A 72089-nucleotide genomic window follows, 5' to 3' on the forward strand; every position below is an offset into this window, starting at 1 on the left:
TTCTTTAAATGAGGAAAAAGAATACCCTTGGAAGGGAAGGGAGAGGCAAAGATTAAAACAGAGACTGAAGGAACACCCATTCAGAGCCTGCCCCACATGTGGCCCATACATATACAGCCACCCAATTAGACAAGATGGATCAAGCAAAGAAGTGCAGACCGACAGGAGCCGGATGTAGATCTCTCCTGAGAAACACAGCCAGAATACAGCAAATACAGAGGCGAATGCCAGCAGCAAACCACTGAACTGAGAATAGGTCCCCTATTGAAGGAATCAGAGAAAGAACTGGAAGAGCTTGAAGGGGCTCGAGACCCCAAAAGTACAACAATGCCAAGCAATCAGAGCTTCCAGGGACTAAGCCACTACCTAAAGACTATACATGGACTGACCCTGGACTCTGACCCCATAGGTAGCAATGAATATCCTAGTAAGAGCACCAGTGGAAGGGGAAGCCCTGGGTCCTGCTAAGACTGAACCCCCAGTGAACTAGTCTATGGGGGGAGGGTGGCAATGGGCAGAGGGTTGGGAGGGGAACACCCATAAGGGAGGGGAGGGGGGAGGGGGATGTTTGCCCGGAAACCGGGAAAAGGAATATCACTCGAAATGTATATAAGAAATACTCAAGTTAATAAAAAAAAAAAGAAAAAAATAATCTTCAACCAGGTAAGCTTTCTCCAATTCCCAGACTTACAAGTTTGATCAGTCTTGGGGAAGCTATAAGTATGGAGGATATAGTTCAACATAGTAAAGGCAAGGTACAAGAAGCCCACCAAAAGCATCGTGCTAAAGAGAGAAAAATTCAAAGCAGTTCTACTACAAGCAGGAAGAAGCCAAGTATATACACTGGTTTCATACCTATATATTACAGTATTTGTAATTTTAGCTAGAACAATATGACAACTGAAGAAGATCCAGGAATACAAAAGAAAAATGAAGAAATCAAATTGGTCTCATTTGCAGATGTAATGATACCATTTTAAAAACTCTAAAAATGTGTCAGTCTCTTAAGACTGAAAAATATGGTCATAAAAGTAGAATATCATACGAACACACATAATTCCTGAGCCTTCATTTATGCCAATCCAAACCATACTGTGAGAAAATATGGGTAAAATTCCCCTCATAATAATCTGAAAATATAAAATAAAATATTGTGGATAAAAATATTTAAAATGCAAAGACCACTATGAATTAGCTAGAAGTGATCCTGAATAGAGACAATTGTTCTCTGAAAGATTAAGTTTCTTAAAGCTGAAAATACATTCATAAAATAGTAGAATTCAAAGTGAACACAAGAAACACGTTATCTTTCCTGTTTTCCAATTTCAAACCATAGGAGGGAAATCAAGGAAATATTCCACCTGAAACACTCTTAAAGTATATAACAAAATACCGTAGATTAGCATAGTTATAAAGCATAATATTAGTTAGAAGACATATGAAGTAACCATGATCCATCCAGAATATATATAAGAACGTTCCAGCTGATGTTCTGAAGAACCTTAAAGACTTGAATAAATCAAATCTTTTATAGTTTTGAGGATAAGTAGATAATATAATAATGTCAAGTTTTGATTAATTAAAAAGTTAATGCAATAAATATTGATTAGAAAATTTTACTACAATAAATCACCCACTTTTACGAAACTCAAGAATTTGACTATAATTATTCTACTATGGGACAGGGGAAAACTTTAAAATACAAAGTGCTAACATGTCTAGGGGGATAAATTTAAAGAGAAACAAAGAGGGAGGAAAAATATCATGAGATTAAAAAAAGTAAGAGTTACATACATATGATGTTGTTGGCAGAGTAAAAATTTCAAAAGATTGGAGCATCCAGGATTTATTTATTGTTTTAAAAGTGAGGTTACATACCAGCAGGAGGATGGACTATCGGATCAGATCTCAAGAAAATGCCAAATGTTCTAGTTAGTAACTACTATGTTTTAGTAAATATAAAATGCCAATGTGGGAAATTGAAAGTTTTATTCACAGCACAAGTTCCAGTTCATAATCAATGGAATCCAAGAAAAGAACACAAGGCAGCAGCATGAAATGAAAGAGGAACTCTGCTTATTAATCTGCTCAGCTACCTTTTCTCTATAACCTCCTCAGCTTACTAGTGCTGGTACCATCCACAGTGGGCAAAGTCCCCATACATAAACTAGCCATCAAGAAAATGCAATACACTGATGCGTACAAGCCATTCTGATGGAGTCAGTTGCTCAATAATGCATTGTTTAGACAGCCACAATAAGCAATCACAGTAAGCCATAAAAAGAAAATAGAAAACTTAGTCAATGCAAGGTAAGAGTACCCCTTCATGAATGGAATTTGAGGTAAAAAGTGAAGTTCTATGTGTTGAAGAAATTAGAAGGAATTATGCCAGAAATCACACATTATTTAAAATAAAAGTGACAACAAGACAAAGCTACAAATAAAATATTGTTAGGTTTGAGATTTTGAAACCTCTTCTGGAGATTGAAAGGTATCCTCAGGAAATGGATTTTGGCTGGCAGCACCATTGAACATCCACCAAAGAACAACCATCCTTCTGGTGGAGGATTTTCCATCAGAAGCCTTAGCTTTACCACAGAGGCTAGGTACAAAATACAAATCATAGTCAGTCAACTGATTGCCATATCTTGTGCTCCAAAGAAAAAGAACAGTAAATTTATTCATGATTTGGTGATGACTCTAACTCATTTCAGAGTCATAGATATTGTCAGCATATAGAAAACCATAAGACCCATTGTCAAACAGCAGTATTTTCCGCATTGCCCACAGGCACCATAGTGATACCAGTGGTGAGCTCTACAGTATTATTTGTTTCTGTTTCCTGTTTTTGCAGCTTATAAACCTTGTTCCTTGGACCCAAAGAGAAGTTTCAAATAAAATAATGAAAAATTTTTGCATTGAAAGCTATTGGTGGCTTGTAGTGTAGTTAAAAATGAGGACCTCAAACAATCTTCACTCGGTCCTCTTCTTTTAGGATTGGGGTTGATTCGGTTTTGCTTTTGCTTTTTGTTTCATTTTGTTTGTTTTTTTTTGTTTTATTATGTTTTCTTTTTCTTTTTGTTATTTGTACATACAGAGATCAAGAATTGGTCAGAAGAATTTCAAGTTCAAATTCAGATGGCTGGGAAGAGCCCAGTCTTTCTAACAGGTCCACATTGTTTGCTGTACTAGGGAATTTCTCTTGCCTTTAATGTTGCCCATTTCCACTTTTTGGATCCTTTTATCCTGGCATAATTAATACTATAAATATATTATAATTATTTGAATTTCAACTCTGAAATTCTAATTGCTCTATCTCCCTCCCAAAACCAGAGATATGGATTGAGTCTTGTTTGGTCACGTTTTGATTCTTCGATCGGGAATCTTCCTGCAAACACTGAAGGTCCTGTAACGAAATTGATTCTGTATAGTTCAATAAAGATGTTCTTGGCCAACCAGTTGTGTGAATATCTAGTATTCCTGCAAACAGGCTAGTAGACACAGGGGTGGAGAAAGGATTTAAGGGTGGAGTAATAGCTACCAGTCATGTGAGATCTAGTATGGAGTGGCCATTGGTGTAGCAGGCAGGATGTTAGAAACACAGTAAGATGATGGCATATTGGGGTGCTGAGCTATGACCAATGAAACTGAGCAATTGAGCTAGGGCTCATTTAGAGGTGTTGAGGAGGGAGTAAAAAGGACAGCTTGCTATTTGTTAGAGGCTTAAAAAAAACTTGACAATAGAGCTAAAGCACATCAAAAGTTCCTCAGCGTATGTGGCTTTCAAGTGCATTCTAAGGGAACCTGATCAGCTCTGGTAGCTTGGTCTTCCTGGAGCTTACACTGAGGCAATAGAAAAAACCTTACGCAGAGTCTTATGAGAGCAATCCATGACCACAATGAGCGTGTCCAAATTGACCTTGACCATGAGAGTTAGAGCTGACCCCCATGTATCTTTTGATTATAACCATTTCTTCTATGTGAACTTTTAGTGTTCTATTTGCTCAAAACTATTAGTGAAGAGGGTAAAATGATTCTAAAGGCTATTCTTGTTTGTCAACTATTCATCTGAGATTATTTAATCCCCAATGATAGAGGGAATATGTGAAGAATTTCTTAATAATATAAGGTCAATGTCAAATGTGCTTCTTATATGGATCTTTGGAGTAGGATGTTGCATCTTTACCCTAGAATTTTATCAAGATCTATTCTTTATATTTATTTTTTCAGGCATCTGCAGATACATCCCTTTGAAAAATGAATCCTTCTCACTAGAGACCATAGAGGGAACCTGCATTTCAATGATAATTAAATGGCACTTCAAGACATCAAATCAAAATACCAAAGTGAGAATGGAATAAATTTATTAGGACATTGTTTTGCGAACAACTTCTTTCACAAACAGCCTTGGAAGGAGAGTTCTGAAATTTTGCATTTTATATTTGACTTTGCTCGTACTCTGACACAATCAACTCAGAACTGTTTTGGACTTTATGGACAATTAAACACGACGAACAGAGCTGAATGCATCATATGCTCTACCGTCTGTGTTAATATGGCTACAGTGAAGAACAACCATGCTAAAGCTATTCATCTCTTTTTCAAACAACATCCTCATACAAGTGTGGACTTCTGTGGGTTGTTGGATGAATAGGTTAAAACACTGGCTGAGAGTTGCCAAGGCAGACGTGGGATGGTACATACTTGGGGCATGAAAGGCCTGTGTGTAGATCATAAACAACTTCATAATATTCATTGCTTTAATAATTTCTAGGAAGTGGACTTCTGTAAAATGACTTCAGAAGACCAGCATGGTAGGCAAACAGTAACTGATTCCCTGGAGATTTAAATGATCTGGATTGTGAAACATGGACTTAGAGGTAGAGACATGTCAGCACATGAAGACTGGAAAATCAAACCTCTGTTGTCTCTTAAGTTTCCCTACCCCATGGTTTGAGGCAAACAGCAACAGATTTTTTTGCACTGAGGAATAGAATAAAAGCCAATTTGTTTTAAATCCCAATCCTAAGAAAATACTGAAATCATCTGTGATGCACTTCAACTCTCAGCATGGTTTCAGCATGGTTGAATGTCTGCTGTCAGCATGGGCTTTTACAGCCATCCCTTTTATAACTGCAGAGCTCCAAACTGCTTCAGCAACATCATTATATCCTCTTTCTGTTGCAGGGAGATTAGATCACTGTGACTACCTATGCAGTCTTTCTCTACCTTTAAAGATCCAATGAACTATTCTCACTCCAGTGACCTGTTGTAAGTAATCTTGAATCGCATTGTTGTTGTTAGTAGATCTAATCTCTTTGAATCCCAGAAGACCATGTGTCCAAAAAAGTTGATTGAGAAAGTCTTGGGTGTTTCTGTAGTAGGGGCAGGTGTGATTGATGAACAGGACTGCCTTCCCAGACTAGATCTTGCAGTTCACATACACCTGAGCCATTCTGACAGCGTGCAGCTTCCCAGAAATGAATGTTCAGTTGAAGATACTGGTCTGTTTGAGAATGGCAATCCCAGTCTATTCTTAAATATGCCTTTTATTTGAATCCCCATAGAAAACATGGAAGAAAGAAGCTTTTACTTTTTCATGTTTGCACTCACAATGCTAACAAACCCTCACATACATTAGAACCTGCATAGTGAAAATTTATCCATATACTTATGACCAGATGAGACACCAAGCCTTTTGGACTAATAAACTAATGGATTCTAGGAGTTTACAAATAGTCAGCCATTGTTAAATTATGTGGTCCATAGTCTGTGATCATTTAAACCAATCAGATTCCTCTGTACAGAGAGATTCATCCTTTACTATCTGTTTGGGAACACCAACTACTACACCAGGTATCTAGAGAAGACCTTTTATGGCAGTTTGTCTCTAGTAAGAGTTTCAGCTCAGTTACAAATTTCCAATGGACACATTCCTGTAGTCTGATTTTCAAAGGATGCTTTGATACAGCCCTTCTTATTTTCTATAGTTCTTGGCAACAGAATTAAAATATCAATTGTAATCTATCAATGAAATGTACCCTAATTTATTTGCATTAGTGCATCAGAGAGAAGGATTATAGGATGAACAAGAATAGAAAACAAGATGTCGTTCCTTCTGAGGACCAAGACCAGGAAATCTGAATTACATAGAAATCTGAGACAAGTTGTCTGAATTTTGTTCTTTCCTTCAATCATGGATCTCCTAGTGAAGGAGCTCAGGTCTCAAGAGTTGGCAAAAAATAACTTTATTGCTGAGCCAGGTCAACTGCTGAATACCTCTTTCATGGACCTGAAGTAACTCTGTATACATCTTGCTATAATGTGTATATATCTATGTATCATTCATAGAATGGACACTTTACTGTTTGTTTGCAAGCAACAGTTTGTCCCTGAAGAGACACTAATTTCTTCTTTAGCACATTATTTCACAGGCTGAAGTTTATTCTGGTAGTTGCTTTACAATAATCATTCTCTGATCTGGAAGAGACCCTTTTTAATGTTATGAGTTCTGTTAGAACCATATCAACTATCATTTTCCATTCCCAGTTTAGTACTGAATCATTCTAAACTAAAGGTCTGTGGTCTCTGATAAAGGCAGCATCTCCCCAGACTAGTCTGAATATTGCTCTTGGCACTGCATTTATGATACATCAATGTGATTTCCTTACTATTTTCATCCCCAGGAGAGTTTTTCAATTCTTCATTTCATCTGATGGGTCTAATCTACATCGTCACCCAGGATGATATTTGAGAGTTTTGCTAAAAAAAATTTAAAAATGAAAGAAATAAAAGAAAGGAAAACTGCAAGATATCTCACCAATTGACTCAGAAAACTTAAGTGTTAGTCAGTGGAAATACTAGTGGAAAGATTGAGATGATGAAGTCTCAACTAGAAGGACTTCTCTCTCCCAGATATTAGTGTAAGAAACAAACTGCACTATTGGTATCCAAAGCATGGAGGAGTTTGCTCTGAGCAGAGGACACAATACTTTTCTCTCCCTTATTATTTTGGACCTTTTTTATATTTTACGAAAAGAAATAATGCCATGAGCTCTCAGGAAATCATCTGTGACCATCCAAACACTTGGCTTTTGGAGTAAAGAAATGAATGATATAAAATCTCTGACTTCCAGCAGCCATAAGAACTGCGAACTCCAGATGTTTCGGAGAGGCTCACAGCTCTTGATTCCCATATGTGTAAGGCTCAGATCCAATCTATCTCTTCAGTGATCCTACTCAACACCTACCAAGGATTCACTGAGATTTCCCAAGGACCACATATTTATTCCTTTTTTTTTACACCAAGTCAGAAGACCAGCTTCCTTCTCCCCATCACTGATCTCTTCATCCTCTTTCTTCTCACTCCCCAATGGCTCGTTATTCTGATTACAGGCCAGTTAGTAAACTCTAGAGGTCCTGAAGGAATATTTGAAAGGGAGTTGCAGTCACAACAACACTTGTGACATCACAGAAAAAGCCTACCTGCTAAATAGCTTCCTTACATGAAACAGATACAAGGGTGCCCTTTCCTGGTATGTCACTTGTGACACAATGGAAACCTTTACGAACTCCATCTCTCTAAATCTACAAACTTATCTTTGTTTCATTAGTGGTTACATGCTCTAAATGGTGAAATTTGGTCAGGGACCTGGCATGGGTAGAAAAGATTTAGGAACATGGAGTGTAGGAGATTCTACTAGATAATATTTTATTCCTAGGTACATTACTGTGAAATACAGTTCAAATTCTAGGGTTTCTCTGTATCAAAAAGGCCAGTATTTTCCCTACAGACCTTTAGTTTTAATGAATATTGTATTTCACTTCTTACTGTATATTCCTTGATAGGTGATTTTATAAATGTTCCTGAATGTGTACTCAAACATTCTAATTTCCAACTCATTTTTTTGCAATGATTTCTCAACAAAGGCGCACAGCAATAGACTGAGTATAACAGTGTAAATATGGTGTAGCGACATCAAACGATAAACTCCAAAATTATATTTTATCCAAAATGTCCACATATCAGTTAAAAAAGGACCATATGGAGCATAGAATTTTCTTTTCTAGTCACTTTTGATATCATCTGCAAAAATATCTACATTCTAGTGTCTCAGGCCCAGATTTAATTGTTTAGGATGTTTTACCATGTTTCATTCTTAAGGCCAAGCAGAAGGTAGAGGAGGATGATCACAAAGAAGAATGGCTTCTGGACCAGTGAAACCTCAACTTCAATAGGTTCATAAGAACAGGAGAGAGTCTACTTGGCAATGCCATTTGTGGATTCTACCTTCTTGACCTATTTGCGCAGAATCCATGTTAAAATTCCACCTAACTTCATAATTGTAGGAGTCACCAAAAGTATATACATATATATATATATATATATATATATATATATATATATATATATATATATATATATATATATATATATATCAGCCACCAAATTAAATAAGATTGATGAAGCTAAGAAGTGCATTGTACCAGGACCTGGATGTAGATATTTCCTGAGAGATATAGCTAGAGCATGTCAATTACAGAAGTGAATGCTAGTGGCAAACCAGTGAACTGAAAACTGACCTCTTATTGGTATATTTTGAGAAAGGATTACAAGAGTTGAAGGTGCTTTCAACACCATAACAACAACGGTACCACTGAACCAGAACTTCCTGGTACTAGACCATTATTCAAAGACTTTACATGGACAGACCAATTTCTCTAAATGGATATGTGGCAGATGATGATCTTAATGGACACCAATGGAAGGAGAAGCCCTTGATCCAACCCAGGATTGTCTTCTAGTTCAAGGGATTGTCAAGGGGCAGAAAGTGTCATTAAAGAAGGGATAGTGAATAGGTAGGGATTTTATAAGAAGGAAAATTAGAAAGAAAATAATATTTTACAGGTAAATAGAGAAACATCTAGTTTAAAAAAAGCAATTAAATTTGCTAAAAAATAAATAAACTCAAGATATAAAAGATAAGAAAACAGTCATCTAATCAAACCCATTGACTCGAAAATCTAAAGTGGTATTCAGAGTAATACTAGTGGAAAGACAGAGATGATGAAGTCTCAACTAGAAGCACATCTCTCTCCCAAATATCAGAGTCAGATAAAAACTGCACTATAGGAATCCAAAGCATGGAGGAGTTTACTCTGAGCTAGGCACACAATACTTGTCTTTCCCTTCTTCCTTAGGACGTCTTTCTTTTGGACAAAAAAAAAAAAATAAAGGCCATGAGGTCACAGCAAATCAACTGTACTGTTCCCAAAACTTGGCTTTTGGAATAAAGAAATTAATGATATAAACACTCTGACTTCTAGGAACCATAAGAACTTGGAAGTACAGATGCTTCTGAGGAGCTCTCAGCTCCTGATTCCCATATGGTGAAGGCTCAGATCAAGGCTATCTCTTTAGTTACTCCAGTCAACACATATGAAGTATGCACTTAGCATTCCTAAGGACGACGTATTTTTCTCTTATTTTAATACCACGGCAGAAGGCCAGGTTCCTTCTCCCCATCATAGTTGGGCACTATGGGAGTAGAAGCCCTTTGTCCTCCCTAGCTTTGTCTCCAAGTTCAAGGGAATGTCAATTGGCAGAAAAGGGGGTTTGAAAAGAAGGAAAGGGAACAGATATGGATCTTAAGGGCAGGAATCTGGGAAAGGAAATAATATTTTAAATTTAAATATAGAAACAACCCATTAAATAAATAATAAAATTTGCTAAAGAGTAAATATAATGAAAGATATGAAAGAAAACTGAAAATTAATCACATATATTGACTCAGAAATCCAAAGTGGTATTCAGAGTAAAACTAGTGGAAAGACTGACATGATGAAGTCTCAAACAGAAGCACTTCTATCTTCCAGATATCAGTGTCAGACACAAACGGCAGCATAGGTATCCAAAGCATGGTGGAGTTTACTCTGAGAAGAGGACACAATACTTGTCAATCCTATCTTCCTTAGGACACTTTCTTTTTGACAAAAAGAATAAAGACTATGAGATCTCAGGAAAACAACTGTGCCCTTCCTAACATTTGACTTTTGAAATAAAGAAATAAATGATATAAATTCTCTGACTTCCAAGAACTATAATAACAGGGAAGTCCAGATGTTTTGGGGAGGCTCCTAGCTTCTGTTACCCTTAATTGAAGGCTCAGATCAAGGCTGTCTCTTCAGCCATCCCATTCAATCTGTACCAATGACTCACTGAGCTTTCCCAAGGACCATGTATTTCTTCCTTTTTTTATATAAAGAAAGAAGGCCAGCATCCTTCTCCCCATCTCTGATCTATTCATCCTCTTTGCTTTCACTCCCAAATGGCTGTTTACTCTGAATTAGAATTCAATTAGTAAACACTAGAGGTACTGAAGTGATATCTGATAGGGAGTTTCAGTCACAACAATACTTGTGACATCACAGAAGCTAGGGCTTCCCAGGTTACAAGAGATGCTTCAGGGAGGGCCTAAAGATTATGTCATTGAGAAGTGCTATGGTTTACCTGCTAAACAGCTTTCCTAACATAGACCAGATTCGAGGGTGCCCATTCCATGTATGTCTCCTGTGACACAGTGGAAACCTTTACATACTCCATCTCTCTTAAGCTAGAGATTTCTCTTTGATTTTTTTAAGCAGTTACATGCTTGGGATGGAGAAAGTTAATAAGGGCCTTGGCATGGGTAGAAAAGTTTTAGGAACATCTAGTGTAGGAGGTTCTTCTAGATAATATTTTTATTCCCAGGTTCATTCCAGTGACATAGAGTTCCATTTTCTTGGTTATCTATGTATCACAATGGCCAGTATTTTCCCTACAGTCCTGTAATTAAATGAATATTGTATTTTACTTTCTTATTGTACTTTCATTGACAGGGCATTTCATAAATATTCCTGAAAGTGTACTCAAATATATTGATTTTCAATTCCATTTTCTACAATGATTTTGGCAACAAATTGTGCCTAGCTATAGACTGAGCATAACGGTGTAAATACTGTGTACACACTTCAAATGATAAACTCCTAAATGCTTATTTCATCTAAAAATTACCAGACATCAGCAATACAAAGGGCAACATGGACTATAGAATTTGGTTCTCTAGTCCCATTTGATATTAATTCTGTACTACCTATCTTCTTGTTTTCCCATGGCCAGACTTGAGGGTTTTGGATGTTTTAATATTATTCTTTCTTAAGTAAAAACCTTAGATACTGGAGGATAGGCAGGGAGAAGAATGGCATTATTACCAGTCAAACCTCAAATTCAATATGTTCATAATACAGGATGGAGTCTATTTGACATTGTCATTTCTGAATTCTACATTCTTTACCTAGTTGGGAAGATTTTATGTTAACATTCCACCTAACCACCTAGTTGTAGGAGCCACCAAAAGTATTATATATATATATATATATATATATATATATATATATATATATATATATATATACATCTGCCACCAAAACGATATAAAATTGATGAAGCTAAGAAGTGCATACATTATGCCAGGAACAGATATAGACCTTTCCTGAGAGACACAGCTATAGTATGTGAAATACAGAGTTAAACGATAACGGCAAATTCTGTACTGAAAATGGACTTCTTGTTGGTAAATGTTGAGAAAGAATTACAAGATATGAATGGGGCTCTAATCCCCATAAGAACAATGACAATGAACGAAACCTTTCTGGTACTAAATCAACATTCAAGACTGCACATTACAGAACAATGGCTCCAATTCCATATGTAGCAGAAGATGGTCTTGGTGAGCAACAATGGAAGAAGAGTCCCTTGGTCCACCCTAGGTTTGATTCCCAGATCAACGGAATGTCAAGAGGCAGTAAGGGGGTTATAGAAAAAGGGGAAATGGACAGGTCAGGGCTCTTTTGGAGAGGAAACTGGGAAAGGAAATTATATTTGTAAAGAAAATATAGAAGTATCCAATTAAAAAAGCAATAAATTGCTTAAAAAATGATATAAGTAAAAGAAAAGAAAATTGTCAAGGAATCATACATATCGACCCAGAAATTTAAAGGGTACCTGTCAGTGAATTGTAATCAGAGTAATACTAGTGGAAAGACTGAGATGATGGTGTCTCAGCTAGATGCATATCTCTGTCCCAGATATCAGTGTCAGAAACAAAGTGCACTATAGGAATCCAAAGCAAGGAGGAATTTACACTGAGGAGAGGATACAATACTTGTCATCACTCCTTCTTTAGGAACTTTTTCTCATGGAAAAAAAATAATGAAAGTCATCAGCTCTCAGAAAAACAACTGAACCCTTCCGAACCCCTGCCTTTTGGAATAAAGAAATTAATAATAAAAAATCTCTGATTTCCAGGAACCATAACCAGCAAGGAAATGCAGATGCTACTGAGAGGCTTTCACCTCCTGAATCCCATATGTGGAAGGTTCAGATCAAGGCGATGTGTTTAGTGTACCCTCACAACCCCTACACAGCACCCAGAGCTTTCCCATGTACCATGTATTTCTTCGTTTTTTAAACTAAAACATTAGGCCAACTTCCTTCCCCCCATCTCTGATATCTACATCCTATTTGTTCTCCCTCCTAAGTAGCTGTTTAAACTAAAATAAAGGCCAATTAAAAAACCTTAGAGGTACTAAAGGAATGTCTGAGAGGCAGCTGCAGTCACAACATTACTTTTGATATAACAGAAGAAGCTAGGGCTCTCTAGATTGCAAGAGATTTTTTAGAGACGGCCTAATGACGTTATCCCTGAGAATTGCCATGGCCTACCTGCTAAAAATCTTTCTTTATATTGACCAGATTCTGGGGTGCCCTTTCCAGGAGTGTCTCCTTTGACACAGTGGAAACATTTATGCAGAATATCTCTCTAATGCTAGAGAGTTCCCTTTGCTTTATGAGTGGTTACCTGCTCTGAATGGACAAAGTTATTCAGGGTCTTGGCATGTGTAGAAAATACCTAGTAACATGGGATGTAGGAGAGCCTTCTGGATAATTTTATTACCAGGTCCATTCCTGTGACAAACAGTTCAATTTCCTAAGTTCTATCTGTTTCCCAAAGGACATTGTTTCCCTACAGATATTAAAATGAGTGGATTATGTATTTCATTTTCTAATTGTTAATTCCTTGATAGGGGACTTTATAGGTATTCCTGAATGTGTACTCAATAATTCTGTTTTCCAAATCTAGTTTTTTGCAATGATTTTCGCAACAAAGCTGGCCAAGCTAAAGAGTGAATTTAATAGTGTAAATATTGTGTACCTACTTCAAATGATAAACGCCCAAATTTTTATTTAATGCAGAAATTACCTGACATCAGTAAATCAAAGGACAGCATGGACTATAGAAAGCAGTTCTGTAGTCACATTAGATATCATTTCTTTAATATCTACCTTCCTGTGTTCCAAGGGTGAGACTTCAGGCTTTTGGATGTTTTACAATGATACTTTCTTCAAGCCAAACAATAGATACAGGATGATGGGAAGGGAGAAGAATGGCTTGAGTTCCATTAAAACCTCAACTTCAATAGGCTCAAAAGAACAGGAGGTAATATATTTGGTATTGTCATTTGTGGATACTCCATTCTTCACCTAGGAGCGCAGAATCCATATTAAAATTTCACATAATTTCATAGATGTAGAAGCCACCAAATATATATATATATATATATATATATATATATATATATGTAGAGAGACAGAGACAGAGACAGAGACAAGGATGGATAGATAACTAGATAGATAACTAGATAGATAGATAGATAGATAGATAGATCAGCCACCAAAATTAGATATGATTAAGATTAATGAAGCTAAGAAGTACATGCTTCCAGGGACAGGTTATATATATTTCCTGAGAGACACAGCTAGAGCATGTTATTTACACAAGTGAATGCCAGTGGCAAACCAGAGAATTGTAAATGGACCTCTTCTTGGTAAATTTTGAGAAAGGATTACTAGAGCTGAAGATGCTCTACACCATCAGTAGAACAATGACAATGAACAAGAACATTCTGGTACTATACAGATATTCAAAGACTGTACATGGGCAAACCTATGGGTCCAAATGCATATGTAGCAGAGGATTGCATTGTTGGACACCAAAGGAAGGAGAGGCCCTTGGTTCTCCCTAGGTTTGACTCCCAGTTCAAGGAAATGTCGAGGGGCAGTAAGAGGGGTTTAAATGTAAAGGAAGGGAAACGTTCAGGTCTCTTATGGAGAGGATACTGGGAAAGGAAAAAAAACATTTAAAATGTAGATATAGAAATATCCAAAAAATATTAAAATTAACTTAAAAATTAAAAAAAAATCAAAGAAATATAAGTAAATAAAACTGCAAGGTAATCAGACATATTGATTCAGAAATCTAGAGGGACACTGTCAGGGAATGGTAGTCAGCATAACACTAGTGGAAAGAATGAGGTGATGAAGTTTCAAATAGAAGCGTTTCTCTCTCCCAAATATCAGTGTCAGACAGAAACTGTACTATATGAATCCAAAGCTGGAGGAGATTACTCTGAGCTGAGCATACAATACTTGTCTTTCCCTTCCTCCATAGGTCTTTTTCCTTTTGGGGGAAAAAATAAAAGCCATGAGCTCTCAGAAAAAAAAAACACTATACCTGTCCCAACACCTGACTTTTGGAATAATAAAATTAATGATAAAAAATCTCTGATTCCCAGGAACCATAACAAGCAAGGAAAACCAGATGCTACTGAGAGGTTCGCAATTCCTGAATCCCATATATGGAAGGCTCAGATCAAGGCTATGTGTTCAGTGAACCCTCACAACCCCTACACAGCACTCACTGTGCTTTCCCATGTACCACATATTTCATTTTTTTAAACTAAACAGAAGGCCAACATTCTTCTACTCATTTCTGTTATGTACATACTCTTTGTTCTCCCTCCCAAATGACTGTTTGTACTGAAATAAAGGCCATTTAGTATTCCCAAGATGTACTGCAGGAATATCTGTGATGCAGTTCCTTGTGACATCACAAAAGCTAGTGCTCTCCAGGGTACAAGAAATTTTTCAGGGAGGGCCAAATGATGATGTCACTGAGAACTGCCATAGCCTACCTGCTTTCCTTATATTGACCAGATTCAAGGGTGCCTTTTCCAGGAGAGTCTCCTGTGACACAGTGGTAACCTTTATGTACTATATCTCTCTACAGCTGGAAACTTCTCTTTTTTTCATCAGTGGTTACAGGCTCTTAACGGACCAAGTCAGTTAGGGGCTTGTATTGGGTAGAAAAGATCTAGGAACATGGGTTGTAGGAGATTCTTCTGGATAATAACTCTATTACCGGGTCCATTCCTGTTACAAACAGTTCAATTTTCTAGATTTTCCCTCTTTCTCAAAGGCCATTTTTTTTCTCTACAGGCATTTAACTGAGTGAATTTTGTATTTCATTTTCTAATTGTTCATTCCTTGATAGGGGACTTTATAGATATTCCTGTATGTGTACTCAAACATTCTGTTTACCAATTCTAGATCTTTGCAATGATTTTGGCAACAAAGGTGGCCAAGCTATAAAGTGAATTTGCAAGTGTAAATATTGTGTATCTACTTAAAATGATAAGCTATCAAATTTTTATTTTATGCATATACATAGCTGCCTGAGTAAATAAAAGGAGAGCAGGGACAATCGAAAATGTTTCTGTAGTCCCATTAGATATCATTTCTGTAATATGTACCTTCCTGTGTTCCAAAGGGTGATATTTCAGCATTTTGGATGTTTTAAAATGATTCTTTCTTCTGGCCAAAGATAAGATAAAGGAGGATTGACAGGGAGGGAAGAACTTGAGGTCCAGTGAAACCTCAACTTTAATAGGCTCATAAAAACAGGAGCGATTCTATTTGTCATTGGCATTTGTGGATTCTACATTCTTGACGTAGCTGCTCAGAATCCATGTTAAAATTCCACCTAATCTCATAGCTCTAGGAACCACCAAAAGTATATATATGTATATACATACACATATACATATATATACATATATATACACATATACATATATATAATATATATATACACATATACATATATATAATATATATATATACACATATACATATACATATACATATACATATACATATATATATATATATATATATATATATATATATATATATATATATAATCAGCCACCAAAACTAGATAAGATTGATGAACCTAAGAAGCACATTCTGTCAGGAACCAGATATAGATCTTCCCTAAGGGACACACCTAGAGCATGTCAAATACAGAAGTGAATGTGCTGTTGCAAAAATATAAAAATAAAAAAGTAGTCTTTTACCCCGCTAACACTGTCACCATAGTTTCCCAAGCCTCTGCTAGATATCTTGGTTGAATACAGCCCTACTCCTCATCTGCCCAGTGTCTCTTACTGCCACACACATTCTTACTCAAATCCTCACATAAAAGAACACACAACAAAATAATCTTTGACCCAATTGATAAGATATAATAGCCCACTTAAGCATACCAAGCCTGGTACCATCCATACCTTTGGAACATTAATAACAACAAGTAAATAAACAGAGCAGAATCTTAACTTCACCTGCTATGGCTTCTCACCTCTCCTCTTCCTGTCTCTCCTTTTTCCTCTAGTCTCTTCTACTTCCTTCAAACTTCTTTCCTGCCCATTCTTCCTTCCTCCAATGATAGGCCTCCTTCTTTCCTGGACCCGCCCCTCACCTGTACTTCACAAATTTAATGGGAAAGTGGTTTTGGAGAATTCACCTGAGTTCTGAATACAGGACAAGGCAGCTGTCCTTAGAGCAGTGGATTAGCATTAAAATACAGATAACTTCAGTGTAAACAATGTTTCCCCCTTTTTGTCCAGTTAAACAGACTTTTAATTTACATATCAATTGAGTAAGATTATTACCATTCAACAATTTTAAAGCATTTGATATACACAACACCCAGTCTGTCACTATATCAGTTAGAAATAACATTTAGTTCTTCATTTCAGCTTCAGAAAGGCTTAAAATCTATATTATGTCTTGGCTAGATTGTATACTATCTGATAACTATCCGAAAAATATGTATATCCAGAGTTATACGGCCTGATAAGCAACGAGACTATAATCAGTCTCCAACCGTGCCAGAAATCTGAGAAAGACCAATATCTATACACATAGGAAGCCTAAGACCACTTCTAGTACTGAGAGGTTGTAGAGACACATTTCCACTAGCACAGTCCACTGTTAGCAACATGTGAGTGGGATACTTTCTACACTTTTCAGTGTTTCTTCCTAAATATTGACCTTAAAATGCATTTAGCATAATAAATATTGAGGAGGATGGAGGGAGGGAGGAAACTGAAAGGGAGGGGAGGTAGGGAAGGGAGTGGGCTTTGTAGGAATTAGTTATAGGGAAAGCAGGGAAAAGAGAATGGAAATCACAAGTTTGCGGTGCACATCTCAAGGAAGATCCAGAGAACTGGGAAAGGCGAGTCCCCAGGATGTCTATTGGGGTGACTGTAGCAGTGAGGGTACAGATCCTTAATTTGCCAATTCTGTAGCCAGGAATGACCCACAGTGATGTGACAAGGAAAAAAACCCACCCATTAAACCTTCAATCCAAAGTTAACACAGCCTACAAGATCTTCAGAGACAAAGATAGAAACAGTAGACATGGAAGGAATGTCCAACCAATGGTTATTACAGATTGAGACCTACCGCATGAGCAATCACCTATCTCTGATACATTAAAGATACTCTATCATGCTTGCACACAGATTCCTAGTATAACTTTCCTCTCTGTGACTCCACCCTATACCTGAGAGAAACAAGTGTAAAGATTCACCACCAAACATTAGCTGGAGCTTGGGGAGTCTTTAAAAAAACAGGTGAAGAATCAAGGCCCAGATAATATGAGGGACTTCACAGAAAGACCAATAGAATCAACTCATGGGTACTCTTGGGGTTTTTCAAAGACTGAACCACCAACCAGAGAGTGAATATGGACTGAGCCTGAGCCACCAGGACATAGGTAGGAAATGTATAGCTTTGTCTTTTTATGGGTTCCCCTGACAATGGGTGTTGGCGTACCTTGAAGATGGAGCACCGATCTTGGGATGTAAAATGAGTAAATAAATGAATGAATTTTAAAGAAACAGATGTCCCATCTACATACAACATGTTTTGGGGAAACCCAATTCTAGTTGTTCGGTACCCACATGAAGACAAAGCCTGTGGACTGCCTATATCCTTAGAGGCCATAATCCTTTTCATTCTGTTCTTCCATCTGTGTCCCCAAGCACCACCCCTGGTATGGCTAATGGATGTCTGCTTCTGTCTGAGTCAGCAGCTTAGTGGAGTCTCTCAGAGGGAAGCCATGTTAGACTCCTTTCTCCAAGCATAACAGAGTGTCAGTAGTAGTGTCAGGGATTGGTGCTCATCCCTGGGATGGGTCTCGATCTGCACTAACCATTGGTTGAAATTTCCTCACTCTCTGTTCTATGCACGGCGCCTTCATTTCTTGTGGTCAGAATAAATTTTGGGTCAAAAGTAGGTGTCTTTATCACTCCATTTGGGTTGCTCTCTGGCTACCGGAGATTGCTTCTTCAGGTCCATATCACTGAGGCTGTGAGTCTCAACTAAGGAAACACCCATTGATTCATGGGCATCTTTTACCCCAGCTCTCTGCCTCTTTCTGGATATGACCTCTACCTCCTCAACCCATTTATCTAGGCTGCTGTGTCTGTCCTCACTAGCAGATGGTGTGATCACAGAGACTAGATATGCAAGGTGAGGAGATACCCGAGGGTTCCCCTCCTGCTCAGAGGAGAAAAGGCTGGGGGAAGGATTGTGAGAGGGGTGAACTGGAGGGGGCAGTGTGCAGCATGTAAAGTGAATAAATAAACAAATAACTATGAAAATAACTAAGTCTACTTGAAGGTAAGAAGCAGGTGTGTGTGTGTGTGTAAGTAAGTAAGTAAGTAAACTTGAATGTAAGAGCAGTGTGTGTGTGTGTGTGTGAGTGTGTGTGTGTGTGGCTGTGTATGTATTTGTGTGTGTATATATATATATATATATATATATATATATATATATATATATATATATATATATGAAGTTAAGACCAGGTGGGTGTATGTTTAATATTAAATTATCACATTTGAGAAAACAGTAGTCTATGCAGAAGAAAGGACAATTTAGTCACTATATTTACAAAAAATGGTGTTTGCTGCAGATGAATGAATGATTCGGTGATTAATAGCATTATCTGTTCTTCCAGAGAACCTGTTGACAGCTCACAAGTGGCTGTAATTTCAGCATCACGGAACCTCACACCTTCTTCAACCTCCTGGACAGTAGGCATGCATGTGTTGCACATGTGAACAAGCATATGTACAACAAAAAGTATAAAAACAGAAGAGCAGTTCCTGGTTGACATAATTTGATTTTCGTGAATATTCATAGTAATGATCACAGTCAAATAAACACTTTATTGTTCTATAGTGCAATCAAAACCACTAAAAGTTAATGATCACATGAGTCACTTAAAATCTATTTATTAAAAAATTGCAATAAAAATTTGCAGAAATGAAATTAAAATTTTATTACTATATGAATTAAAAAACATTAATATTCTCATATAGAGCTGAAAATAATACTTTACACATATTTCTTTGGCTTGTATAAATATTGCAGTTTGTGGTTAATTTGCTGCTGGTTTTTGAAGGAGTTCTTTTCCAGGTATTAGCCCATAAACTCTATAACCTCATGAAGAATACACTACAGGAATGTAGGCTCTATTGTGTTGAATCCAGGAAGGTTGCTATATGTATTCCTTCTTCTCTGGTCAATTTTCTCTACGTACATTACAAGGATATTTTTGTTCATGGGTTCTTCCACTTTTGTCAAGCTGATAGCTGATAACTGATAACTGGAGAATATTTAATTTTGGAAGATCATTTTTGAAGATATTTCCTAATGTCTGCACTATCAATGATATAGATTTTCAAATGTGTGGCCAAAGGAACAGCTATCAAGGGACTAAACATGACTTTTAACTACTGTTGCTTTGTCTTTTTGAAAGAAGTAATCAGAAAGGGATGCTGTTTGTTTTAAGGGACTCTGGGGGGAAAACAGGAAGGAGGACAGCATTTGAGACATAAATAAATTAATAAAATAAATAAATACAAAAAATAAAAAAGAATTCAAACTATACAGGAAAAACAGATTTAATTGCTAGGAAACAGTATGGTTTTATATCGTGTCCTAATTCCTGAATTTTATATACTTTAAGCAATCTAATGACTAATTCTCAAAAATCAGAAAATTGAAAAAAAAATGTTACAAGTAACACAGTAGGTTTACCAAATCATATCAACAATGTTTCTAGAACTGTACACTTTCTATGCCCATATCCAATCCAGAAATCCAGTTAACATTTACTTATTACATATCTTAAGTCATTCAGTTTTGTGATAATTCATTACTATTTTTATCTTCTGTGACCACACCTTTGAAGATAACTACTTACCTTGCAAGAATGTCTCTGAATTTGGATTTGCCCAGTGGTTTTCCTCTTTTAGGTTGAGATTATATGTACTTGACACAGATACCACAAAGTGTTTCTTGCTTCGCTTATCGCAGGTAAGCATTAGGAGGATATCTGTCATCTTAACAAGAACCAAATATGGAGCAATGAAATTATTTTAAATTATTTTCCTTTCATATTTAAAATATTTTAATGTATTTTCTTTTGTATTTCTTTTAAAGTAATAGAAGTTATGGGAGAATCACTTAAAGCCTATGGAAAGACTGTGTGTCTCTTCAAAACTTTAGGATTGGTTTTCAGCATCTCTGTCATTTTTTCACCAACATTTTGACCTGAATGATCCTTACTCCATGTAAGAAAACTCAGAACAATGAGTCTGAAGAGAATATAATTACTGTCTTTCTGTATGGGTGACTCATGCCTAAAACAATACTGTAGTTTTGGTGTCATGGTAATTTGTCAATGTCTTCAATATTTTCAGCACTCTTAAATGGAATTTTATTTTTGTTTCATTATACTCATAAAGACTCAAGATTCTAATTGTATATTATTTTATTTTGCTGTTGAATAGCAACCTGAATCTAATTATATAACTCTAGCTGACTTTTATTTTTATATTCGGTCACTTGTAAACTCACTTCAGTTCCTGTATGTGAATGCATATTTGTGTGTGTGTGGGTGTGTGTGTGTTTGTGCATGTGTGTATGTGTGTGTGTGTGCGTGTGTGTGTGTGTGTCTGTGTGTGTGTGTGTGTACGTGTGTGTGTGTTTATATGAAACTATGATACTGATGTTGAGAATCACCTGGCTGAAATTCTTTTCCACAGCCCTTTTAGAAATCAAAAAGTGGAGGAAAGACTACTCCTGTTCCAAAATAATAGACACTGGGTGACCAGAACTGAAGTATGGACTGATCAAATGGTACACAAAGCAGAGGTTAACAATTCACTCTCCTGAGAACTAATTAGCAGTTCCATCCAATGCAAAGAATTTACATGTACTGAAGAATATGGAATTGTATCATAACGAGCTGAGATCATGTACAAACAATTTCTGAAAGATTTCCAAATAGCTAAGAATGGATACAGAGAATTTTCAAGACCCAGAGACATTAACATGTGGTTTAAACTCTGTCCAGAGGAAACCACTTAAGTACTGGATTAATCTACTAAAGTAATTTAGTAGCAAGCATACTTTACAATTGTTTGCAATTAAGCATGGTGGTGAATAAAGAGAACACTTTAAAGAAAGGTATGTTTCTTAAAGTTTGTTTCAAGACAGCAAGAAAACACACAGTTATTATTATTTTTCTTTCTTTCACAGACTTTGCACCTTTTTGAAAGATCACTTTGGGATCCTTAATTATCTATTTATTATCAGAACTTTCTTCAGACCCAGAGTTCTTTTCAGTCCTGTCTTGACTTCTTCATACTTTAAGCAAAGATGATGGGTTCAGCATGGATATCACTGTGGTATGGAAGATGACCAATAATTTTTCAACTCCTTGTGTGTGGTTAGATTTGGATCTCAAGTAGTTTTTTCCCAACCCTACAAGGCAACCTATTCCCCGTGAAACACTTGCCATGTGGGAACATACCTCACTACTCATTTGGGCTGCAGAATGAAGCAGGGCCATACAGTGGACAAAGGCCATGGCTGGCAATAGGCAGCACTGAATTATACAAAAAGTGTGAAGAAAAACGTCTGTGTGGCACATCCCTCCTGAGAGATTCCTCAGATCTCACTTTCAAGTCTCTCCATATATTGTGTATGACAGAACTAGTGTAACCAAATTTCAGGATACGTAAGTTCATCAGAAAAATGTACATGGGGGTGTGTAGAGATGGACTGGTGCAGATAACAAAGGCCATGAGAGCAGGATGAGGATGAACAGGAGGAAGCATTCTCCAGGTACCTCAAACTTCTTGGCGATTGAAAAGCATTTGACAAACAAGCCCTTTTCCTGCCAAAAAGAGCAATTGACACAATTAACACTCATCTTCTGGAAGACAGAGCAGTAAGCCACTAAAAGGATTCTTGCAGATAAGAGATATTGATTTTTTAATACTTTTAGACACTCAGTTACATCAGAGTCAAAGTCTTTCTCTGTAGTCGCAAAAATCAAAGCTTAGGAGTGATTTATTCTCACAGATTTTCATATCTAATACTTTCTCTCTTAACACAAGCGGATTTTCCAAAGTGTGTTAAGCATTGAGTCAAGTGTCCAAATATTTACAAAGCTGGTGCAAACTTGTAGTCTTTGCACTAATGCAGTTCAGGCAGAAATTTTACCAGGGGTGAGTCAGTTTCACATGCTGTATAAGCAATCATTGAAATTAAGGAAAAGAAAACCTTGACTGTATCTCAACTTTTTACCCATTCTAATCAGTAACTAGTTATAAATGTTAAGCAGAAAAACAGATCAACCTACTTATTTCTATGCTTTCGTATTGCCACAGGTATAGTCTCTCCAAAAACCCTGTGTGTGTGTTGGGCCCCGATTATTCTCTGATTGCTATTATGAATATTCAAACCCACACAATAAAGGTATAAATTCCTCAAGACCCATTATTTTTGAAGATAATGCAAAATCAAATAGTCATTTGATAAATAAATTACTGGTTTTAATACATAGAATTAAAGGCAAGGCACATATCGATGTCTATACAGTAAGGAGGTCATCAGAGAAGCTTTTAAAGATGTGTAAAATGAGACATGGAAGTGAAGAATGATCAACCAAACAACACCATACCCCTTCATGCCACAACCTTCAATATGACAGCTGGTATTTGTAACTTAATAATTAACGTCTCTTTATAGAACATGTTTTCTTAGCAAGAGTATCACTGCATAGGCGTTAAATTTCTATTTTCTTAATATTGTTCGTGATATTCTATCAACCAGACTTTTGATTTAAATAAAGAAAAAAAGAATAAAAGATGTATTGTCTTGATATGTAGTTCGGGCTAACCTGAAATTCCTAACTTCTCTGTCTCAGTCTCTTGAATGTGAGTATTCTAAGAACAGGATATGGTGCCTGACTTGATAGAAATTCCTTCCTATTCTTTCATCTCAACATCATAGAATTCCAACAAACTACCTGTATTTCTGTACACATAGTATTTATACAGTTAATCTTTGCTCATTTTTGCATTTGGCACCTGTGGTGTGATTGCTTGGTTACTTTCATGGAAAATTGTTCAGTTCCAGCAGAGCCTAGTCTGTTTTCAAATATCTACCTTTTCTTCTCTCTCCAGTTATACTCTGTTTTTCACAATACCACTGCTAAAGTAGCTGTTAGTACTGTAGTGGTGACTACTTTTCATCTTGTTCACATTGTTGCCTTATATGGAGACTGAGTATGGACTGCAAAGTTCTTATCATTATGTTTACCATCCTTACCAATATCTGAGCTCTCATGTAATGAGGAACTCCAGTGCTAAGCGTACTTTGGTTCCTTAGGGATTCTGCCTGTCCCTTCCCATTATATCTTCTGAAGTTCAGTCTCATGTCCCACAAATATTGGAATGTGGCAAACTCATTTTTCTCACACTCTGATAACTTTTCCTTTCAAATGAGATGTCCTTTCCTGTTTTGTGGAGTGTATATGTCTTTGCTGAAGTTTGGGTTTTCTTGACAAAAAATAGACCACTTTTTCCTGACAAGTGTAGAGTAGGAGATATCACCAGCCTCTTGGCTCTCTCTCTATTCACTTGATATAATAAAATATCAGAGATATGTGAGTAGATCAGCACATGGTTAATCCACAAATCAAATGTGATCTTCAGTATTTCCAAATTTTAAATAAATAAACATGTTATCTATGTTTATAAATACCATATAAGACACACACACACACACACACACGCACTCATACACACACTCACACACACTTGTATGCCTATATATTCATGGAGAGACAGAGACACAGAGAAACACACTAGAAAAAAGCACGTAGAGGTTGTACATAAATTAAACTGTTAAAATAAGCAACAATGAAGGATAACAGTATTTGTTTACATCCTGCTTCACCATTTGATCACTTATAAACACGGCTAAGAAAAAAAGCATTCCCCATGAGTTTGCTTCTGTATGAATAAGTTAATTTCCCAAATCACTAAAGTTGATCAGGTGTGGAATGCTTGTCAGCTACATGAGTCCTGAGCTTGTGTGCATGTCTAGCCACAAACATTTTAGATTTGCATTTGGGTACACTCTATTTTGGGGAATTTCTCACCACAATACATAATTTTCGTTTCTGTTCAATAATTGATCACTATATTAATTTTCTATTTGGGTTAATGAAAAAACACAGCTCTCCAAAACAACAAAAACAACAACAAAAAAAAAAGAAAAACAATACACGATTTTCTTGTGGGGGCAGGGGACATAGTCAGGTATAATACTTTATTAGATCTATTAGATTAGATCTGACCCATTCATATAAAAGTTATAAAAATCTAAGTGTAGAGAACATAGGGTAGACTTAAAGCTCTGAGAATTATGAAGCGAGAGTGCTGTTGAACATACTTGACCATTCAGTGGACTCTCTTCTTGTAGAAAAAAAAATGCTGGAATGCATAGGATTCTATTGTTAGGCATTTCACACTTATTTTGATGTAGTATAAATATTTGTCCATATTAAAATAAAAGAAACAAAAAACAAAAACAAAAACAAATAAACAACCTTCCCACAGCCAACACAGAGAATGACTATATTTTAATTTGAAATATTTTTACAGCAACTTACTTTTCATTAGTAATTTCTGTATTTGTATAGTTAGCTCTCTAGTTAGAGAGTGAGGCCTTTCTTCTCCCAGGTAAATTTCCAGAATATTAACTCAAGAACTAGAATGTTGTATTTACATTTGGATTTGTGCAGTAAAAATGACTCACGAGAAATCCTGAGGTTTCATAAAAGAAAACTTACTAAAGCTAAAAGCACACATTGCACCTGACATGATAATAGTAGGATATTTCAACACCCCATCCTCATCACTGGAGAGATCTTGGAAACAGAAATTAAACAGAGATGTAGAGAACATAATAGAAGTTATGAACCAAATGGATTTAACAGATATTTATAGAACATTCCATCCTAAAATATAAGGATATACATTCTTCTCATAACGTCAGGGAACCTTCTTCAAAATTGACCACACAATCGGTCCCTTAGCAGACCTTAACTGATACAGGAAGATAGAAATAATCCCATGCATTCTATAAGATCACCACACACTAAGACTTGTCTTCAACAATAACAATAATGTCAGAATGCTCACGTATACATGGAAGTTGAAAAATGCTTTACTCCATGACAAATTGGTCAAGGAAGAGATAAGGATAGAAATTAAAGACTTCTTAGAACTTAATGAAAATGAAGACACAACATTCCCAAACATACGTGACACAATGAAAGCAGAACTAAAAATAAAAACTTATAGATCTGAGTTCTTGCGAAAAGAAACAGGAGAGAGCATATATCAGGAGCTTGATAGCACATGTAAAAGCTCTAGAACAAAAAGAACTAAGTAAACCCAAGGGGGGTAGAAAGCAGGAAATAAAACTCAGAGCTGAAATCAATGAAGCAGAAATGAAAAGCACCATACAAAGAATCAACAAAACCAGGAGCTGTTTCTTTGACAAAAACAATAAGATAGATAAACCCTTAGCCAAACCAACCAGAGGTAAAAGAGACTGTATCGAAATTCACAAAATCAGAAAAGAAAAGGGAGACGTAACAAGGGAATCTGAAGAAAGTAAAAAAAAAAAAATCATCAGATTCTACTATAAAAGCCTATATTCAACAAAACTACAAAATCTGGAGGAAATGGATAATTTCGTAGACAGATACCAGGTAGCAAAGTTAAAACAGGAACAAATAAACTATCTAAAGAACCCCATAACTCCTAAAGAAATAGAAGCATATATTGAAAATCTCCCAACCAAACAGAGCCCAAGTAGAGATGGTTCAGTGCAGAATTTTATCAGACCTTCTTAGAAGACCTCATACAAATATTATCCAAACACTTCCACAAAATTGAAACAGACAGAGAACTACCACATTCCTTACATGAATCCACAATTACTCTTATACTTAACCCACACATAGACTCAGCACAGAAAGAGAACTTCAGACCAATATCCTTATGATATTGATGAAAATATGAATATTTCATATTGATGAATTATGAATATTGATGAAAAATACTTATAACATTCTTGCAAACCGAATCTAAGAACACATCAAAAAAATCATCCATCATGATCAAGTAGACTTGAACCCAGGAATGGAAGTATGGTTTAATATAGGAAAATCCATGAATGTAATCCATCATGTAAACAAACTCAAAATTAAAGAGCACATGAACATTTCATTAGATGGTATAAAAGCATTTGACAAAATTCAACAACCCTTGTGGCTAAAAATCCTGGAAAAATCAAGAAATGAAGGCTCATATCAAAACATAGTGTGGGGCTGGGGATTTAGCTCAGTGGTAGAGCGCTTACCTTGGAAGTGCACGGCCCGGGGTTCTTTCCCCAGCTCCGAAAAAAAGAACCAAAAAAAAAAAAACATAGTGTAAGAAATATACAGCATACCTGTAGCTAACATCAAACTAAATGGAAAGAAACTTGAAGCATTCCCAGTAAAACCAGGAACTAGAAAAGGCTGCCCAACTCTCTCCCTACTCTTTCTAAACAGGACTCCATGCCATAGTCAGAGAAATCAGACAGCATAAGGGGTTCAACCAGATACAAATTGGAAGAGAAGATATCAAAATATCACTATTTGCAGATGATATGATTGTATATACTTATTGACCCCAAAAGTTCCACCAGAGAATTTCTCAACCTGATAAATAACTACAGCAAAGTGTCAGGGTATAAAATTACCTCAAACAGACCAGTAGCCTTCCACTCCTCAATGGATAAACACGCTGAGAAAAAATAATGAAATCACACACTCCACCATAGTCCCAAATATTATAAAATAACTTGGTGTTAGTTTAAACAAGCAAAGGAATGATCTGTATGACAAGAAGTTCAAGTATCTGAAGAAAGGAATTGAGGAAGATCTCAGAAGATAGAAAGAGATTCCATGCTCATGCATTGACAGGATTAATTTAGTAAAGATGACTATTTTGCCAAAAGCAATGTACAGATTCAATGCAATTTCCATCAAAATTCCTACTCACTTCTTTAATAAAGCTAGAAAGAGAAATTTGCAAATTCATTCCGAATAAGAAAAAAGCCATGTAGCTTAAACTATCCTCAACAATAAAAGAACTTCTGGGGGAATCATCACCCCTGAAATCAAGCAGTATTACAGAGGAATAGTGATAAAAAACTGCATGGTATTGATAAAGAGACAGATGGATAGACCAGTGGAATAGAATTGAAGACCAAGTAATGAACGCACACACCCTATCGTTTGATATTTGGCAAAGGAGATAAAACCATCCAAATGAAGAAACATAGCATTTTCCAGAAATAGTGCTGGTTAAACTGGAAGTCAGCATGTAGAAGAATGCAAATAATCCCAATTTTATGACCATGTACAAAGCTTAAGTACAAGTTAATCAAGGACCTACACATAAAACCAGATACACTCAAACTAATGGAAGAAAAGGTGGGGAAGAATCTTGAACACATGGGCATTGAAGAACATTTCCTGAGTAAAACACTAGTGACTTATGCTTTAAGATCAAGAATTGACAAATAGGAGATCATAAAACAGCAAAGCTTCTGTAAGGCAAAAGACACTGTCATTAGGACAAAACTGCAACCAACGGATTGGAAAAGATTTTTGCCAATCCTATATCTGACAGTGGATAATATCCAAAATATACAAAGAACTTAAGAAGGTAGACTCTAGAAAGCAAAAATACCCTATTAAAAATGGGGTAGAGTGAGTTACAAGACATTCTCATTTGAAGGTTTTCAACTGGCCAAAAAACACCTAAATAAATGTTCAACATTCTTAGTCATCAGGGAACTTCAAATCAAAACAAATCTGAGATTCCACATCACACCAGTCAGAATGGGTAAGATATAAATCTCAGGTGATGGCAGATGCTGGCGAGGATGTGGAGAAAGAGGAACACTCCTCCATTGTTGGTGGGATTACAGACTGGTACAACCCTTTTGAAAATCATCTGAAGTTTCCTCAGAAAATTGGACATTCCATTACCTGAGGACCCAGTAATATCCCTCTTGGCCATATAACCAAAAGATGTTCCAACATACAACAGTGCAATATAGTCGAATATGTTCATAGCAGCCTTATTTAAAATAGTCAGAAGCTGGAAAGAACCCAGATGCCCTTCAAGAGAGGAATGGATACAGAAAATGTGGTACATCTACACAGTAGAATATTACTCAGCTATCAAAACAATGACTTCATGAAATTCATAGGCAAATAGAATAAACTAGAAAATATCATCCTACATGAGGTTATTCTATCAAAGAAAAACATACTTGGTATGCATTCATTGGTAAGTAGATATTATCCAAAAAGCTTGAATTACCCATCGTGCAATACACAGACCAGATGAAACTCAAGAAGGATGATTAAAATGCAGATGATTCACTCCTTCTTTAAAAGGGGAAACAAAATACCCATGGGAGGGGATAAGGAGGCAAAGTTTAGAACTGAGATTGAAGGACCTGCCGTTCAGAGCCTGGCTCACACGTAGCCCATACATATACAGTCACCAAAACTAGATAAGATGTATGAAGCTAAGAAGTGCAGGCTGACGATAACTGGATATTGATCCCTCCTGAGAGACACAGCCAGAAAATGTCAAATACAGAGGCAAATGGCAACAGCAAACCACTGAAGCAAATCAGACCCCAGTTGGAGGAATTAGAGAAATGATTGAAAGAACTGAAGTTAATAACAACAATCTCAAACAAACAGAGCTTCCAGGGACCAAATTTCCAACAGCAAGACTATACATGGACTGACCCATGGTTCCAACTGCATGTGGCAAAGGATGGTCTTGTTGAGAAACAATGGAATGAGAAACAATTTTTTTTCGGACAATGTTGTACCCCCAGTGTAGGAGAATGTGGGGAGGTATGGGGAGGCTGTGGGTGAGAGGTGAACTCCCTTATAGAAGGGTAGGGGGAAGGGTTAAGGGGCTTGTGGACTGGAAACCTGGAAAAGGGAATAACATTCGAAATGTAAACAGGAAATATCCAACAGTGAGAGAGAGAAAGAGTGAAGGAGAAAGAGAGAGAGAGAGAGAGAGAGAGAGAGAGAGAGAGAGAGAGAGAGAGAGGAAGAATAAGAGGAAGAAGAAGAGGAAGAGGAAGAAGAAGAAGAAGAAGAAGAAGAAGAAGAAGAAGAAGAAGAAGAAGAAGAAGAAGAAAAAGAAGAAGAAGAAGAAGAAGAAGAAGAAGAAGAAGAAGAAGAAGAAGAAGAAGAAGAAGAAGAAGAAGAAGAAGAAGGAATTGAAAGAGAAAGAAAAATAAACTTCCATACTTCCCCATTTCCTCTCTTCCTCAGCTGTTGTTTAGGCAGTCATGTTAGTGAGATGCTATAAGTGTAATTTCTGGTGTTACTTTGGAACACCATCTCATAGTATACTTTAATCTCTTACAATCTTCTTTCCCCTCTTCTGTAATGTTCCTCAGCCTTGAATCAAGTGACGTTTTATAGATAGATGCATTGAGACTGCACCTGAAATTTCTGTCCTGCATTTTGAAAGGCTGGGATTTTTACTGTGATCTTTGTTGCAGAGACTGTAATTAATTCTGTATATAAGGACACATGACTTTGATTGATGTTAGGTATGATACTGGCTTAAGTAAGTAAGGGACTGTATATATTCCCCCATAGTCACAGCTGCAATAGCCTTATATATGTGGCTAAATTACCAGTACCATCCATGTTCATTGAACAGGACTTAAGCAAAATTAGAGAACTGTTGGCTATCACCAAGCTATTTATGCCACTGCACTGCCCTTATGTTTATCCTGTCATGTTGATCATTGTGTTTTACAGGTATGATGTGAACAATCACTTGAAACTGACAAGACTGGTGATTGTAATTATATGATATACTAGAAATTAGACCCGTGCCCGGCATATCTTTCTCTTTAATAGTTACTTTCTGATACTCAGGAGAATGTAAAAGTTAAATTTAGTCTTAAACTAACAAAAGGAAATTAAACTTTTCCTGCTATAGAGCATTTTTTAAATTAAGCAAAATAAATATTTACTTGATGTTGGGGAAATATAATTTAATAGTATAATCCAAACACCTTTTAAGTGATTAAAAGTCACATGTAGTTGGTAGCTGTCATACTTTGTAAAATTGGCATCAGGATTGTAAAGATGAAATATTCTCTGCTTTATGCAAATACATAGGAATAATGAACAAAATTATGTACCAAGCTTCATGCTTTAGGTAAATAATTGCATTTATTCAATTGTATATAAGATTATATAATATTAGCTAGGTTTCAAGTGCATAATAATTATGATTAAATTATTAATTAAATATTAAAATAAGCATACTTGGGTTACCAAGTAAAATGGAAAATAAAATATATTAGAATAACCAAAAATATTTATTAAAAGCAAAATGATGAAAATATTGTTTACATAAAAGCAGCCTGGAGCTATATGTCACCTTAAAGTTTTATAGTGTGTTCCAGTGTGGTGTCCCAGCAGATAAAATTTCATGCCTTGAAAAACCAAGAACCTAAATTTGATACCTACACATATATGTTTTGAAGACTTCAATATTCACCACAACACCTGCACACATAAAAGGCTACACAGAATATTAATAATGAGACTAATGAGAACAGTAATAATAAGAAAAAGAAAAAAAACTATAGGAACATTTTAAATAAATAATATATTGTATTGGTCTCAAAATAGGAAATTAAACACATTTTCTTAGTACATTAACTATTCAAAGGAAAACTAACTGGCTTTTACTTCATTCTATATGAAAGCAAAAACACATGAGATCGATTGTGCAGAGGACAGAAACAGACACTTATCCAAGGTTCTATAAGAAAAATTGGAAAGATCTACTGTATAATATTAACATATTTAATCAAACACATCTTACAATGATAAAGGAAAGAAAACTGGAAAAAATAATGGCTGAGTGTAGTCTCAGCACCTAGAATGTGCCAAGATGTCTCAAATACAAAGACACCAGAAATACATGAGAAAATGATAAATAGGTTGATTTTATTATGGAATAAGTATTGTAATATTAGCTTAGTGGTTAAGAGCACTTATACTCTTAAGAGCAAACACATTCAGTTTCCAACAACCACGAAGCCACTTGCAACCAGCTGTAAAAGCAGCTCCAGGGGATCTGACATCTCCTGGACGCCCCAGGTGCCTGTGTCCATGTGCACAAATCTATTCATACGCATTCACACATAACAGATCATTCAAATAAAAAAGATTCATGAATGTATTTTCTGCACATATTATGAATAGTAAGCATTCTACATATGCAAACACAATTGCTACAATATAATAAGAAAGAAGACAATTCGCAAATAGTATGAAGAGTAAATTAAGGATTAAAGCTTACACAGTTCAGTAAGGATAAAATGTTAAACTTCACTATTGAATTGCAATATGGATGTTAAAAAAATCTAGCATTTGAATTTATGAGTAAAACTATTTTATAAATTATTTTATTTAAATACATTCCTTCCATTGTACAATCTCCTTGTCCCCTCACACAGTTACTCATCCCATTCCACCTCTTCCTTCCCTGACTCCAAGACGATGTTCCCCAGATTCTGCCAGGCCCCATAATCCCTGGGGCCTCAAAACTCTCAAGGATTAGGCCAGACCAGGCAGTGCTCAGCTATACATGTGTCAGGGCATCAGAACAGATAGTGTATGCTGCCTGGTTGGTGGCTCAGTGTCTGGGAGATATCAACGGTCCAGAATAGTTGAGACTGCTGGTCTTCCTATAGAGGTTGCCCCCCACTTCAACTTCGTCAATCCTTCCCCTAATCCAACAACTGACAGAAATCAGAGACTGATACCGTTTTAAAATATATGTATCATTTAATTTTGAATGGTATACTATGGGTTCTTTCACAAAAAATTGATAGCATTATGTATTTATTATAGTCTTCAGAGATGGAAATTTGGCAGTATTTATACAAGTATTTCATTACTTTACAGCATTGAGATCATTCCAACAATGTGTTTTGTAATTTAAACAAAATATATTGTAAATAATCACCACTGAGTACAGTGCCAGAGTAGTGTCCATGCTGATTTTCTGTAGCGAACTTTACTTAATGAAAATGAAAATAATCTGAATACCACAATTAGGTTATTATTTAAACAAATGAGTAATCTACCATTTATTAAATGCATGATATTCCATGAAGAAATTCCTCATGCACATGTATTCAAGATATATTGTTAAATGAAAAACAAATGAGAGAATATTGCATTATGTAATTAAACTTTATAAACAGAAGATTAACATATATTCTATAATTTTGTCAATGTAGAGTAAACCTGATACAAGAGCATGGGAGGCAGTAGACAGAACACTGGGAGTTCTAGGTCATTTTGAGCTACACAATGAGATCCAATTTTAAAAACAAATAGATCTGATTTGAAAGAATATCTGCCAAACCGATCTTAGTGGTTACATTTGGAAGTTTTAAGAAAGCAAGTTATTCTTTGACAATTCCATACATGCACAACACATGTATGGAAGCCCACTACACTCCCAATATCTTATCTTCCCCAACCAACATATCCTCTTTAGACCAAATCCCCTCAGCACATGCATATCTTTTATTTTTCTTTCATGACCCCCTGGATTTAACCTGAGTCACTTCTGTGAAAAAGACCATGAAGCTATACATTTAACAACTGGTAAGACACCAGTGGCTACATCATTTTCTATTCTCCAACACTTCGCTTAGTTCCTTTGAATAGGCAGGGTCAATATTATATAGGGTCTGTTCAGATAGATGTAAGTATTCTGAGTTCCTGAGTGCCACAACTGTATCAAGCTCAGAAGACAGCACCTAACAGATTTCCTTACCTATTAATTAGCCCTTGAAAGAGGCCAAGCCCTGCATATCAACTTATCTCTACACTGGAAGTTATCTCCGGTGGATAATCATTTGAAAATGAAAACTTAGTTTTCTCCAAGGGAATCTCACTGGGTAACCAAACTAATTTTAAGGGTAGAATTCGTATAAAGAAATAAGGGAACTGAACAACATCTTTGGGGGATCCTTGTCTCATAATATGACAGGAGTTTTTATTCGGAATGTCTTTTTCCTTTTGTTATTTATTTATTTATTTATTTATCTATTAATTTTTACTCTGTATGTTTTGTGTATATATTTTTTCCTGGTTTTCTGTTTCCATGAAATACCTGATTGTGTGAATGGAAGTCTGTGTCTCTGTGTCTGTATCAGATTCTTGTAGCCTGCATTGGCTCTTTTCTATCTGTTGTTTTGTTCTATTCAAATTCATGAACTTTCATTTTATTTTTATCCCTTAGATGACTGTTTGTTTTCTAGTGAGAGTCAGAAGAATGTAGATACAGATGACTGGAGAGGAATAGAAGAAGGAGGGAATAGAGGAAAGGGAAATCATAATTCAAATACATTGCATGAAAAAGTCAAATTTTAAGAAAAGAATTTTAAAAAACATACTTTCTAGTGCCTGTCTGCCCACTTTTCTCAAAGGCTTAACAAATTTTATATTAAAAGTTAATAAAAATATTTTAAACCCTTTCCAAGGCAAGGAAAATTATTTGTTTACAGCCAATCTGGAACTGCAACTATGGGAGTGAAGCTTCTGTAGAGTTGCAATATTGCAATAGGAAATTCTTTAAATGCTTTCAGAGATATTAATCCACGGAAGTCCAGTGGGAGTTTCACATGATGGATGTTAGAAATTTTCAATGGGAAGATATACATTTTCGATACTTCAGTTTTCATGCAACTCTTCAAGATCAAATTAAATGTATGGGATACAATCAAGGAAGAGGTATGATCCTTTGAAATTTTCACAATTAACCCAAATAATACTAAAATACCATTAATAATTCAGAATATATTGTATCCTAAGCCCACATCAGCATGACAATTAAGAAATAGAAGTAGATGTGTATCAGTGGATAAAAGCTGTTTCTGGAGAGGCACTACTTTATTTCTGGGACAATTTCACTTCGTTGGTTAAATTAAAGTTTGATAATGAAGGCCTTGCTGTAAAAGATCATTCTCTCTCAACAGGAATTTCAAACCCTGATGTACAGCATGCTAGCATTTCAATCAATCATCTGAAGAAACCTTGATAATGTCTTTATAACATTAAAATAACTGTACAGGAGTTAGTGTTAATCAACATCTCTTCTTCAAGCAAAATACTTCTCATTTCATCCTTTGGTGTAACAAGATTCCAAATTCAATTTCATGTAAATTAGATGAAGATGATGATGTTGATGTTGATGATGGTGGTGGAGGGGGTGGTGGTGTTGGTGGTGGTGTTGGTTGTGGTGGTGAATATGATGAAGAAGTCAAAAACGATCTTTTGGGACAGAGAACAAAGCCCATACTATATTCAGTGTTTTTCCTATCTTTATTGTGTCTAGGATCGAGAGTGAAAAATAATCTATTGTAAGTGCTATGTTGGGAAGGAAGAGGTTTAAGCTCATCAATAGCCCACTATCCATTACAAGAGAAAGCAAATTTGTCCTGAGAAATATATATATATATATATATATATGTATATATGTGTGTATATATATATATGTATATATGTGTATATATGTATATATATATATATATATATATATATATATATATATATATATACATGAAACCCTTACCATAACCATAGCAATGAATCAATTTAATTATGTGAGGCAGCAAATTGCCTTTCAGAGTTTAGCTAATTAATATAAAGTGATCATGTACAGAGTGCACTCCCTGGCTGTCAGGACCAAAGCCCATGAATTTTAGATCTTGTTGTCCTAGGATTTTAAAAGTGAATGACATAATTGATGGCAATGTGCAACTCTAAAAGTCTTACTATATAAGTCACAGAGACACCATAAGATATGCTGAGTATCAGGTTAGAACTTTTATATTCATAAGTATTTGGAGATTCAAAGAGTAAAATTGTTGAGGTTAAGAACAGGGCATTTTTAGGTTTGCATTTCAATCTCTAGTGTGCAGTTTGGTTTTGGTGGATCATTACAGTGTTTTATTTTATTTTATTTGAACAGGTGATATAAGTTAACTGTACAGATTAATGAGTCTCAGTTTGATATTTCCATAATGCAGACAGCATGCACTGAACTAATGTAACTACATTTTTTCACTGAATATTCTGCAACTTACAAAAAGTTAGGATTCTCCATTCTATTTTTGGGCAAAAAATGACTTCCATAGGATATAAAAATCCTTAATATATTTTCAGAACTTTTTCCTTATTTTAGAATTTTATTTATTCTTCACACACGAATACAATGTACCTTGATCACACCGATCCTTAACTTGGTTCTACTCTCTCTGGATTCATTCCATTTCCAGCTTCATGTTCTTTATATTTTCCTGTTTTATTTTTTTTATAATCTATTGGTTCACTGATTACTGCCTGTTGGGATCTTCCCTAATTCATTGTCTTAACTGTGTACAGGACTTGTGCATACGACTGTAGATGCAGTGAGTCCATTGGTCCAACAACTGTTTCATCTATAGATGTCACGGTTGGATCCTCTCACTCCCCAATTTGGCCTTCTCCTTTTCTGCTGTTTCCCCATCCTTATGCTCAGCTTTCTTCTTCTCATGGTCTTAGCACTTATATAAGTTACACAGATCAACAGTAATTACTGCACAGTACACCTATACATTTCTCTGACCACAGATCATTAAAAGTAGTAATGTCTGGATAAAAACAGTTATTATTGGAAGGCATTATAACAACATGGCCATTTAGCAAAACAGGAATAGTAGGATCCTCTCTATGGCCATGTGAGCCATGGGGAAAATGTGACCGTGTTTACAACATGACATCTGAATTTCCTTCTATAGTAGAGGCTTCAAAGTCAAACAAACAGCAGTTGGCCATTTTCATAAAATTTATATAATTGTCTTCATATTTCTGGATTTTCAACTGGCACAATGATAACTAGTTTCATCAATATCCATGCCAATGATATAATTTTGCTCTTTTGATGGTTAAAAAAAAGGTCTGGTGCCTATATAAATTATTTTTCCAATTTTGTAACATGGATATTTTGAACAGTGAGAAGGTAAATACAGTCATGGAGTTATACCTGGAACAGACATATTCCTCAAGGTACATATTCCTTCGGTGTTACTATTGAATCACAAATAATTTCAGTTTTCAGTTTTATATTAATTTCTTTAGTAGCTATATTGAATTTTAGAACCAACAAACATATACCAGGGTTCTTTGTTCCAGCAACACTATACAAACACTGTCATTTGTATTTGTACTTCATCAACAATTTGTGGGTTTAGTAATTTTCATATAATTTTTGATAATTACTGTGCCATTATTTTAAGCATTTAATCAACCATATTGCATATTTAATTGCATTACTTTATTTCTGATGAATAAGGTATTTTGTGTCTTATAGATATGATCCATACATCAGATAAAGAGCCAGTAAAGTTTCTCCATCGTTATTTAGTTGGTATCTCTTAATGACACTCCATTGTGAACATGTGCCATATTTCCTGTATCCATTCTTCTGTTGATAAGCATCTAGGTTCTTTCCAGCTTCTCCTATTATAAATAAGGCTGCTATGAACATAGTGGAGCACGTGTCTTTGATACATGTTGGGGCATCTTTGGATATATGCCAAAGAGAGGTGTAGTTGGGTCTTCAGATAAATCAATGTCCAATTTTCTGAGGAACCTCCAGACTGATTTCCAGAATTGTTGTTCCAGTCTCCAATCCCACCAAAAATGGGGGGTGTTCCTCTTTTTCCACATCCTCGCCAGGATTTGCTATCAGCTGAGTTTTTGATCTAAGCCATTCTGACTGGTGCGAGGTGAAATATCAGGGTTGTTTTGATTTGCATTTACCTTATGACTAAAGATGTTGAACATTTCTTTAGGTATTTCCCTGCCAATCGATATTCTTCAGATGTGAATTCTTTGTTTTGCTCTGAACCCCATTTTTCAATAGGGTTCTTTGTCTCCCTGCCGGCTAACTTCATGTGTTCTTTGAATATTTTGGATATACACTCTCTATCTGTTATAGGATTGGTAAAGATCTTTTTCCAATCTGTTGGTTGCCATTTTGTCCTAACAACAATGTCCTATGCCATACAGAAGCTTTGCAATTTTATGTGATCACATTTGTCAATTCTTGATCTTAGAGCATGAGCCATTTTTGTTTTATTCAGGAAATTTTCTCCAGTGCCCATGTGTTTGAGATACTTACCCAATTTTCTTCCCTTAGTTTGAGTGTATCTGGTTTGATGTGGAGGTCCTTGATCTAGTTGGACTAAAGGTTTCTACAGGGCAGTAAGTATGGATCAATTTGCCTTCTTCTACATGCTGACCTCCAGTTGAACCAACACCATTTGCAGAAAATGCTATCTTTTTTTCCATTGGATGGATTTGGCTCCATTCTCAAAAGTTAAGTGACCATGGGTTCATTTCTGGGTCTTCAATTCTATTCCACTGGTTTATATGCCTGATTCTGTCTTAAAGCCATATTGTTTTTATCACTATTGCTCTGTAATACTCCTTGAGTTCAGGGATAGTGATTCCCAGGGAAGTCCTTTTATTGTTGAGGACAGTTTTAGCTATCCTGTTTTTTTTTTTCCAGAAGAATTTATGAATTGTTCTGTCTAACTCCATGAAGAATTAGACTGAAATTTTGATGGGGATTGGAATGAATCTGTAGGTTGCTTTTGGTATAATTGCCATTTTTACTATATTAATCCTGCCAGTCCATGAGCATTGGAGATCTTTCCATTTTCTGAAATCTTTTTCACTTTCTTCGGAGACATGATGTTCTGCTCATATGCTTATATCTTTTACTTGCTTGGATAAAGTCACCCTGAGATATTTTATATTATTTGAGGCTATTTTGAAGGGTGTCATATCCCTAGTTTCTTTCTCCGCTTGTTTAGCTTTTGTGCAGAGTTATTTTTATCCCCAGTCCCTTTGCTGAAATTGTTTATCAGGCTTAGTAATTCTCTTGTGGAACTTTTGAGGTCACTAAGTATACTATCATATCATCTACAAAGAGTGCTATTTTGACTTCTTCCTTTCCAAACTTTATCCCTTTGACCTACTTTAGTGTCTGCTTGCTCTAAGACGTCTAGAACTGTATTGAATAAGTTGTGAGAGAGTGGGCAGCCTTGTCTAGTCCCTGATTTCAGTGTGATTGCTTTAAATTTCTCTCCACTTAGTTTAATGTTAGCTATGTATTTGCTGTATATATTTAGGTATGGGCCTTAAATATCTGTCCTTTCCAGGACTTTTATCATCAAGGGATGTTGAATTTTGTCAAAATCTTTCTCAGCATCTAATGAAAGGTTTTCATCTTTGAGTTTCTTTATGCAATGGATTAGATTGTTGGTTTTCTGTATTAAAACATCCCTGCAAGTCTAGAATGAATCCTACTTAATCATAGTGTATTATTGTTTAATGTGATGTAGGATTAGGTTTGCAAGAATTTCTTTGAGTATTTTTGTGTCGATATTGGTAAGAGAAATTAGTCTGAAGTTCTCTTTCTTTGTTGGGTCTTTCTGTGTTTTAGTTATTACAGCAATTGTGGCTTCATGAAAGCAATTCGGTAGTACTACATCTTTTCAATTTTATGGAATAGTTTGGACAGTATTGTTATGAAAATTTCAGTGAATTTTGGATGGATTTCTGCATTAAACGTATCTGATCCTGGACTCTTTGGTTGGGAGAGTTTTGATGATTGCTTGTATTCCTTTGGGAGTTATGAGTTGTTCAAATGGTTTATCTTTTCCTGATTTAGCTTTGGTACCTAGTATTTGTCTAGGAAATTGTTCTTTTTCTCCAGATTTTCAAGTTTTGTTGAACATAGGCTTTTGTAGTAGATTGATTTTTTTTTTTAAATTTCCTCTGATACTGCTGTTAAGTCTCCCTTTTTAATATTTGATTTTGTTAATTTGGACACTCTTTGTATCCTCTGTTTAGTCTGGCTGTGGGTTAATATATACTGTTGATTTTCTCAGAGAGCCAGGTATTGGTTCTGTTGATTCTTTGTATAGTCCCTTTTTTTTCTACTTGGTTGATATCAGCTCTGTGTTTGATTATTTCCTGACTTCTACTCATCCTGGGTGTATTTGCTTCTTTTTAATCTAGAGGTTTTAGGTGTGCTGTCAAGCTGCTGATGTATCCTCTCTCCTGTTTCTTTCTGCAGGCACTCAGAGATATGAGTTTTCCTCTTAGAACAGCTTTCATTGTGTCCCAAGAGTTTGGGTGTATTGTACCTTCATTTTCATTGAATTATAAGAAGTCTTTAATTCCGTCCTTTAATTTTTCCTTGACCACGTTATCATTGAGTAGTGCATTATTCAACTTCCATGTATATGTGGGTGTTCTTTCCCGATTGTTTTTGAAGAACAGCCTTAGCTCATGGAAGTCTGGTAGAGTGCATGGAATTATTGCTATATTTCTGTATCCTTTGAGGCCTGCTTTTTGACTGATTATATGATCAGTGTTGGAGAAAGTGCCATGAGGTGGTAAGAAGAATGTATTTCCTTTTGTTTTGGATAGAATGTTCTCTAAATATCTGTTAAGTCCATTTGGTTTATACCTTCTGTTAGTCTCTCTATGTATCTGTTTAATTTCTCTTTCCGTGATCTGTCCAGTGGTGAGAATGGGGTGTTGAAATCTCATACTCTTATTATTTGCAGTACCATATGTTCTTTGACTTTAGTAAGGTTTCTTCTTTGTATATAGGTGACCTTGTATTTGGAGCGTAGATATTTATGATTTCGAGTTCATCTTGGTGGATTTTTCCTTTGATAAATATGAAGTGTCCTTCCTTATGCTTTTGGATGACTTTCGGTTGAAAGTTGATTTTATATGATATTAGAATGGCTACTCCAGCTTGTTTCTTCAGACCATTTCCTTGGAAAGTTTTTTTCCAGTCTTTTCCTCCGATGTAGTGTCTGTCTTTGTCTCTGAAGTGTGTTTCCTGTAGTGCAACACGCTGTGTCCTCAATACATATCCAGTGTGTCAATCTGTGTATTTTTAGTGGGTAATTGAGTCCATTGATGATGAGAGATATTAAAGAATAGTGATGGTCACTTTCTGTTATTTTCATAATTGGAGATTAAAAAATGATTGTGTGCTTCTCTTATCTTTGTTTTGTTGTGAAAAGATTAATTTCTTGCTTTATCTATGATTTTACTTGCCTCCTTGTTTTTGGGTTTGCCAGTTAGGGTCCTTTGTAGGACTGGATATGTAGAAAGATATTCTGTAATTTGGTTTTGTCATGGAATATTTTGGTTTCTCCATCTATGTTAATTAGGAGTTTTGCTGGATACAGTATCCTGGGATGGCGTTTTTGTTCTCTTAGTGTCTGTATGACACCTATCCAGGATCTTCTGGCTTTCATAGTATCTGTTGAGAATTCTGTTTTAATTCTGATAGGTCTGTCTTTATATGTTACTTGACCTCTTCCGTTACTGCTCTTAATATTTTTATTTGTTTTTCGATTTTGGTGTTTTGACTATTATGTGATGGGATGATTTCCTTTTCTGGTCCAATCTATTTGGAGTTTTGTCGGCTTTGTGTATGTTTATGGGCATCTCTTTCTTTAGATTAGGGAAGTTTCTTTCTATAATTTTGTTGAATATATTACTGTCCCTTGATGTTGACAGTCTTCACTCTCTTCTATACCTGTTAAGCTTAGGTTTGATCTACACATTGTGCCCCGCATATCCTTGATGTGTTGGGCTAGCTGCTTTTCCATTTAAATTATCTTTGACAGTTGTGTCAATGATTTCTATGGAATCTTGTGCTCCTTAGATTATGTCTTCAATCTCTTTTATCCTGTTGGTGATTCTCGCATCTGTGACTCCTGGTCTCTTTCCTAGGTTTTCCATTTTCAGGGTTGTCTTCCTTGTGCTTTCTTTATTGTTTTTATTTCTATTTTTAACTCCAGGGTGGTTTTGTATATTTCCTTCTCCTGTTTTCAGTTTTTCCAGTAGTTCTTTAAGGTACTTTTGAGTTCACTCTTTCAGGGATTCTACTTGTTTACTTCTGTATTTTCTATTGTCCTTTATATTCTTAAAGGAGTTATTTATGACCTTCTTAACACACGCCCCCATCATGATAAAATGTGAATTTAAATCTAGATCTTGCTTTTGTTTAGATATACACTGTTTGTTTTGATGGGAGAATTGGGTTCTGTTGTGCCTAAGTAGTCTTGTTTTCTGTTGCTTGTGTTCCTGACTAGCCATCAGGTTGTCTCTGGAGCTAGCTTCTCTTGGTCTTTCTGGCGGTGGTTGACCGCCCTGTAGGCTTGTGTGTCAGGATTGCTATAGACCTGTTTTCCTGTTTTGTTTTACCCAGTTATAGGAACAAAGTATTCTGTTCTCAGGCATGTAGTTGCTCCTGTCCACTCCCTTTCATCTTTCCCTGTGGGCGGGAACAAGAAGAAAATTCCCATACTTCTCCTAGGTCCCACTGTAGGTTGGGGACACTGATGGCACAAAATGTTTTCCTCTTGAGTCAGGAATCTTGGAAGAGTGTAGTCCTCTCTGGTTTCCCAGGAGTGTCTGCTTCTCTGAAGGTCTAGTTCCCCCACACTCAGGATTTTGGTACAAGGAGCTGTTTGACCAGTTCAGTTCAGATCCAGGCACAGTCTGGAACATGGTGCTCCTTTAGATTTACTCCTCCTATATTCCTGTGTCCAGAGGCACTAGGCAGTTTTGTCTTGGGCTAGAGGTGTGGGCAATGGTGGGCAGAAGTGGCAGTCTCTGTTCATTGTACGCTTGGTATTGCCCATACTCCTGGGTGATCAGCTCTCTTTCCCACAGCATCTAGAATCAGGGAGTTCTGGGCCAGGACCACAGAAGTTCAGGAGCCTGCAAGAAACTGGAACTGCCTGGTCCCAGGGCAGTTCTTCCTTTGTGTGTCCTGAGACCACAACTCAGCTCACTTCGAGCAGAAAAGTTTGATTCACCTCTTGTCTCATGCCTGAAGTTGCTCGTTGGGCTGACTTGCAGTTTTCCATGAAGGCTGCAACCAAAATTGTTCTGCCCCTACTGCCCCTAGGTCCCTATTAACAGAAGGCCCAGATGGAGCTAGGTGTTTTTTTCTTGAGTCAGGACTGTGAGCAGAGTTCTCAGGGGTTTCTGTCCCTCTGACAGTCTAAGACTTCCTCAACCCACACGAGATTAGGGTGTAGAATAATGTTAGGACCAGTTCAGATACAAGTGCAGTTTGGACTGCAGGGCTCCTGAAGCTTGACTACTCCTATATTCATGTGTCCAGTGGCACTCTGCAGTTTCCTCTTGGGCTAGGAATGTGTGCACCGGTGGTCAGAAGTGGCAATCTCTCCTTCCCTGTGGTCTCAGTATTGCCCACTCTTCTGGGTGATCAGCTCTCTGTCCCACAGAGTTTCCAAAGGAGTTTCAAATGTTCATTCCCTATCCTATAGGTCTCCAGTCTTTCCAATTCTCCTCCAAAGTGTATTGGAAAAGACCCTTCTGTTCAAGGGGAGTACAACAGTTCCCATCAGACAAAGAGGGCTGCAAAAGATCTTCTCTTAAAGGTAATCTCTGTGATTTCTCATATTCCACAAATGGATTAAATCCTGCCCTGTCTCCACATGAGACTTTACTATCTTGGCCAGCTGCCAAAGCAGGGAACAGAGCCAAGTCCACTCACAAAGACAGACAAAGATGCCTCCCATCTCCACCAAAGTGCTTTATGCAATCTACTTCGGGTAAAATGAGCTTGAAACCTGATTCTGCTGACAAAGGGAATTTCAGAACTTCCCTATTAAAACAAGAGGACCTTCAATGTCCTATACTATTAAAAATGGGCTTAAATAATCACTTATGGTCCAAGGGGGACAAAATCCCCAAGTGAACCTCATAACACACATACCAGCCCAAGCAGAGACAAAATTTTCTGCATTTACACCATTAGTTCAAGGACCACTGCCAGTTTCAGAAGGGGCTCTTGAGAATTCCAAACCCATGTAAGATGTGTTAGAAAATTCTGAGTCCACCCAAGGAACTCTTACGCCTTCCGAACATAAAAAATATGTTCTAGCACCCTCACCATTTCCCCTTGTACTGCAAATGTCCCTATACAACAGAGAATTATTCAAATATCTTCTACCACTGAAAAGGACCCACGTAACTTGTCATTAGACTCAAAAGAGCCAGGTTTATCACAACACACAGTCAATGAGCCATGCAGGCTCCATATTTATACAATGTGCAGAGAAGATAAAACATCTCCTACATCCTCAGGGGACTCTAGGTCATTTTGTCCTGAACGGAGAGGATCCAAAATTTTCCACATATAAATCAGAGATGCTAGAATTTCCCAAAACTGAGCAGTATTCTCTGAGTAGTACTCTATCTCATAAAGATTCTGTGAGACAAGAAACATCTACAAAAGAAGTTCTACCCACAGCCACATCTTTAGGATTGACTTGTGGATTGGACACATGTGCAAAAGATGTTCTAGGACATATTCCATCTGTAGAGAAGGTTATGGATCGAACCATATGTGAACCAGGAGTGGTGGAACATGATACGCAAACACCAGTTCTGTAGCATCCCCGATATCTGAGGAAAGGGATTCCTTGGATTCCATTAGTGCAAAAGAATACATATGACCTCCGCAAACTTCACAGGAGTCTATAGAACTTCCTTATCTCCTCAAGATTAGCCATCTTCCCCAACTACAGAAGATGCTACACACTCTTCCAAATATGCAGAAAGGGTTGCCTGTCCTTCTTTATACCCACAAGCAGACCCAGAACATTTGTAAAATACTTCAATGGCTCTGCACTTTTCCTTACCTTCTGAAGGGGCCTTGGAACCTGTTTTGCCTATCAAGCAGGCTAGGGAAACTGACTCTTCTATACGAAAGTCTGTTTCCTCTTCTCTAGCAAAAGAAATTTTTCTTGGAACTTCCTCAATTAGTCAACAATATGTAGAAACATCCTTATCTGCTCATGAGTCTCTCAGCCCTCTCACATATGCCCATGATGCTGTAGGAGAGGTCTCACCTTCAGAGGTAGCTCTAATACCTACACCCCATTTTGATGTCAGTCAGGATTTCTAAACATGTACAAGGTACATTAAGACCTTCCTCATCTGAGAAGGATGTCTTAGGATCTACTGCATCTGAACAGCATGCTTTACAACTATCCCCATCTACCCAAATAGATTTCTTTCACATGTCCACTCTGGGCAGAAATACTCGACATTCTCCCTCTACCAAAATGGACGACAGGCATCCAGTTTCTAGAAACAGTGGTTTAAGGTTTGTTCCTTCTGATGGAGTCTTGAAAAATTTCTCCTCTAAGGAAGACAGTTTCAACCTTCCCCCTTCTGCCAAAAGAAATCTTGTGCTATCTTCTTCTGCAAAAGAGACACCAAAAGCTACAACTACTCCTCAGGTGAGTCCCACACATTCTCCATCTGTCCAAAGGGCCATGGAATTTTCAAAAAATGATGAAGGAAATGTGGAAAGTTACCAATCCTTTCAAGGGAATGCTGGACATCTCATGTCGTCCAAAGATGCTCACAGTGATTTGTTATTGTGCAAATTAGACTTCAAAAATACAAAATCCTTTTATATTTCCAAAGGTCTGAAGGAATATCCACATCAAAAAAAAATCATTTGGACCTTATGCCATTAGCCCATGCATCTAAAAATCAATCTGGCTCTAGCACTCTTCCTGGAAAACATTGACCACCAGCCATACAATCCTCAGGACAATTGAAATCTAAAAAGGGGTATCTAGAAACTTTACCATCTGCCCAAAAGTCTTTAGGATGTTCAGCAACTTCTCCAAGAGCTCGGTGCACCTAGAGAACAACATAACTAGAGTCATCTTCCCAGGGTATTTTCCCAAGAACCACATATTTCTTCTTTTATTTTATATCAAGACAGAAGGCCAGATTCCTTCTCCCCATCTCTGATCTCTTCATCCTATCTGTTCTCCATTCCAAATGGCTCTTTACTCCGAATTAGAGGCCAAATAGTAAACCATAGATATATAGGAGGAATATCTGGGAGGTAGTTTCTGTCAAGATAAACCTTGTGATGTCACAGAGGAAGCAGGTGTTCTCCAGGAAGCAAGAGATTTTTCATGGAGGGCCTAATGATGATGTCACTGAGAAGTGCCATGGCCTATCTGCTGAACAGCTTTCCTTACATTGACCAGATTTGGAGGTGCCCTCTCCAGGAGTGTTTCCTGTGACACAGTAGAAATCTTTACATGCTACATTCTCTAAAGCTGGAGACTTCTCTCTTCTTCATTAGTGATCACATGCTCTGAATGAAGAAAGTTATTCAGGGGTTTGTCATGGGTAGAAAAGATCTAGGAACAAGGAAGGAAGGAGATTCTACTCAAGATTTAATTTACTCCAATTTCCAACCTTCTGACATAAATTTCAATTCCCTAGGTTTAATCTGTTTCCTCGTTGCCACTATTTTCCCTACATACCTTTAATTGAGTGAATATTGTGCTACATTTTCTGACTGGAAATTCATGGACCATGGGCATCATTTATGTTCCTGCATGTGTATTCAAAAATTTCATTTTTCCAATTCCATTTTTGCAATGAATTTGTCAACAAATGGGGCCCACTTGTAGAGTGAATATAAGAGTGGAAATATAGTGTACCTACTTCAAATGATCAACTCCCAAATCCTTATTTTATCTATAAATTACCAGACATCAGTTAAGCAAAGGACAGCATGGACTATAGAATTTGGTTCTGTAGTTCTATTATATATCCTTTCTCTAATATCAACCTTCCTGTTTGTCCAGGGAAAGACTTGAGAATTTTGGATGTTTTACCATGATTCTTTCTTCAGGCCAAACATTATTTTCTGGGTGATGGGCAGCAAGAGGAATGGCTTGAGGTCCAGTGAAACCTCAACTTCAGTAGGTTATGAGAACAGGAGGGAGTCTATTTGGCATTGTCATTTGTGGATCATATATTCTTGACCTAGTTAGGCACAATCCATGTAACTATTCCATCAAAAATCGTAGTTGTAGGAGCCACCAAAAGTATATATAAGTATAAAAGTATATATAAAGTATATATATGATAGATAGATAGATATAGATATAGATATAGATATAGGTATAGATATATATGGAAATAGGTATAGATATAGATATAGATGATATAGATATAGTTATAGATATAGATGATATATATACATATGTATAGATATAGATGATATAGATTTAGATATAGAGATAGAGATAGATAGAGATAGAGATAGAGATAAAGATAGAGATAGATAGATATAGATAGATATAGATATATAGATATACCAGGCACCAAAACTAGATACGATGATTGAAGCTAAGAAGATCATACTGCCAGGAACTGGATATAGATCATTCATGAGAGAACCAGCTAGAGCATGTCAAATACAGAAGTGAATGTTAGTGGCAAACCAAAGAACTGAAAATGGACCTCTTTTTTTAAGATGATAAGAAAGGATTACAACTGAATGGACTTTCAACCCCATAAGAACAACAATTCAACTAAGTAGAGATTTCTGGTACTAAACCAATATTCAAAGACTGGGCATAGACAGACCTATGGCTCCAACTGCATAGGTAGCAGAGTATGGTCTTGTCTCCTTCCCAATGGAAGGAGAAGCCCTTGCTCCTCCCTAGGTTTGCCTCCCAATTCAAGGGAATGTCAAGGTACAGTAAGGGGGGTTATAGAAGAAGGTTAGTGGGACTGTTTAGGGATCTCATGGACAGGAACCTGGGATAAAAAATAACATTTGAAATGTAAATATAAAAATATCCAATTAGGAAAAGTAATAAAAATTGCTTAAAAAATAAAAAATATGACAGAAAAAAAGAAAAGTTAACTGCCAGCTAATCATACCTATTGACTCAGAAATCTAAATGGTAACTGTCAGGGAATGGTAAGCAGAGTAATACTAGTGGATAGACTGAGATGATGAAATCTCAAATAGAAGCACTTCTCTCTCCCAGTTATCAGTGTCAGACCCAAACTTCACTATAGGAATCCAAAGCAAGGAGGACTGTACTCTGAGCTGAGGACACAATACTTGTCTTTCCCTTCTTCCTTAGGACATTTCTCTTCTGGGAAAAACTAAAAGCCATGAGCTCTCACAGAACAACTGGGCCCTTTCCAACACCTGGATTTTGGAATAAAGAAATGAATGATATAACTCTCTGACATCAAGGAAACATAACAAGCAGGGATGTCCAGATGCTTCTGGGAAGCCCTCAGTTCCTGATTCCCTTATGTTAAGATTAAGGTAAAGGCTATCTCTTCAGCAAACCAAGTCAACCCCTAAACAGGGCTCACTGAGCTTTCCACTGGACCAAGTATTTTTTTTTTATTTTTTTATACAAATACACTCCCAATTGGCTCTTTATTCTGAATTGAAGGCCAATTATGAAACCCTGGAGGTACTGAAGGAATATCCAAGAGTCTGTTGCTGTCAGCACAACACTTGTGACATCACAGAAGAAGTTAGGGCTCTCCAGGATACAAGAGTTTTTACACGGAGGGCCTAATGATGATGTAACTGAGAATTGCCATAGCCTACCTGTTAAACGATTTTTTTACATTGACCAGATCTGGAGGTGCAATTTCCAAGAGTGTCTCCTGTGACACAGTAGAAAACTTTACATATTCATCTCTCTAAAACTAGAGACTTCTCTCTGCTTCATTAGTGGGTACACATGCTCTGAATAGAGATAGTTTCTTAGGGGCTTGGCATGGGTAGAAAATATCTAGGAACAAGGAGTGAAGGAGATTCTTCTGGAGATTAATTATTTCCCCAGGTCCAATCTTGTGACATATAGTTCAATTCCCTAGGTTTCGTCAGTTTTCCATATGCCAGTATTTTCCCCACAGAACTTTAATCGAGTGAATATTGTTTTACATTTACTGATTGTACATTAATTGACAGGAGACATTATATATATTCCTGCATGTGTACTCAACAATTTCATTTTTACAATTCCATTTTTTTTTGCAATGAATTCGACAACAAACTTGGCCCAGCTATAGAGTGACTAAACAGTGGAAATGTTGTGTACATACGTCAAATGATCAACTCCCAAATCCTTATTTGATCCTAATATTACCAGACATCAATAAAGCAAAGGACCACATGGACTATACAATTCAGTTCTCTAGTCACATTTGATATCTGTACTACAAAATCTACCTTCCTGTATTCTGATTGCCAGACTTGAAGGTTTTAGATATTTTACCATGATTCTTTCTTAAGGCCAATATAAGAAACAGGAAGATGGCAGGGTGAAGAAAGCTAGAGGAACAGTGAAACCTCAACTTCAAGTACAGGAGAGAGTCTACATAACATTGTCATTTGTAAATGGTACATTCTTGACCTAGTTGTGCAGAATCCATGTTAACATTCCACCTAACCAAATAGTTGTAGGAGGCACCAAATGTGTGTGTGTGTGTGTGTGTGTGTGTGTGTGTGTGTATCAGTCACCAGTAATAGATAAGATTTATGAAGCTAAGAAGTGCATTCTGCCAGAAAACGGATATAGATATGTTTTGAGAGACACAACTACAGCATGTCAAATAAAGAAGTGAATGCTAGTGGCAAACCAGTGAACTGAAAATGGACCTCATTTTGGTAGAATTTGAGAAAGGCTAACATGAGCTGAAGGAACCTTCAACCCCATAAGAACAACAATGCTAATGAAACAAAGTTTTCTGGTACGAGACTAATATTGAAAGACTGTACGTGAACAGACCTATGTCTCCAACTGCAGAGAATGGCCTTGTTCGGCACCAGTGGAAGAAGAAGCCCTTGGTCTTCCCTTGCTTTGATTCACAGTTAAAGAGAATTTGAAGGGACAGTAAGGGGGAGGGGGGTTATAGAAGAAGTGGAGAAGGACCGGTTAGGGATCTTATGGGAGGAAACTCTTAAAGGGAATAATATTATAATTGTAAATAGAGAAATAAACATTTAAAAAGACAAATAAATTTGTAAAAATTAAAAAAATAAGATATAAAAGAAAAGAAAACTGACAGCTAAACACAGCTCTTGACACAGAAATCTAATGGGTCACTGTCAGGGAATGGTAGTGAGAGAAATAATATTGGAAAGACTGAGATGGTGAAGTCTCAACTACAAACACTTCTCTTTCCCGATATCAGTGTCAGACACAAACTAAACAATAGATAAAATAGTATGGAGGAGTTTACTTTGAGCTAGGGACAAAATACTTGTTTTTCCCTTCTTCCTTAGGTCCTTTTTCTTCTTGTCAAAAAGAATAATAGCCATGAGCTCTCAGAAAGAAAACTGTGCCCTTCCCAACACTTGACTTTTGAAATAAAGTAATTAATGATAGAAACTCTCTGACTTCAAGGAACCATAATATTCAGGAAACTCCAGATGCTTCTGAGAGTTTCCCAGCTCCTGATTCCCATATGTGGAAGGCTCAGGTCAAGGCTGTCTCTCAAGAGAACCCACTCAACCCCTACTAAGGTCTCACATAGCTTTACCATGGACCACATATTTCTTCTTTTTTATACCAAGACAGAAGGCCAGGTTCCTTCTCCCCATCTCTGATCTCTTCATCTTCTTTTTTTCTCTCCCAAATGGCTGTTTATTCTGAATTACAGATCAATTAGTAAACTCTAGAGGTACTGATGGAATATCTAAGAGGCAGATGATGTCACAACACTTGTGACATCACAGAAGAAACTCGGGCTCTCCAGGATACAAGAGATTTTTAATGGAGGGCCTAATGATGATGTCACTGAGACTTGCTATGGCCTACATGCTGAACATATTTCCTTACATTGACCAGGTTCAAGAGTGCCTTTTCCAGAAGAGTCTCTTGTGAAACAGTCAAAACCATTACATACTACATCTCTCTAAATCTAGAGAATTCTCTTGGCTTCATTAGTGGTTACATGCTCTGAATGAAGATATTTAGTCAGGGACTTGACATGGGTAGAAATCACTTAGGAACATAAAGTATATGAGAATCTTCTACATAACATTTTTATTCCCAGGTTCATTTGAGTGACATACAGTTAAATTTTCTAGGTTTCCTCTGTTTCCCAATGGGCAGTATTTTCCCTATAGACCATTAATTTATTGAATATTGTATTACAAAAAGTGTGATCATGTTTTAGTTTTCTTCTCTTGCATAGTGTTGAAAAAGTGATACCCAATACAGTATTAGAACAAATATTACATAGTCACCTAAAGAAAACAAATTATTCCCAAGGCCAACATAACTTCATAAGTAAGCAATTTGAATTTACAGAGAAATGGTTAAGTATTGTATTATTTATCTTCAAAAATACTCTTATAAGAATCTTTAAAAAAAACAGAAATATAAACATCTGTATAAAAATGTCATCTGCTTCAAATGATCAGAATGCACATCTGTAATTGGGAATCATTATTAAATCCTATCAGGAAGCAGAGGGTAAAACTGGTTCAGAAATCAGTCATCAACATTCCAGCCTTTGTGACTGTCACACCATTAGTCTGTGCTGCCATTGTTCTTGATCCCTGACCTTAAAAGGTCCCAGCCTTTCTGAACTACCAATTGTTTCATACATTGTTTTTTATAACAGAGTCAGTAGGGAAAAGATCTTAGCCAGCTTCACAATCAATTTTATTTTTCCAAATGCTTTTTAAGGGTTGTGGTCCTTTTTACGGGTTGTGACAATTCTACATTTCCTTGGTCAACGATAGAAGCACTGATCTACCCCAGGGGCAATTGCTAAAAGACCTGGACCACGGTTATTGCAAATGCCAATGGCACTGCCCTCTGAGTGGTGGGAAGCTCCATGAGGATTTTCATGCACTTCTTAGATTAAGAGAGAATGATTGCAATAACTGAATGACACTCTGTGGGAAGTTCTCGTGGGGTTCATGACTCACCAAGGTCCAAGGAGACTGTGCTGAAGAGTGGGCCATACCCCAGGAGTTCTAAAGCTGTGTGCCATTCCTCCTTCACAGGCCTTGGCCATACTCCATGTCAGAATCAATATTGAACTATGCTTTTACCCTGGATAGAATTTCAAATACTATAAGGAATAGGGAGAGTGGGCAGCCTTACATTGTCCTTGATTTAATGGAATTGCTTTACGTTTCTTTCCCTTTAGATTGATGTTGGGTACCGGCCTGCTGTCCATTGCCTCTATTATGTTTCTGCATAGGAATCGTATCCCTGATTGGTCTCATGCTTTTAACATGAATGGGTGTTGGAATATTTTTGCAAGCTTTTTCAGCATATAATGAGATTATCATGTGATTTTTCTCTTTCAGTTTCATTTTATAGTGAATTATATTGATGGATTTTCAGAAATTGAACCATCCCTGCCTCCCACTAGAAATTAATAATTACACAGCATAAAGTACAGAAAGTATCTCACATTTACATGCATACTCCAACAGCTCCCCAGAAAACAAAAACAAAAAATACAAACAAAAAAAACATGCACCCCACTGAAGAGAAGTAATACTCACATACCTTCTCAAACATCCCAATCGAAAACACAAAACCAAAAAACATGCAAGCAAAAAAACCCTGCTTCCGCAACATCTCATTAATAACTTTAAGCATTAATGTCCTCTACTCAACAGTAAAAGGACACAGGATAACACAATGGATTTAAAAAGAGGAAAGATCCTTCTGTTGCACCCAAGAAACACAATCCAGGTACCGAGCTAGACACAACCTCAGACCAAGGGGTTGGAAAAGTTTTTCCAAGCAAATGGACACAAGAAACAAGATTGTGTAACCATTCTAACATCCAGCAAATCAGACTTTCTACCAAAAGTAATGAAAAGAGACTGGGAAGGACACTTATTATGCATCAGAGGAAATATCCACCAAAATGGCATCTCGATTCTGGATGTCTATAAGACAAAGACAAAAGCAGTAATATTGGTGAGGGAAATATTGCTGAAGTTTAAATATCACATTGAAGCTCACACATTAATAGTGGGGTCCATCAATGTCCCACTCTCACTAAGGGCAGACCATTGAAACAGAAACAAAAAAAAAAATAAATGATGTCCCTAACACGGGGTTCAATTAAATTGACCACACTGATATCTACAGAATAGTTCACATGAACACAAAAGTACACACTCTCTTTTCAGTACCTCATGTAACCTTATCCTAAACTGACCTTGTTCTCCCACTCTAAACAAGCCACAACGGATACAAAAAGACTATGCTAAGCATTGGATCTTCTCAGATCACCAGGGATTAAAACTGGACTTCAACAATAAGAAAAAGTATATAAACTCATTGAAATTCAATAGCTCCAAACTGAAGAACCACAAGTTCAGAGAAGACAAGAAAAAGAAAAAGCGTTCTTAGAATTTAATGAAAATGAAGGCACAGCTTCCCCAAACTTAAGGGACATAACGAAAGCAGTGTTAAGGGGAACATGCATATGCAGCACAGGGAGCTTTCATAAAGAAATCAGAGTGACCTCACACTAGCAACTTCCCAGCATACCCTAAATCTCTAAAATAAAAAGAAGCAAATACATATTAAAGGAGGGGACAGAAAGAAATGATCAGACTCGGGGTGAGAGTGATCCATCAGAAACAAAGTGAATACAAAAATTAACAAAAAGTAGAGCTAGTTCCTTGGGAAAATCAAGCAGACACACAAAGCCCTAAACAAATAATGTAATAGGAGGTAAGACAGCATCCAAATAACAAAATCAGAAATGAATAGGGAGCCGCATAGATGGACACTGATGAAAGTCACAGAATCATTAGGTGTCAAAAACCTGCTGTCTGCAAAATTAGAATCTCTGAATTAAATGGATGATTGTATCGAAGGATAACACTGACCACAGGTAAACTGAGGTCAGATAAACTATGTGAATAGCTCTACAACACTTAAAGAGTAATTTAACCTTTAAACAGTAATTAAAAGTTTGCCCACTGTAAAATTGCCAGGACCAGATTGATTGAGCGCAGACTTCTACCAGATTTTCAAAGATATCTCAACCTACGCCTAAACACAGAAACAGAAGGAAAGTAGCCAAACTGATTCCATGACAGCATTGTCGCCCTGACACCAAAATCACAAATAACTCAACAAAGAAAGAATTTCAGACGAATTTCCCTGACGAACATTGGTGGAAAAAAGACTAGGTAAAATGCTTGAAAACAAAATCCAAGGACATTTCAATCCGCCATCCAGCGCCATTTAGTAGGCTTGCACCTGAGGATGCAGGAGTAGATCAATCGATGAAAACTTATCAAAGTGATCCACCATATTAACAAACTGAACTGAAAAAAAAATTCTGCCCTCAGCACTTTACATTAACGTGGGAGCTCTCCTTTGATTTTACTTTTTGGTAGTTGCATATCATGAAATATATATATATATTTATATATATATATATATAGTAACATATTAAATTGTTATATCCTAATATTATAATATATAACTAATATTAATATATTATATTAATATTAACATTTTGTATTATACATTAAATTATATTAATATGGTAAATATAATTAATATTGATATATTATGATACGATATTAAATTAATAAATAGTGATATAATAAATTAAATGAAATAGTACATTAATATATCAAAATTAATATATTAATTATTAATATATTTAATATGAATTTTTAATATGCACTATTACACAATGGTGTGAAGGAGCAGAATTGAAGAAACAAAGAAAAAAATGCAAGACTATCTCTTTAGATGCTGAAAAAGCCTTTGACAGAATAAATCGTCCTTTGCTATTTATGGTCTCAGGGAGACCAGGGATGACAGGCACATACATAATGCAATAAAATACTAAAATAAATAAAAAAATATTACATAAAATGAAATAAAGCAGTCCAACAGTTAATACCAAATATGGGGGGGAAAAGGCAATTCGACTAAATTGGAGAATGAGAACAGAATGCTCATTTCGCAGCATCCTTTCAGTAAAGTCCTTAAATTCCCAGCTAGAGCAATAAGACAACCAAAGGAAGTAGAGGGGATGATATTGGAAAATCAGAACTCAGTGTATCACCATTTACACATCATATAATAGTGAACATATGTGATCCCAAAGATTTACCAGAAATGACCTACATATGAAAAACACCTTCAGCCGAGTGGACGGATGAAATATTAAATGAAAATAATCTGTCATGCAAATGACAGAGAGGCTGAGAAGAAATTAGGGAAGCAATGCCATTCATAATGGGCATATATATATATATATATATATATATATATATATATATATGAAATATAAAATAACTCTAACCTAGCACATCAGAAACATGTCTGGTGTGAACTCCAAGTCTCTGAAGAGAGAAACTGAGGAAGGTAGCAGAAGACAAAAAGACCTCCCATGCTCACGGACAGGTAGGATTAAGAGATTCAAAGAGGCCATCTTACTTTTGGGTGAAGATACAAAGTTGCTATCTCACTGTCAGGTGTGACATGGTTGCCAAGGTGCATGCAGGACAAGAGGCAATCTTGCAGTCATGTGTGGAGTCAAAGACGACATCTTGCTATTTGGGTGTGACATGGTTGCCCAATGAGCACATGTTACCTCATTGGCTGTGGAGGCAGGGTCAACCTGAAACATCTCTAGCTTTCTAACATGCAGATGGTGTCACAATTTCTAAATCACATAAGTCACCGAAAATAACCAGGGTAAAAATCTCTGACAGAGGGATGGCAGCCATTACTGGAGAAGGAAATGGATTTGGTGTCTGTAAGAACAAACTGCTCATGCCACGCCATTCAATCAGCCCAAGCATCATTGGATGAGGAGATCTAGATTTAGAGACTGAATGTTTAATGTTTTCTTGGGAAATTTTAACCTGCTCGCTACGGTTCACTATTATCAGGAAATATTTGAAATGGTATACTATGCAGCTGTGAAAAATAAGGACATTGTGAAGCTGCAGTCAACTAGATGGAACGAGTTGAGAAACCTGAAATTCCTCTGAGTGACATCATTGAAGACCTCGAGAAAAGGGAAAACTGGGCCTGGGCCACTGAAGACACAGATATCCATAGAAATTACAACAAACATGACCAAAGAAGAAACAAGTTTGTCTACTGGACTTTGGAGCAATGGTTAGAGACCCTACAATGGGAGATCTCTATTAACAGAAAATTTAATCCAGAAATACTGTTGAGGAAAGCTTGTTGGAATTTCTGAACCCAATGAACCCATAAAGAAAACACACAATCTGGTTATTATAATTACTATCTATAAATGTGTATTGGGCAGATCTAACGCTATCATAATGTATTCCCCAACCAGAAAACACGTTGCTACATGTATTTCTCAAGGCCATATGGATTCTTTCCATCATTACTTCTTCCTCGTTTTCTTCAGTCCTCTGCCTTCCCCTCTTACCCTCTTCTGCCTCTCTACCTAACCCCACAGTCAAACCTCCAGTACCAACTTTCCCCTCTGGCTCTCAGTAATAGGCTCTGGCATTTATTGAACGGTTAAAATGGGAAGAAGGTTCATATGCAATCACCTGAGTCCATGACAGAGGGCCAGTCGGGGGGAAACCTCCTTTAAGGAAGCAGATAAATATCAGGATACAAATTACTTTTGCTGGGGGAAGAGCAAATACTTATAATGCTTTCCATATCTATCCAGTGGATTCTGATAAAATGGGGAATATTCTTCCTAAAGAACTGGCTATACTACATCTTGTCTTATATCTGAAAAGACCTCTGCCATACCGCAAGGACATGTACTCCATTATGTTCATAGTGGATTTCTTCATAATGAACAGAAATTAGAAGTAAGCCAGATGCCCCTCAACCAAACAATGGCTACAGATAATGTGGTTCCTTTACACAATGGAATACTACACACATATGAAAAATAAGGACATTGAGAAGCTGCAGTCAAGTAGATGGAATGAGAAAGTATTATCCTGAATGAGGTTACTGAGACCCAAAGTAACATGTACATATTCATTTAAAGGGGGTGTTAGCCATAAACTACAGAATTCACACACTAAGATCTACAGAACTAAAGAGGATAAACAAGAAGAAAGGGCCAAGAAAAATTCTTTAATTTCACTCAGAAGGAGGAATAAACTAATGAGAGGAGGCAGATGGAAGGAAAAAATTCTGTCCCTAAGGGGATGGGAAGGGAAATGGGGTTTGAGAATCATTTCTTGGGAGAGACGGGCAAGAGGGACAGAGGGCCAAGAGAACAAACTGAAATCAAAGACTGGGCAGGGTGGGTGCTATCTCTGTGATTTCCCTGCAATCTGGGATGGGTGAGACTACCCCTGCGTCCATGAGAGTGACTTTAGCTGAGACTCGTAACAGTGGGGATACAGATACTGAAATGGTCACTTTCTTTAGCCAGAGAGGACCCAAGGTGGAAGGATAAGGACCCAAAGCCACCCCCAAAATTTTGACTCAGAAATTGCCTCCACCATAAGAAACACATGGACAGAAATAGAAAAGGAAATGAGGGAATGGCCAAAGGATAAGTGCCCGGATGTGAGCCTTATCCTAATGGCAAACGACAAACACTGACATTATTAATGGTCCTTTCTTGTGTTTGCAGACGGGAGGGTAGCGTTATGTCCTCAGCCAGGCTCCACCAAGCAGCCGACAGACACAGAAGCAGAGGCGCACGGCCAAATATCGGACGGAGCTCAGTGATTCTCACTGAAGAGCTGAAGGAAGGACTGACAGAGGTAGAGGAGCACAATGGTCTTCACGTGTGTTCACTAAACCTGTCGCCTGTCTGTGGATCCTGTTCTCCTACTCGGGCTGCGTTTTCAGTACCTGATGGGAGATAATGAATCTAGTTCTACAGAGACTTGATGTGCCAGGGGAGAGGTTGCACCAAGAGGGGTCCTCCACTCTGTCAGAGAAGAAGGGGAGTGAATAGAAGGAGGGACTGTAAATGGGTGGAGCCTGGAGGAGTGTGGTGAAAGGGCAGCATTCAGAATGTTACCTGTTGAATATATGCAACTATTCAAGCAAGGGGCGCAGGCATGACATCACTGGGATGAGTGCGTGAAATCATGGGTGTTGGGCATGACATCGTGTGGGTGGGACATGACATCATGAGAGTGGGACATGACCTCATGGAGGTGGGGGCATGATATCATCGTGATGAGGGCATGATATCATGAAGCTTCATGGAAAATAGTTGAAATTAGGAAAAAAAAAAACACCCCGAGATTGAACTGAGACCTAGGGAGACAAACGTGGCGCACGTTTACCTATGGATAGTATCAGCTGTGAGATAAATCTTATTCTATCTACAATCCACAAATGGAGAGAGGTCACAGGAAAGGTGAAGGCCGGTGAGGGGAAAGCATTGACCTCTCTGAAAGGAAAACTGGAACAGATTCTGTGGATGAGTGAGGGCGACTGAGGACATGAGCAGAAGGTCAGAGGGGAAGAAGGAGAGATAGCGCGGTGCAAAGAGAACCGGCCAGAGTTAGGGGACATACGGGTTAGTGCAGAAACTTGATGGATGAACTGGTTTATTCACGGCATCTAGAGGGCAACCTCCCGAGGATGTAATCTGATAGAGAACGCAGAGTCCGAACCTTCAATCCTTTGAAATCAAGGGAGTAGGACTTCAGGATTGGGGATGGTCACATTCAGTCGAGTCTGTTTCTGAGGAAGTCAAATGGAGATCCCTGAACAACAGACGGATGCTGGGACAGAGATTATAAAAGCTCAAGCAAATGATGCCTTCCTGGTACCTTAAGCCTCTTATCGATGTAAATGCACCCAAAAACCCCTTCCCCCTCTCCAAGATTTGTGTAGCCCTTGTTCAACCTGAGTAAAATATATGCACACAGCACGTCCCTGAATACCTTCTAAGAGAGTTGTGACACTGAATACCTTGGAGCAACCCCCAACTCACTTGCAGGCTGACCAATATTGTGTTGACCGACTAGTTCCTAGGGCCACTTCATCCTTTTGCACCTAAACACTCTAGGAAGCATACATCAGAGGTGTGTGTGTGTGTGTGTGTGTGTGTGTGTGTGTGTGTGTGTGTGTGTGTCTGTGTCTGTGTGTTTCTGTGTGTGTGTATTTTTATGTGTGTGAGTGTTTATGTGTGATTGTGTGTCTGTGTGTCTCTCTGTGAGTCTGTGTGTGTGTGTCTGTGTGTGTATTTTTATGTGTGGGAGAGTTTGTATGTGTGTGTTTCTTTGTGTGTCTCTCTGTGTTTATGTGTGTCTGTATATGTGTGTATGTGTGTCTGTCTCTGTGTCTGTGTCTCTGTGTGTATGTTTCTGTCTGTCTATCGGTCTGTGTCTCTCTGTGTATCTTTGTGTATGCGTGTGTGTGTCTGTTTGTGTTTGTGTGCATGTGTGTGTGTGTGCCTGTGTGTGTGTGCATGCGTGTGTGTGTGTGTGTGTGTGTGTGTGTTAGTCATGCACAAGCTAACCATCCTTACACACAGACTGTCTGGTTTGCTTTTCTTTTTGGAAGGTTGGCAAATCTTTCTCTTGTCCTAAGAAAAGACCACCCTGGTTCTCAACTCTCTGTGAAGACATGACAGGTTGAGTGATTTTCATGTATGAGGAGTCTGTCCTAGTGAGAATTACTTTAATTGATACAATAACCCTTGAAAAAAACGTCTCTACATTTACTTTCCTTAGTCTGTGATCCCTTGAGGGGAATATTCCATTATTATTATTATTATTATTATTATTATTATTATTATTATTATTATTGTCATCATCATTATATATCATTATTATTATTATTATTATTATTATTATTATTATCCCAGAATTATTCCATTATATTATTGTCTGTGCTGTTACTAGTTTGCTAATATTCACTGATGCCAGGAAGATTATGGTTCATGTGGGCCCCAATGGACGGCCCTGTTTTAGTTCTTGAAACTGAAAGTTTTATTTACATGTTCCGTAGAGCAAATACATGCAAGTACAGAAAGTTCCTTGGTCTTCTTCATGAGACTGACACCCTCACGTAGTCCTCTGATCTATTTGAGAAAGAGTATTTGGACGAGCAATGGAAAGGTTGGTGACCAAAGACACAAGGTAGGGAGAAATAATACAATTTTTCACAATGTTTCAGGCTTTGAGGATTGGTAGACATTAAATTACCATCTCTTCATTCATAGCAGGAATAGTCATAATTATTAAATAATAGTAGGCTGAAAAATTTAACAACATATGTATGATGACTAATTTAAATTCTATATTTCATCTCTGGAAAATTATGTATTCTTTTTCAGGTTCTTCTTGTAATTCTTTGAAAAACGTGGAAACCAGTATGTGTTTATCTGTACACATTCATAAAGCATGGCCGTTGCTCTAGTGATGGACAGATGACATGACTATCAGGAGACAGACTGACTTTCTTGCCAAAAGAGTAAATCTTCATGTTCACGGAGCCAGTTTCATTCCTAGGTGCAAATGTTTAAAATACCCTGAGAATGCTTCCTCCAGCTACCGTTTCCTATATGTGGTAATATCCTAAGATGTGGGTTTGTTCTTTGCATTTTGTTTCAAGATCTACAAGAAAGTTTCGATTGTGTATACTATTTGGAGATGTTGTCTTTTATCTTTTCTATCGTTGTATACTGGGTTGTAGACAATCAGCATTTTCTGATCCATCTCTCACATGAGGGGCTGCAAATGAGATGAGTCTTCATCAGGAATAAAGGAAAGAAGACAGGTAAGGTAATAGATGACTCCCTGGTGTATTTATCTCCTGTGAATCTGAGATGACTGTAGTCATCAACCTGTATATATAAACTTTAACTTTACAACAAAGTACACTTACATGAGTTTAAACCGTTGTACTTTTCATTTCGTAAATATTTGCAATAAAGAGAGCATTCAAAGTAATAAAGTTGTGTGATGTATGTAACTCTTTTAACAGATTCCCTTGTATAACTTAATAGAATATATAAATGGTTTTCCTTCAAGTTGAATGTAATAAAGACAGTGACTCTTATATCAATATATGTAGTAATTGTGGCCTCTATAAAATTTAATATGTTCATATCTTGCCTAAACATCGACCATAATTACTGAAATTCTCCCTATACTTACTCAGTATTTTTCCTAAATATTGACTTTAAAATGTATTCAGCAGAAAAGATATTGAGGCGGATGGAGGAAAGGAGGAAACTGAATGGGAGGGGAGGTAGAGAAGGGAATGTGTAGGAGGAATTGGATATAGTGGGTTTGGAGGAACTAGGTATAGTGAATGAAGGGAAAAGGGAATGGAAATCACAAGTGTGGGGTGTGCATCTCTAAGAAGTGCCAGAGACCTGGGAAAGGCAAATCCCCAGGGTGTCTATTAGGGTGACATTCGCAATGGGGATAAGGATTCTTAAAATGCCACTTCTGTTGCCACACATGACTACCAGTGATGTGACAAGAAAAAAAAAAAAAACAACAACAACCAAAAAACCTTCAGTCCAAAATGAACACAACCTACAAGACCTTCAGAGACAAAGATAGATAGAGCAGACATGGTAGGTACGTCCAACCAATGGTTAGCACAGATTGATATCTACCCCGTGGGCAATCACCGATCGCTGACACTATTACAGATACTCTATCATGCTTGCATACAGAATCCTAGCATAACTGTCCTCTGAGTGACTCCACCCAACAGCTGAGAGAAAGAAGTGTAAAGATTCACCACCAAACATTAGCTGGAGCTTGGGGAGTCTTTAAAAAAACAGGTGAAGATTCGAGGCCCAGATATTATGAGGGACTCCACAGGAAGACCAATAAAGTCAACTCACAGGGACTCTTGTGTTTTGCCAAACACTGAACCACCAACCAGAGAGTGAACTTGTACTGAACCTGAGCCCTTAGGACATAGGAAGGAAATGTGTAGCTTTTTTTCTTTTTATGGGTTCCCCCGACAATGGGTGTTGGTGTACCCTGAAGATGGGATGTAAAGTGAGAAAATAAATAAATAAATTTTAAAGACACAGATGTCTCATCTGTAGACAACTTGTTTGAGAAAGACCAATTCTAGTTGTTCGGTACCCACATGAAGACAAAGCCTGTGGAGTGCCTATACCCTTAGAGGCCATAATCCTTTTCATTCTGTTCTTCAATCAGAGTTCCAAGCTCCACCCATAGTTTGGCTAGTTGATGTCTGCTACTGACTGAGTCAGCAGCTTAGTGGAGTCTCTCAGAGGGAAGCCATGCTAGACTCCTTTCTCCAAGCATAACAGAGTGTCATTAATAGTATCAGGGATTGGGGCTCATCCATGGGGTGGTTTTCAATCTGCACTAACCATTGGTTAATCATTCCACTCTCTCTGCTCTATGCACTGCCTTTTTATTTCTTGTGGTCAGAATAAATTTTGGGTCAAAAGTTGGTGTCTCTATCATTCCATTTGGTTTGATCTCTGGCTACAGGAGATGTCTTCTTCATGTATATATCACTGAGGCTGTGAGTCTCAGCTAAGGAAACACCCATTGATTCAAGGGCATCTCTTACCCCAGCTCTTTGCCTCTTTCTGGATATGACATCTACCTTACCACCCTTATCCATGTAGACTGCTGTGTCTGTCCTCTGTAGCAGAGGATGTGATCACAGAGACTAGATATGCGAGCAGAGGAGATACCTGTGAGGTCCCCTCCTGCTCAGAGGAGAGAGGGCTAGAGGAAGGATTGTGAGAGGGGTGAACGGGAGGGTGGCAGTGTGCAGTATGTAAAGTGAATAAATAAACAAATAGCTTTGAAAATACCTAAGTATACTTGAAGGTAAGAAGCAGTGTGTGTGTGTGTGTGTGTGTGTGTGTGTGTGTATGTAAGTAAGTAAGTAACTTGAAAGTAAGAGCAGTTGTGCATGTGTCTGTGTATGTGTGTAAGTAAGTAAACTTGAAAGTAAGAGCAGTTGTGCATGTGTCTGTGTGTGTGTCTGTGTGTGTGTCTGTGTGTTTATATTATATACATATACATATATATATATACATATATATATATATATATATGTATATATATACATATATATATACACATATATATATATGATGGCAAGAAGCAGGTGGCTATGTGTTTAATATTAACTTATCACAATTGAGAAAATAGTGGTTTATGCAGAAGACAGGACAGTTTAGGCACTATATTAAGAAAAAAATGGCGTTGCTGAAGATGAAGGTATGATTCGGTGATTAATAGCATTATCTGTTCTTCCAGAGAACCCAGTGCCAATATACACTCCCGAGTGACAGCTCACAAGTGGCTGTAATTTCAGCATCATTGAATCGGACACGCTCTTCAACCTCCTGGATACTAGGCATGGATGAGTTGCACACGTGAACAAGCAGGTAAAACTCTTACATATGTAGAACAAAAAGAATAAAAACAGAAGAGCAGTTCCTGATTGACATAATTTGATTTTTGTGAATATTCATAGTGATAATCACAGTCAAATAAATACTTTAGTAATCTATAATGCAATCAAAGCCACTAAAGTTAATGATCACGAGTCACTTAAAATCTATTGATTTAAAAATTTGCAATAAAAATTTGCAGTCATGAAATTAAAATTTTATTAATATACAAATTAATAAACATTAATATTCTCATATAGAGCTGAAAATAATACTTTCCACCTATTGTTTGGCTTTTATAAATATTGCAGTTTGTGGTTAGTTTGTTCTTGGTTTTTGTAGGAGTTCTTTTCCAGGTATTATCCCATAATCTCTGTTGAGGCTCTCTTATGTTGAATCTAGGAAGGTTGCTATATGTTTTTCTTCTTGTCTGATCATTTTTAACTATGTATATGACAAAGATACTTATGTTCTTGGATCTTTCCAGTATTGTCAAGCTGATAGCTTATAGCTGATAACTTGAGAATATTTAATTTTTGAAGATCATTTTTGAAACTATTTCCTGATGTCTGTACTATCGGTGTTGTAGATTTTCAAATACATGTAAAACAGCTATTCAGGAACTAATCATGCCTTATGTCTACTGTTGTTCTGTCATTTTAGAAGAAGAAATCAGAAAGGGATGGGGGTTGAGGTAAAGGACTCTGTGGGGGAAGACAGGAAGGAGGGCAACATTTGAGATATAAATTAAAAAAAATGAATAAATACCAAAAATAAAGCTGAAGTCAAAATGTACAGGAAAATCAAATTTAATTGATAGGAAACAGTACTCTTTTTTTATCGTAATCTAATTCCTCAATTTTATATTCCATAATCCATCTAATGAGTAATTCTCAAAAATCAGATAATTGAAAAACATTAACATATTACAAGTACCACAGTGATTTGAGCAAATCATAAAAGCAATGGTTCTACTACTGTACATGTTCTGTGCCCGTATAAAATCCAGAAATCCAGTTGACCCTTAATCATTACATACCTTTGTTTATTCTATTCTGTGATAATTCATTACTATTTTTATCTTCTGTGACTACACCTTTGAAGTGAAATAATTACTTTGCTAGAATGTCTCTGAATTTGGATTTGCCTAGTGTTTTTTCTCTTTTAGGTCGAGATTCTATGTACTTGGCAGAGATGCCAAAAAGTGTTTCCTGCTTTGTTTATCTCAGTTCAGCATTAGGTGGATGACTGGCATCTTAATAACACCCAATTAAGGAGCAATGAAATTATTTTAAATTATTTTTCTTTTGTAGTTTAAAATATTTTAATGTATTTTTCTTTTATATTTTCTTTTAAAGTAATAGAAGTTATAGGAGAAGTACTTGAAGACTATGGAAAGACTGTGTGTCTCTTCAAAACTTTAGGCTTTGTTTTCAGCTTCTCCGTCATTTTTTTCCAACTCTCTGGCCTTAATGGTCCTTACTGCGTGTAAGTAGACTGAGAACAATGATTCTGAGGAGAATCTAATCATTGTCTTTCTGTATAGGTGACTCATGCCTAAAATAATACTCTAGATTTAGTGTCATTGTAATTTATATTTTAAAGTCTTCCATATTTTCTGCACACTTGAAAAGAATTCTATTTTTCTTTCATTATACACTATTCTAATTTTATTTTATTTTATTTTATTTTATTTTATTTTATTTTATTTTATTTGAGAATAACAACCAGAATCTAATTATCTGACACAAGCTGACCATTTATATTAGTCTTCTGTCACTTGTAAACCCACTTAATTTTCTGTATAATGTGCAGATAAATGCATGTGTATGTGTGTGTGTGTGTGTGTGAGTGTGTGCGTGTTTGTGTGTGTGTGTGTGTGTTTATCTGAAACACGGATGTTGATTTTGAGAATCACCTGGCTGAAATTCTTTTCCACCGCCCTCTTTGAAATCATAAAAGGGAGGAAAGATTACTCCTGTTCCAAAATAATAGGCCCTGCGTGCCCAAATCTGATATGTGGACTCACCCAATAGTACAAAAAGCAGAGACTAACAATTTACTGACCTGAGAACTACTTAGCAGTTCCAGTCGAATGCACTGAATTTACATGTACTGAAGAGTTTGGAATTGAAACATAATGTGCTGAAGTATTTTCTTGGAAGATTTCCAAATATGTAAGAAAGGATACAGAGGACTTTCAAGGCCCCTGAGACATTAGCATGTGGTTTAAACTCTGCCCATATCAAAATCTTTAAGTACTGGACTAATCTACTAAAGTTATTTAATAGCAAGCAAACATTAATATTTTTACAATTAAGAATGGTGGTGAATATAGAGAACACTCTAAAACAAAGTTATGTTTCTTAAAGTTTCTTTCAAAACAGCCAGAAAGATCACAGTGTTTTGTTTTCTTTCTTTCACAGACTATGCACATAATTATTATCACAATTTTCTTCAAACCCAGATTTCTTCCTAGTGCTTCCTTGATTTCTTGGTTCCTTATGCTATAGATGATGAGGTTCAGCATGGATGTCACTGCTGTATAGACCAAGAGTTTATCAACTCTTGATGTGTGGTTATATTTGGGCCTCAAGTAATTTTGTCCAAACCCTACAATGGAACCTATTTCCCATGAAATAATTGATAAATGGACACATACCCCATGACTCATTTGGATTGCATAGTTAATCTTGCCAATACCATAGCCAAAGGCCATGACTGCCAATAGACAGCACTCAGTTATACTAAAAAGTGTGGAGAAAAACATCTGTGTGGTACATCCCTCCTAAGAGAGCCCTCAGATCACACTGACAAGTCTCTCCATATCGTGGGTATGACAGAGCCCATGTAGCCAATTTCCAGGTTACATAAGTTGAGCAGAAAGAAGTGCATGGGGTGCGTTGAGATGGACTGGTGCAGATAGCAAAGACAATGAGAGCAGGATAAGGGTGAACAGGAGGAAACATTCTCCAGGGACCTCAGAGAACTTGGCATTTGCAAAGCATTTGAAAGACAATACCTTTTCCTGCCACAAAGAGCAATTGACACAATTGACACTCATCTCCGGAAACACAGAGCAGTAAGAAATCAGTAGGATTCTTGCAGATGAGAGATATTGTTTTTTTAGTATTTTAGAGCCTCATTTACATCAGAGTCAAAGTCTTCTTCTGCAGTAACAAAAATCAAAGCTTAGAAAAGATTTTTTCTCACATAATTCCATATCTAATACTTTCTCTCTTAACACCAGGGGATTTTTTTAAAGTGTGCTAAGCATTGAGCCAAGTGTCCATATATTTACAAGAGAAGGTGGAAACATGGAGTCCTGCCACTAATGAAGCTCAGGCTCAAGATTTACCTTGCGTTTAAGTTCAGTTTCACATGCTGTACAAGCTATCAATCAAAGGAAGGAAAAAAAAACCTTGACTGTATTTCAATTTTTTACCCAGTCTTATCATTAACCTGTCATCAATATTATACAGAAAACCTGATCAAAACACTCATCTCTATGCTTTCCTGATGCCACAGGTATAGTATCTCCAACCATCCTGTGTGTGTGTGTGTGTGTGTGTGTGTGTGTGTGTGGAGCCCAGATTATTCTCTGATTGCAATTATGTATATTCAAACCCACACAATAAAGGTATCATTTCCTAAAGACTCATCGTTTTTGAAGATAAAGTAAAATCAAAAAATCATTGGATATATAAATGATTACTGGTTTACATACATAAATTTAAAGCCAGGGAACATCTAGATGTCTGCACAATAATGACGTGGTCAGAGATGCTGAGCCATTAAAGAGAAGAAGGATCAACCAAACAGGATCATAACCCTTCATGCTACATCCTTCAATAATGCAGCTGTTATCTGTAACTTAATAATACCTGTCTCTTTATAGAACATGTTTTCTTAGTGGGAGTATCACTGCATAGACATTACATTTCTGTTTTCTTAAAATTGTTCATGATATTCTATCAATCACACTAGTGATTTGAATTTAAAAAAAGAGAAAAAAGAGGTGTTGTCTTGATATGTATTCCAGGGTAACCTGAAATTCCTTATTCCTCTCCCTCAGTCTCTTAAATGTGAGTATTCTAAGAGCAAGACATTGTGCCGAGCTTGATAGAAATTTCTTCCTATTCTTTCATGTCAACATCTTAAAAATCTACCAAATTGCCTGTATTTATATACACATAGTATCTATACTGTTCATTCCTCTTTGCTCACTTTTGCATAGGGCAGCTGCTGTGTTGCTTGGTTACTTACATGGAAAGCTGTTCAATTCCAGCATAGCCTGGTCTGTTTTCAGATATCATCCTTCTCTTCTTTCTACAGTTACATTCTGTTTTTCACACTGTAACTTGTAAAGTAGCTGTTAGCACTTTGTAGGCTTTTCACCTTGTTCAAATTGTAGTCTTATATGGAGACTGAGTATGGTCTACCGTCCTTACCAACCCATGAGCTGTCATGTAATGAGAAGCTCCAGTGTTTAGCTTATTTTGGCTTCTTAGGGATTCTGCCTGTCCCTTCCCGTTATATCTTCTGAAGTTCAATCTCATGTCTCTCAAGTATTGGAGATGTGGCTTACTCATTTTTCTCCCAGTCTGATATCTTTTCCCTTTAAATGACATAACCTTTCCTGTTTTGTAGGGTGTATATGTGTTTGTTGAAGTTTGGGTTTTGTTGCCAAAAAATATTTTTTTCCTGACAAGGGTAGAATTGGAGATACCACAAGCCTATTAAGTTCTCTCTCTATTCACTTGATATAATGGAATTTCAGAGATATGTGAGTAGATCAGTCGCATGGTTGATCAACAAATCAAATGTGAGTTTCAGTATTTCCAAATTATAAATACACATGTTACCTATGTTTACAAATTCCATAAAACACACACACACACGCACACACATATACACACACACATGCACAAACACTCACATGTATGCCACATACACATGTGTTCCTATATATTCATGCAGAAACACAGACACAGAGAAACACAATAGAGAAAGAGCACATGAAGATTGTACATGAATTAAAATGTTAGTATAAACAACAAAGCAGGGTAACAGTATTTGTTTAGATACTGTTTCACCATTTGGTCACTTAAAGACGCGACTGAGAAAACAATGTATTCCCAATGAGTTTGCTTGTGTGTGAAATAAGTTAATTTCCCAAATCACTCAAGTTGGTCTGGTGTTGAATGCTTGTCAGCTACATGGGTCATGAGCATGTGTGCATGTCTACCCACACACATTTCAGATTTACCTTTGTGTTCACTCTGTTTTGGGGAATTCCTCATAATCATTCATAATTTTCGTTTCTATTCACTAATTCATCACTAGGTTAATTTTCTATTGGGGATACTGAAAAACACAGTTCTCCAAACAACAACAACAAAAAAGCAAAATAATACATAGTCCCTCATGGGGGCTGGAGACTTAGTCAGGTATACTAGCTTATTACATCTATTAGATTAGATCTGCACCCATTCATGCAAAAGTTATAAAAATCTAAGTGTAGAGAACGAGACAGACTTAAAGCTCTGACAATTATAAAGCAGGAGGTCTGTTGTACAGACCTCTCAGTAAACTCTGGTCTTGTATAAAAATTGCTGGAATGCAGAGGATTCTATTGTGATGCATTTCACACCTATTTTGATGTACTGTAAATATTTCTCAATATTAAATTAAAACAAACCTCAGCCCACATCCCTGATGCAAGGAGAAATTGAACAGTACTTCTGGACACTGGGATACAGGAACAGTCAGCCACCGGTACCCACGATTCGGGTCTGTACCAAGGCCTGCACTGAATGGCCAAACAGTTCCCTGTACGCAAATCCCTTAGTGGAGAGAGCTGGACCCTCAGGAGTGTGGATAATCCTGAGATGTCAGAGGAGAATACCCAGCTTCCCACCATAAAGACCCAAGAGGGTTTTGCACAGTGCCAACTTTGCCCATGGAGGGTAAGTACATACAGGAACAGTCAGGGTCATGATCATTTGATTCCTGCCTGTTCCTAGAGCTGGAAGAAGGTCTCCAGGAGTGCCTACACATATGGGAACAGAACACCTGTTCGCAGGAAAGGCTGAAAGAAAACAAGAAAAGAGTTCTACCACAGTGCTGACACAGAGGGCTACAGCAGGGTCAAGTCACTCACAGAAGCAGTAAGGCAAGTGAACACCAAAGACAACCCAATAACTAGGGGCAGGCGAAGAAACCTAACTAACAAAAACCAATACTACTTGGCATCAGCAGAGCCCAGTTATCCCACCTAAGAAAATACTGGATATTTAAACACACCAGAAAAGCAAGACTTAGATTTACAGTCACATTTGTTGACAATGATGGAGGACTTTGAGGGGAACCTAAAGAATCCCCTTAGAAAAATGCAGGAGAACACAAGTGAACAAGTAGAAGCCCTTCAAGAGGAAAAAAAAAATCCATGAAAGAATTACAGGAAACATCACCAAACAGGAAGATGACTTGAAAATAGATATAGAAATAATAGAGAAAGTAAAAAGTTGACAAAGATGGAGATAGGAAAACAAAGGAGGAGACAAAGGACCGTAGATACAAGAATCACCAGAAGAATGCAAGATATAGAAAAGAGAATTTCATGGACAGGTGATTCCATAGAAATCATCCACACAACTGATGAAGATAATGGAAAACAAATGTTCCTGGCCCAAAACATACAGGATATCTAGGATAAAATGAAAGTTCAAACCTGAGGTTAATAGGTATAGAAGAAAGAGAAGACTCCCAACTTGAAGGGCCAGTAAATATATTCAACCAAATTAAAAAAGAAAAGTTCCCTAACCTAAAGAAAGTGATGCCCATAAACAAACAAGAAGCCCACAGAACTCCAAATATATTGGAGCAGAAGAGAAATTACTCATATCACATAATAGTCAAAACTCCAAATGTGCAAAGCAAAGAAAGAATATTAAAAGCAGTAAGGGAAATAGGTCCAAGTGAAATATATAGTCAGACCTATAAGAATTACACCAGACTTCTCACTAGTTACAATGAAAGTGAGAATATGCTGGACGGATTTCAAATAGACCCTAAGAGAGCACAATTGCCAGACCAGGTTACTGTATCCAGTAAAACTTTCAAGGATCATAGACAGAGAAACCAAGATATTCCATGACAAAACCAAATTTATGAAATCTCTTTCAGCAAATCTAGGCCTACAAAAGAAAATACATGGAAAACTCCAACACAAGGAGAGAAAATACATCATACCAAAAACAAGAATATAATTTCCTTGCAATGAAATGAAAAGAGAGACAAAGAAACATAATTCTACCTCTGACTAGGAAAATAACTATCTCTCAACATCAATGAACTCAATTCGCCAATGAAAAGACACAGACTCACAGAATGGATACATAAAGAGTAGCGAGCATTTTGCTGTAGACAGGAAACACACCTCAGAGACAAAGACGGATACTACCTCAGAGTACATGACTGGAAAACAAATTTCAAGAAAATTGCCTGAATAAGCAAACTGAAGTTAGATTATAATATCAATTAAAATTGACTTTCAACTAAAAGTCTTTAAGAAAAAGATAAGGAAGGACATGGCTTTCTAAGGAGGAAAAGGAGGATTGTGACATCATAGTCATCAAAGGAAAAATCCACCAAGATGAACTCTCAACCGTATGTATCTATACTCCAAATGAAAGGTGACCTGCATTCATAAAAGAAACCTTACTGAAGTACAAAGCATACATTGGACTTCTCATGATAGATAACAGTAGGAGATTTCAACACTCCACTCTTATAACTGGAGAGATCATGAAAACACAAATTGGACAGAGATGTAGAGAAATTGACAGAAGTTATGAACCAAATTTATTTATCAGATATTTATAGAACATTCCATCCTAAAAATAAAAGGATATACATTATTTTCAGAACCTCATTGAACCTTCTCCAAAATTTACCATATAATCAGTCACTAAACAGGCCTCAACATATGCAGGAAGACAGAAATAATCACATGTATTCTATCAGATCACCACACACAAAAACTGGTCTTCAACAATAACAATAATGTCAGAAAACTCACGTATATGTGGAAATTGAACAATGCTCTACTTTATGACAACTTGGTCAAGGAAGAAATAAAGAAAGAATATAAAGACTTCTTAGAACTTAATGAAAATGAAGATACAACAGTCCCAAACATAAGTAACACAATGAAAGCAGTGCTAAGAGGAAAACTTATAGCTCTGAATGCTTGTTAGAAGAAATAGGAGAGAGCCTATATCAGCAGGTTGACTACACACCTAAAAGCTCTAGAACAAAAAGAAAAAAGTAAACCCAAGATGTGTAGAAGGCAGGAAATAATCAAACTCAGAGCTGAAATGAACCAAGTAGAAACAAAAAGGACTTTAAAAGAATCAACAACACCAGAAGCTGTTTCTTTGAGATATATAAACCCTTAGACAGACTAACCCGTGGTCACAGAGAATGTATCCAAATTGACTAAATCAGAAATGAAATGGATCCAGAACAAAGAATCTGAAGAAATTCCCAAAATCAGGAGATTCCACTATAAAAGTCTATATACAAGAAAACTGAAAAATATGGAGGAAATGGACAATTTTCTAGGCAGATACCAGATAGCAACGTTAAATCAGGATCAAATAAAGTATCTCAACGCCCCATGAATCCTAAAGAAATAGAAGCAGTTATTAAAGGTCTCACAAGCAAAAAAAAAACAAAAAACAAAAAAACAAAAAAAAAAAACAAAAAAAAACCCAGTTCCAGAAGGATTCCGGGCAGAATTTTTTTAAACATTCATAGAAGACTTCATACAAATACTGTGCAAACTAGTCCACACAATTGTAACGGAGCGCTACCAAATTGCTTCTATGAAGCCACAATTACTCTTATACCTAAACCACACAAAGACCCAACAAAGATAACTTCAGACCAATTTCCTTTATGAATATTGACGCAAAAATACTCAATATAATTCTTGCGATCCGA

General features: G+C 36.8%; 1 long non-coding RNA gene across 3 annotated transcripts; it reads right to left on the reverse strand.

Annotated features, from left to right (window-relative positions):
- Positions 1-19175: 19175 nt before the first annotated feature.
- Positions 19176-50791, reverse strand: LOC134484716 (uncharacterized). Of its 3 annotated transcripts, none has more exons than XR_010062410.1 (4): positions 50301-50791; positions 45527-45581; positions 20499-20637; positions 19176-19395 (listed from the first exon to the last, which is right to left on the reverse strand). It is a non-coding gene; the product is annotated as an uncharacterized LOC134484716 (long non-coding RNA). The 3 variants fall into 3 exon arrangements; XR_010062409.1 differs by having other exon boundaries at positions 50271-50791; XR_010062408.1 differs by lacking the exons at positions 45527-45581; positions 50301-50791 and adding an exon at positions 22113-29769.
- Positions 50792-72089: the final 21298 nt, after the last annotated feature.

The sequence above is a fragment of the Rattus norvegicus genome, assembly GCF_036323735.1.
Source record: "Rattus norvegicus strain BN/NHsdMcwi chromosome Y unlocalized genomic scaffold, GRCr8 chrY_unlocalized_35, whole genome shotgun sequence".
NCBI classification, from domain to species: Eukaryota; Metazoa; Chordata; class Mammalia; order Rodentia; family Muridae; genus Rattus; species Rattus norvegicus.